This window comes from Dipteris shenzhenensis, chromosome 19 (genome assembly GCF_047967505.1).
Source record: "Dipteris shenzhenensis isolate YYH24624 ecotype China chromosome 19, Dip_SZ_1.0, whole genome shotgun sequence".
In the NCBI taxonomy this organism is placed as follows: domain Eukaryota; kingdom Viridiplantae; phylum Streptophyta; class Polypodiopsida; order Gleicheniales; family Dipteridaceae; genus Dipteris; species Dipteris shenzhenensis.
Window position 1 is genome coordinate 30,596,816 of NC_141614.1, and position 56,563 is coordinate 30,653,378.

Below are 56,563 nucleotides of genomic sequence, written 5' to 3' on the forward strand. Positions count from 1 at the left end.
TTCAGCATACAACGAAACAAATGGGAAATGAGTCTCTCGGAGTAAAACCCTTCTAAAAGTAATGTTGATATGAGATTGAGATAGACATGAATATATACATGATTTGATGTGTGTATGGCTAAAACATCCGTAGGCATAGGATATGTAGCATTTGTCATAGTCTCATTATTCATAGCAGACCTGACAGCGTAAATATGTGTGTGAAAGATACATTTATACTCTTCTAAAAGGTAAAAGTGAATGAGAACTTAGAATAATGCAAGAGTAAAAATGTATATGATACATCGAATGCTATGCATTTTGTTGGCGTTGGGTCAGCACAACTACCAACCCGAGTTTCAGCGACCAAGCATCAGGGTTCCGCCTTCCAGGTACCCAAGTAGCGAACACCCAAACGACAAAGGCAAGCACAAGGAACCCATGCAGGCGGTCCAACCAATGCCAGCGGTTCACATAAGATATTGGGCAAGAATTAGGAAGTCAGTACACGGAACCGCTTAGTCTAAGAGTCTTAGATTTATTTCGCTCAAGTTTAGTTCTGTGAGTCTATGTAGATTCCTAGACCTTGACAAGCCGTGTTGCTCTCTAGTGATAGTTGTACCTCGAGGCGAGGCGAGCAATTGTAAGGTTTGCAGATCTCTGCAGGTTTGAGACGTGCTCGGAAAGGCGCCAAAGGTATGTGGGTACACTTGGGCTATGAGTTGGCAAATTTGGCCAATCAAGAAGCCAGAATGATTTCTGAACCAGGGATGGTGGTGTTGGAAAGGTCACCTCCCCATCTGTAAGCCCCCATATGAGGAGAGCATGGGGGAGGGAGACCTAGGGCATGCTCAAAAGAAAAGGTAAGGGAGGGGGCTGCCACATGGGCAGCACGTGAGCTGCCATGTGGGCAGCACAGCAGCCTGGCAGAGGCGCTTCAAGGACTGTCTGTACAGGCTGGAACAGGCCCTAACAGAGGCACACAGGAGGGCGGACTGAGGCGGCATGTGGCGCAGCAAAGGCGCACACGTGTGGGCAGGACAGGGTGCCAGAAAGGGGCGCAGCAGAGGCGGGTGTACCAGCAGGAGAGTCGGCCATCTTGAAGGGGCTGGTTGGGCTGGTTGAAGCCAGCCAACCAAGCCTTATATAGGCAGACAGAAGGGGCTGGGACCCTGCCTTGGAAGGAGGGCTAAAGCCCTTGGAGTGTGGGCGAAAGGCCCTGGAAAAGAGGGCCCTAAAAAGGGCTGCCTACAACATGTATTCCTACAGACCAGGGTCGGCCCAAACGGACCCTAAGTCGGTCAGACTGGTCGGTCTCTGCAGCAGCCCTTGGGGGGCTCTAAAAGGAGGGCCTCTAGGCCCTCATTTCTCATCTTCTGGTGTAGCAAAAGCAGGATCAGTAGGAGCAGCAGGCACCAGCACACTTGGAGCCTATCCTGGAGGACCAAGGAGTTGGAAGGCTGCAGACCTAGCTCAGCAAGGTGCTGCCCACCTAGGCTGATTCACAGGCAGTAAGGTGGAGAAGAACATTCTGGATAGAGTCTACATACGCTCGAGGTGGAGCACACGGGCTCAGAGATCTAGAAGTGCTTGACATCTAGTAGGAGAATCTTTTGGTTTTGTATCTTGTCCTACTTTGTGGATGGACGGAAATATGAAGTGTTGCTTCTATAGTTGTCTCTGAGCATTGTCTATTTACTGGTTTGCACACCAAATGCACATTAAGTTAAGAAGTTTGTGATTCCACACCCCACACCTCACTGTGTGAGCTCGTGGGCAATTCTATCAGTCTTCCGCCGTGCGTACCCTCTGTTGGGTCATTTCTAACATGGTATCAGAGCCCAAGTAGGAGGCTCACAGGTGTGGAAGCTTGAAGGCAGGGACCTTGTTGAAGGACGACCCTGATTCAGAAGCTCTTGGGAATCGACTTCCACAACTGGAGGAGAGTGCCCTTGCGAGGAGGTGACTCAGGTTCAGCCAGGTGCGTTTAGAGTTCTGGTCTACAGAAGATTGAGTTTGGTTGACTTTGCAGTGTGGTTTAGCAGTAGAGATGTCGACCTCTATAGCCTCTGCAGCGCTTGCTCTCCCTTCCTCCTCCCCCAGTTTTCTTTCTTTCACTATCCCTAACTTTGGAGTTTGGAAAATTGGACGGGACAAACTACCCGATTTGGAAGGTGAAAATCTAGTGTCATTTAGTGGCTCGAAAGTGTGGAAACTGATAACGGGATTGGAGGCGACGCCGGAGGACATGGTGAACAAAGACAGGGGAAGATACTCATGGCAGTAGACAGAGAGGAGCTTGGAGCTTGGGAAGACAGAGATGCCCATGCCTTGGCATTGATCATAGTGACTACGGGGGACTCTGTGCTTCCTCACATCCAGATGGTCAAGACTTCGATAGAGGCGTGGGTCACTGTGAAGGATCTGTACGAGACAAACAACACAACCCGAATCTTGAGATTTGGTACATAGCCACTTAACGAAGGTCAAGGTGGTGAGGGATCAACTGTCATCAGTTGTAGACTCGTGCTATTTAGCCTTGATGGTACTGAGGAGGCTACCTCAGAGTTTCAAAAGCTTTGTTACGACTATGACAACAGGACAGAGGACCAAATCTCTGACTTGAGGAGTTGGGTCCATTACTGCTACAGGAAGAAGCTCTACAATAACGACAAAGACGACAAGGTGTTGCTGGCGAAGGATTATGTTGGCAAAGGAAAGGGCAAGCCTAACGGTGGCAAGTCCAAGAAAGATGACTTTGATGATGAGGACACTTCCAAGAGGAAGCAGAAGAAGTGCTTCTACTGTGACACGCCAGGTCATTTTGCAAAGGACTGCAGAAAAAACAAGGCGGATCAAAAAAACAAGAGGAAGGAGTTCGACTCAGATTCAAAGGATGATCCAAAGGCCAAAGCAAATGTGGTAATCGAAGAGTTGTTCCTGGTGACATCTCCGTGTGTTATTGAGATCAGATATGTTGACCTAGAAACCACAGTGAGGATGTCTGATATTGAGATGTGGGTCGACAAAGAGTTAGAGACCTTTGTGAAGGTAACGGACAGCATGGAGTGCTTGGTGGATTCCATGGAGTGCCTTGGGGTCTCATGTTCAGATGGATGCTGTACTTCAGAAGGGCAACACCTCACAGGGAAAGGACAGCCAAAGGGGTTGCCACATGGGTAGCACATGAGTTGCCATGTGAGCAACATAGCAGCCTGGCAGAGGCGCTTCAAGGATTGCTTGCACAGGCTGGAATAGGCCCCTAATAGAGGCGCACAGGAGGGCGAATTGAGGCGACATGTGGCGCAGCAAAGGTGCACACGTGGGGGCAGTACAGGGTGCCAGAAAGGGACGTAGCAGAGGTGGGTGTACCAGCAGGAGAGTCAGCCATCTTGAAGGGGCTAGTTGAGCTGGTTGGAGCTAACCAACCAAGCCTTACATAGGCAGACAGAAAGGGTTGGGACCCTGCCTTGGAAGGAAGGCTAAAGCCCTGGGCATGTGGGCCAAAGGCCCTGGAAAAGAGGGCTCTAAGAAGAGCGCTCTTTGAATTACATCCAAGATGCCTTGAGGAGCTTGTCATGGGAGATTGTTCGAGGTAGTGGAATGAAGTCATCTACAGAAAGGTAGGATTTTGAGTCATCCAACGATCTGTATCCATGAGCCAAGCTAGGGAAGCCATCGATTTGTTGAGAGCGCATCAAGTCCAAAGGCTAGGTAGGCCTCGGAGCAAATAAAGACAAAGAAGACCTAGTTGTGCAACAGAGGAATCAAACCATGGGCATGACCCCTTGGTTCTGGACTTGACTCCTTGGTTCTCAGTGGTGCCCTGGGTTCTCCCCCAAAAATGATTGTATTGTCTTTACTTGGCCAACAGTAGACCTTTATTTGCACTTCTGAAATCCTACATAGCCACATGTTTAGTTATAGACCGTTGGATCTTCTAAAATTTAGACTGTTAGATCATCTCTTTACGGTAGGCAACCTGGGGAATTTTGGGTTTCTTGGCCTCTCCTTGACCCACATGTCTTAATATAAGCCTTGGATTTAATTTTGATCTGAAGGCCTACAACACTTGATGAAAAGCATGCTTTTGGATGAAAAGCTCTTGATGGAAGGCATGAGCGCTTTTGAAGGCCTCTAAATCTATATATTTCGCAAACTTCAACTCTTTAGATGGTCTAGCTAATGTTGGCTGTGCCGCCCTCTCTCTCCAACATTGCTCACATAGAGAAACGACTTCGGAGGTAGAGACAGGATTTCCACAGCAAATGACGGAAGAAATCATGAAAACAGTTGGAATACAGATACACTCATTGAGATTGAGGTAATATATCATTCTCTTATATATTCGTGATACTCAATCTCGACGCTAATATTGTCGGCGATTACAACCTCAATGCACGGGGAAGGGCCTGTTTCCTCGGATTATAACTATTTGGGGAAGGAAGCGCGCTCCCTCCCCGCCCACACCAAAAATATATACATATCTATATATATATGTTTTTCATTTCAAGTTCTGTGTTTTCTTTTGCTTTTTCATATTCTAAATTCTTCTTTTTCTATTTGTATGCTGAGGTGTTCGCAAGAAGGGAACGCTTAAACACATACGCCATTTGGTCAGGCCTGCTATTGTCAGCTTAGTTTATAGTTAGGTATTTTTCAAACACCGTCCTATCATCCTTTCTTCATTTTTAATTTATAATCAACATATTATAGATTGGGCTACGCCACCCTAGTTTCTAAAATTATGGAAAGTCTAAAAACAACGTGCTGTGAAGACTCTAAAATTATTGAACGTGCAAAAACAAAATAGTGTTGTCCAAGTGAAAAACAACGCATTCGATAATGGAATTTGCGTCGCTTTGCTCAGATTCTGCAGCTTGGCTTGCTGAGCTGGTCATGTTTTTCTTAGCGAGTGTATGTTTCCGAGGTCTTTCATTGCAATAACGCATGTGTATCGTTGAAGTTGTCGTTGCGTGACAAGTCTTTCCCATAGCTAGTGCATGCATAGGGTCCGTCGTCCAGCCACGCATTAGGAATCTGCCTTCGTCTCGCATCTGCAGCATTTCTTCGGTCATGGCCTATCTGCCTCATCCGCAAACCTCTATTCAGTCGCGCTGTGTGTAGCTAGCCTAGTGGCCGCGTACCTTGCTCGCGTTGATTTGTTGATGCCTGGGTGTTTTTCTTGCTGCTGTTACAGTTGCATGTCGTTGTAGCTTGTTGTCGAGGTAGCCCATGTGTTCACTCACTCCTTTGCTTTTGATGGTTTGTCGCTTTTTTGTAAGAATGCTTGCCTCAGGCCCTTGCGTCGCTTGAAGCGTTTGCCAGCTATTTGCTAAGGTAGCTCGTGGATCCGTGGTGCTATTGAATCGATTGTCCATTGTATGAGGCTTTGCAGTGTCATTGTCTTTGAGTCTTGTGTTTATCGAAGCTTTGAGTGACACTTTCGTAAGAGAGTTTGGGACAAAAACCGAAGAAGGCTCAACTAGTTTTCACAAATTCAGAATTAGTCGCTCGAGTAGGAATGTGTTGTTTATCTACGGTTGTTGAAAATTTCCGTTGAAGCTCCGCACAGCAATCGCTTCGTGGATGAAGTGATGAGGCTGAGGTAGCAAGGTAATGAACCGATCAAAACAAAATCGCCTACAAAATTTAGAAAGGGGCGACATGCACGCGCAGTGACAAAGAGAAGCTCTCATTAAATCTGTATCTCGAACACTGCCTGTGTCTCAATTAGCTGATTTTGATTGCTTCATAATGCGTCTCAATTAGTTGATTTTGATTGCTTCACACTGCAGCACCACAAAGCGGAGGTGCCGGAAAGTTGGATTCCTGGAATAATTACATCAGTTTTGACCTTTTGGGGCTTTAATCGTGAGGGCAAATAGCGCCAACTGCTTGAGTCGTGATCTGAAAATTTTGTGCATCCTTACATCGCTGCTGCCGTCTGCTTCGAGCATTCGTGAGATCTAAGTTTTAAAAGCATCTTCTGGCACAGCTTCCGAGAGACACAACAAGCACGCAGCTTATTGTGAAGTTATAAGCTATGGCGAGGTAAGGAATACGTTCGTTGCCCGTTGCTTTTACCACTCTCTCTACCCGTATTTGCATAGCTTGCTACGAATGAGGTCTTTTCAATAATTATTTCCGAGAAATAGCATCGGCAGGCGGCAAAGTTTTCCCAAGCTTGATACTGTTGTTCTTGCTCGCAATTTTGTGACGCTAGCATAATTGTCTTTCTCATTCGTCGTCTTGAATCACTCCGTGAGATGGATGTCTTTTTTTCCCAGGCATAAAGATTAAACGGAATCTCGCCACACAGGGGGCCTACGTAATGCTTGTGTACGTTTGGACCGTGCCTGGCATATTAGATTCTGGTGGATGTGAGAAACCTGGGCACCTGTAAAGTTTACTTTGTTTTTCTAAAATGGCATAAATGTTTTGAAGCTACGTAAAATGAAAGATTTGCAATTTCCACCTAGGCAATTGCAAGCAGCAGTGTGAAAGAACAGAGAAATAGCAGGCCGAGCAAGTATTTAGACATGAAAGTTTGAGTGAGTAATGGCAAGCCTTATGTGTGCATTGCTTGTGTGAGAATAGGAAAACTCAACTCGTGTAGCTTTCTCGGCCTGTTTTTACTTGGCCAGCACTAGAGCATTTTATGAAACTCTAAAATCCTATGAAGCCATGTGGCACATTCCAAGCTATTAGATCAATTGGCCTATTATTAGCTACTTACAATATACTTAGCACCTAGCCAAGCATTCTAGTTTCATGTTAAACTCTCAACCTACATTGTGATCCTACCTCGTTAGCTCAAAATGCTATCTCATCTAACCACTAGCCTATAATGAATAATTTCGTAAATGTGTAATCATGGCTTGTTGGCTTCTTCCCTTTGACATTGTGGCTATTTCATTCGTTTGCACTATAAGCATAAGGAATTCTTTAGTTTGCACCGAAAGTCACAAACCCATTCCTGGCTTTCATAGATGAAAGAAGACTCCTCTTCAATTTACACTATTTTGACTTTGAGGATCGAGTTCAAAAAGGCTCTAGACTATTTAGCTCCCGTGTCTTGCAAATTAATGCCTGAGTTGACATGATCAATGGCTCCCATTTTTAAATGCATGGTTGTCCATCAATATATAGTTGTCATTTTTACTTGGCCACCTTACAAGAAGTGAATGCTTGCCTTTGCATGCAATTACTTTCATGTGATTGACTAGTTAACATTTGAATTATATATTCTCCGCAGGTATTGTGAATTGCATAGCAAATAAGCAGAGGAAACCGGGCGACCAAATAAGCGCAACTGATCGTGCACGTAAGTATGATATTACAATAGTCTATGTTTCTATGCAACACATCAAAAATTTGATGCGCTCTTACATACTACGTCTCCGACACGAGAGACAATATTTTACTAAACAGGGAAAAGGCACGTTTCCCTACTATTATCATTTTATAAAGAGAGTTGTGCCGACTCTTCGCCATACATGATGTATGGGTTTTTTTTTTCTTTTTTTTCCTCACACCACCTTTTACGCACTTCCATGTTCTTCTGCATGCATTCCCATTTATATATCTTTAGCATCGCCCACCAAATCATCTGATCGTTAGCAGTTTTGTTTATCTTTGGTAGGGCTGACAAGTTCGATATGAGCTTGTTGTCAGACATAATTTATTTTTGGAGAGGTACGCAACACACAATCTTTTACCTATCTTGCAATGCGAATATAACTTTTATAGTGACTGATTAGGTGCTTCGCTTGCATTTATTTTATGATAATTTCAAGAAAATTATTCGAAAGATGTTTACCTAATATAGAATGTAAAACATTAGCTGTAGACATTCATAATAATGACCTGACTTCAAACTTCTATTTCCAGATATAGCTACAAACAATTATTCGAAAGATGTTTACCTAGTATAGAATGTAAAACGTTCCTCGTATACATTCATAGTAAAAACTTGATTTCAAACTACTATTTCCAGATATAGCTAAAATGAAGAAAAATAGACATTGTGTGACACGACAGCAATGGGTTCCCTCCCTCAAAGTTGCAACAACCACATGCATGAATAATCATAAAACCCTCCATGAGAGGAGATCCATAGCAAAGCAAAATGATTTGATATCTAGAAAGCTGTCCCTGAGGCCCTTGTTTATCTTTGGTAGGGCTGACAAGTTCGATATGAGCTTGTTGTCAGACATAATTTATTTTTGGAGAGGTACGCAACACACAATCTTTTACCTATCTTGCAATGCGAATATAACTTTTATAGTGACTGATTAGGTGCTTCGCTTGCATTTATTTTATGATAATTTCAAGAAAATTATTCGAAAGATGTTTACCTAATATAGAATGTAAAACATTAGCTGTAGACATTCATAATAATGACCTGACTTCAAACTTCTATTTCCAGATATAGCTACAAACAATTATTCGAAAGATGTTTACCTAGTATAGAATGTAAAACGTTCCTCGTATACATTCATAGTAAAAACTTGATTTCAAACTACTATTTCCAGATATAGCTAAAATGAAGAAAAATAGACATTGTGTGACACGACAGCAATGGGTTCCCTCCCTCGAAGTTGCAACAACCACATGCATGAATAATCATAAAACCCTCCATGAGAGGAGATCCATAGCAAAGCAAAATGATTTGATATCTAGAAAGCTGTCCCTGAGGCCCTCCTCTTCATCGTGGCCCATGATCGAACAAGCACTCGATCAATGGATGTCTAACTATAGGTCAATATTATAATCGATAAACATTTGTGGAATATGTGGCACTACATCACTACAAGTGAAATATCCATACCTTTCCATGATTCGGTTCTTTGTGTCTTACTCTACCATCATGGCAAAAAGTTTTGTGTCGTTCACGATCTACAATTTAAAGCACATTCATCTCTTCATATAAAAACTAGTGATTTCAATGCATTGCGTCTCCCATAAAGTTGTTAAAAGTGCTTTCAAGTATCCCAGATCTACCCTCTATTCAGCTCGTTGTATCTTACTCGACCATCCTGGCCAAGCATACTAGTTTACTTTGGTATGATCGTATTGACCACCCAGCTCTCGAGTCCAGAATCATATTGAGATTTCAACCATGTAAGGAATGTGTCTACAGAATTCAATGCAATGATGAGACGAGCTCCTATTGGTCAAAATTGTGAAGCTTCCTACAAGTTTGTCATATTAATGGAGCAATGACCAAGAAAGAGTACATGTACGTACCTTGGCCAAAACAGCCCAGAGATAATCAAAAAATTCATGATTGACTATTTTATAGACTGGCAATAGATGTCCGAGAGGCCTTTCTTAGATGGCCAAAATAGCCCAGAGATAATCAACAAATTCCTGATTGGTTATTTTATAGATTGGCAGCAAATGTCCGAGGCAAATGGTTCAGGCAAGAGATTGAGAAGGCACTAAGTTCAACGAGTTGAAGCAAAACAAAAACGAGTCCATCCAACATTTTGTCCTACGGATACGGGCCCTCATCAATCAGCTAAGCACACCACTTCCATGACACGTCTCTACATGCTTGAATGATTACGGCTTGCACCCAGGTGGATTTGCACTCCCTAGAAATTGTCAATCCAACCAAGATATATAAAGAGATGTTGAGTCGAGTTGTCACCTTAGAGAAGAGTGGTGTAGCCAAGTCTAAGCCAAAGATAGCCAAAGACCAAAGGTGAAGAGAGTGAAGAAGAGGATATCTCATCCAAGAAAGACAAGCTAAAGTCCAAGCTTAAGAAGGCCTTGCAAGAATTGGGCATTCGAGGTAACCAATCCGAATCAAAAGTGGTGTAATAAGTGCTCACGGTAGGGACACATTGAAGATGATTGTTGGACTAGGTATTGTAATACTTGTACTAAGTTTGGACATGATGATTTTGAGTATTGGTATGGAAAAAATCACACTACAGATGTCAACCAAGTGGCGCAACATACCAAGCTAAAGAACGGGCAGCCACCAAGACCCGACCAAGGCAAATGCAAAATACAAATTAGGTGCTATTTCTGTGGCAAGCATGGTTCCACTAAGACTGAATGTAAGCTTTGGTGGGAGCACATTAAGCTGCTCAAAAGCAATGTAGAGAGAAGGAAGACTGATCCTGACTACCAAGCAATTTTGGTTACATAAGAGGCTTGGCGGACACAGTCTTTGGGGCCAGTAATTGGCTTTCAATAGGGACCACCGCAAGCTAAAGACATCAATTGGAAGGAGTAGAAGCAGGTGGCATCCAAGTTGGTAAAGGAACTAAAGGGATAGGCCCTTGCATCATTCCAGGTAGCTCCAAACTTCAAACAGAAGATCAAAGATGACAAGCTGGCAGAATAATACCCTAGCCATTTCACTGAAGATGTGACTGGTGAAGGAGAACTAGTCGAGCTGAAGATAACCATTACTTAGGTTGGTTCATGTGGTGGATGATCAACACCGAAAATATTTTTCTACAATATAAGAATGTATTTGCCTGGAGCTACATTGATTTCTAGGGAGTTCCAAATGAGATATGTCATCAACGGATTTCATTGATATTGAATCCAAGACGGTTTGCCAATATAGGATGTGATATAGTATGAATCCAAATCATGCCAAGCAAGTGAAAGTTGAGCTCGACTAGCTCATCCGAGCATGCTTCATTTATGCAATCCATCAAAGCGATTGGCTAGTCCCAATTGTGGTGGTGCCCAAGAAGAATGGGAAGCTCTGAGTTTGTGGATTATAGGAAACTCAATGCTTGGAGAATGTTAGATCCCTTTCCAATTCCTTTCACCTGATGGTATACTTGACCATGTTGTAAGACAGAAGATGTACTTGTTTATGGATGGTTACAATTAGATTTCCTTATCACCCATGGATTAACAAAAGAACACATTGATTACGGAGTAGGGTGCATACGCCTACAAATTTATGCCTTTTGATCTACGTAATGCACCATCAGCATTTTAAAGGTTCATGGTTGCAACCTTTCGGCATTAATTAACCGAGTTCATTGCCATTTACTTGGATGATTTTAGTGTGTACTTAGCAGTTTCCATGCATCTTGCCTGTCTTGAAAATGTTTTTCCACCCCTTGAACCCGACTAAGTGTGTATTATGTGTGAAGGTTGGTGTGTTACTTGGTCATGTGATTTGCAAGGAAGGCAGCTGGATTGAGCCAAGCAAGTTCCAAGCAATCAAACAAATGCAAAAGACCAAGAATTTGACATAGCTCACATGTTCATCAACTTCTCCTATAGGAATTTTGTAAAAGATTTTGCGGTCCTCTCTATGAGATGACTAAGAAGGATACTAGGTTCCACTAGATCAAGGAGTTGTCTGTAGCATTTCATGATCTTAAGAAATGAGCAACCAAGACACAATTACTGATGGGATCTGATTTTCCATGTTTATGTTGATGTATCAGGGTATGCCTTTGGTATTATTTTGGCACAATGAGATGGAATAATAGATTACCCGATCTACTATGCTTGCGGGATGATGAGACCACTCAAGTGCAATTGTAGTACCACCAAGTGTGAAGCTCTTAGGATCGTCTATAGTGTCCAAAAATTAAGACATCATTTGCTTGGTAAGCCTTTTTTAGTCTATGTCAACCACCAAGCTCTATTGTATTCAATCAACAAAACACTAGTCTAGGAATGATTGGTAAGGTGGATGCTATTGGTACAAGAGTTCAATTTTAAGATCATACATAAACTAGAAAGTCTAATGCAGGTACAAACTTCTTGTCAACATCTACCTACTCTGGATCAAAACTAGGGGGCTACTATTGAGCTCCCACCAAGCTTGTTGGAGGCCATTTCAATAGCAAGATCACAACTGCAAAGGTTTTGCAAGAAAATTTGTGATGGAGCACTCATTTTCGAATTTGCATACTCAATGTGTGGAATGTGATCTTTGCCATAGAACAAGTTAGTTGTGCTACCATAGCATCATATATTGCTTCAACCAAGTCATCCAGGGGAAGCATTCTAGAGATGTGGCTTGGATTACAGTGGTCCATTCAAGAATGTGGCTCAATTTATACAAAATATTATTGTGCCCACAGATTATGCTACCAAATGGGAAGAAGCCAAGGCGCTTTGAGACAACTCGGCTCGCAGCATAGCGAAGTTCAGTAATTTGAATATGTCTCTGGCAATTGAGTTCATGGTAATGCATGGGGTTGCAAGAACTTATTATCCTCAATACAATAGCCAAGCAGAGTCGATCAACAAGGTATTGAAGTCCATTCTCACTAAGACAATCAACACGCATTGTCAAGACTAAGATAGCAAGATGCATGTGGTCTTATGGGCATGTCTCGTGGCATACAAGGTAACCAAAAAGTTAACTTCATTTTGCATGGAAGTTGGTTTGGAAGCCCCTTTAGGAGCAAGGTCCATATTGACCTGGAATATTGCATTCAATCAACACATGCACCTATAATCCATAGCAAAAATTGCAAATTTTTAAAAACTAGACAATTGTACAATAAAAAGCGATTTGGGCAGTTGGACTTGGGCCCAACATGCCAAATCACTTTCAAGAAAGTTCCAAGTTGGCAAAGTGGCATTATCATGAGGTTTGTCATTAAGTCAATACATGCAATCATATTATAGTGCAAAAAATGAAAACTATCAATAACTAAAAGATGAAAAGTATCCAACCTACAAAGAGAGGTCCATCTTTTTACTTTCTAGTTCTATTCCGTTTAGGTTTGCTTCATATTCGTGTTTCATGCATAAATCTCTCAGTTCATTGCTACACTAAAGATATACCAATGTCTTTTGTCAATATGGCCCTTGCTCCTAAAGGGAACCCATATTAAAATGGAACGTTGCATCGATTCCAAACATCCAAGTGGAGAAAATACAAATTATGCAAAACTAAAGAACCGGACGATAGAAAACAATTTTGAGAGCTAGATTGTGGTCCAACATACCAAATTGCTTTCTACTATACAGTTTCTAATGCTTTTTCAAACTAGCCAGGAAGCATTCAATTAGCTAGTTTTGATGATGTTTGGCTCAATCTAGCAGGCTTTGATGACAACCTATCAGCATAGGTAATTAAATAATAGTTCAAAAAATAAACTTTATGCATGACTAAAGAAATGTAGAGTTCGATTGTGGTCCAATAGGCCAAATCACTTTCTACTATACACTTTCCAAGACTTTGCCAAACTGGCTATGTGGAATTCTCTTCTTATGAGGAACCTCAGTCCAGCAGGTTTTTATGAGGCTTGGCTCACTCTATCCACACATGCAATTACATTACATTGCCAAAAACAAAATTTGTTCATGGCTAAAGAAATGTACAAAAGAAAGTAATTTGGAGAGTTGGACATTGGCCCAATAGGCCAAATCGCTTTCTACACTACACTTCAACTGGCCAAATCTCATTCTTTGGTACGATTACTCATTCTGCCCAATGCATAAAAAGATCATCTAGAACATACCTACTTTTTGCTGGTCCATGGTTTCCCTCTTGCTACCTTGACTGAGCTCACAATCTCAAGAAGGTGTGAGGGAGACCAATTCCTACCAATAGGATGGAGAGATATGGTGGTAGGTAGGTGGAAGTTGGTGGCTTAGGCACTAGGTGATGGTGGGAGAGTTGATCTTGTTTAGAAGGAAATAGTGGAGGGTCCAGATGGTGGAAGGGGTTAGCACAGGGAGCTAGAGAGCAGCAGTTGTTAGCGGATGGCGGATTTCGATGGCAATACCTAAAAATAGTGAAGTTTATATACAAGAGTATGGTGGAAGAGGTGAGCTTGTTCACAAGAAATGGAGGAGGAGATCTGGTGGAGAGGAAATGGATGGGGTAAGGATAGGGAGTTGGAGAGTAGCAGTAGCTAGGAGAGGGAGAGAGCAGCTGGAACTTGAAATAAATGTACACAATTCCCGAGGTAATGGTCTAAATGCACATGTGCTAGCTCATAAATTGAGGCACAATTCCCAGTGATGTCATGATTGCTATTTATGTCCTAGGATCCCTGCTCCCATGGTTCTCCTCTTGCATGCCCTAAGTATCTCCATCGAAACCTCCCAACCTTGCATACAACTTACATCTGACCACTACTAGGACCACAACAACCACCACCAAGGCCATCCCCAACTGGCACAAGGACTACATCAGCCACATGGTATTTGGTATTACAGTTCATCTGTGTTTGGCATTTGTGTTGCATACATGAACACTTCGGATCATTGTCTAAGCTATAGAAACATGCATATATTTGTTTAGGATAGTGTGCATAGTTTACAGAGTTAGTTCTTGAAACTCTACAATAGAAAGCAATTTGCCGTATTGGGCATTTCCCAATTGTCCATATCGTATTCTATTGTACCAGTTCACTAGAAAACCCTATCTGACATTCCATGTCACCAATGCTACCTATTTCCACTAGCTAAATGCTAATCCTGAATCTATTATTGGAAATCCATATTTATTAATAAGATTCTCATAAATTTATATCACCATGAAACTTAAAATAAAATAAAGTAAATTAATAAAAAAGTAAAATAAAAAAGAGTAATTTAATAAAAAGTTATAACTAATAGGTAGATTATTGAAAACAGACTAATGTTCTTTATAATTGTTGTTACAACTTACTTGCAAAGGAGATAGCTACAAATTTTATTCCTAGGATGGAGATGATCTTATGTTGCAAAAGAGAAATAGTTGCATTTGCTACAATCCATGATAGTGATTTAAATTCTCTTTGTCACTTTAAAAGACTTTGCGAAGATAAGGTAGCAGTTATTGTATCAAAGATTATTAGTGCACATGTTGAGCTAAAGCATAAGTCTGGAGATATGGAAATACTCAGAGACAAAGTGTATCTCTTTGAATTTTAGAGTGGGAGATACTTTACGAATGTCATTTGCAAATAAGAATGTAGCGGAAGGTCAAATGTTGGGGTTTGAACAAGTGGATCAATGGTCATTTGTACAGATGAGAACTGTGAAAGTTAGTGATGATGGTATGGATGATAACGCAGCCTCATTGGATGGTCTCTATTATGCGGAAGGAAATGATTTGAGATGGAGCATGCAATTTTCAAAGAGTAAAAAAAGACATGTGGTTATCAACTATAAAGATTAGGTATACTACAATTTCAAAGGACTTAAAGAATATGCCAATGAGCCACAGCTTTATCCCTTCAAACATGGGTAATTTCAATGTACTCAACTATAGAAGTAACATCTTATCACTCAGGAGTGGATGAGTTCATTGATACCAAATAAGAAAAAGATTTCAGCAGCAATGCCTTATCTCAAGTGGATGAATTCATATATATTGAGAAAGGCAAAGATATCAAAAGTGTTGTCTCTTCAAACTTACAATGCACTCAAGCAACAAATGACAATGAATCAAACCTTCAAATGAGCAAATTTCAGGATCGTCCATTTGTACTTAAGTCATTGTAAAGGCAGAATTAAATTATTAAAAAGGTCGTGACAGACTCCTTTGTACAAAGACTCATCTAGAGCAATATTTCTTGTAAACTTGTGATACTATAAAATTGCAAGCATAGCTATTGCTATTTTGTACAAAAGAGTGTTCCGTGTCTCTTCTCTATTTAAACATTTAAAATTTTTAAATATTATGAGTGTTATTGTTTTCTACGTTGAATTTAAGTGTGTTTTCATGGATTTAATTAAATGGATAATTCTTAATTTTGAGGTGCTTTTTCATGGATTTAAATCAATAACTCAAGAATTTTGTTAAAACATGAATAGGATTCTTAAAACCTAGGATTTAATTGTAGTTTTGACATTATTAGTGCAACATTATAGAGAGATATTATGAAATTTAGTTTGTGGAAATGACAGTGCCATCAAACAATAAACTTTTAATTCTCAAATGATATCTTCATAAAGTAAACTTTCCATTTGGGGAGGATCTTTAGGATTAGTCCAAATATAGACATATGAGTCCAAAATTAATGAAATGTGTGTTATTCTTGGTTTTTTTTCAATTTGAGACCTATGAATGTTAGAAAGGGAATTTATCCACATGCCACCCAAAATGTTAAAAAATTGTGATTTGTAATATCTTAATAAGAAGACACCCTTAATTATCTTGTAAATTCAACTTGCAGGGAAGAAGAAATTAAGTGCTCATAAGGGAGAAAATGATACAATAATATGAGATTATGGTAATGGTTGCACAACCCTATGGAATCTTAGGAGATCTCATGCACATTTTCTAATAAACTTCTTTGTATCATTTGGGGGAGAAAGAGAGAGAGAGAGAGAGAGAGAGAGAGAGAGAGAGAGTATTGGATGATAACACAATGCCTTAAGGTATAGAAGGTGGGAAATGGAAGTGCAATTTGTTTTCCTACACCTCCATAGGATTGGCAACGTTGACCCTACACCCTATCTTGTCAAAGGGAGTAGTACATGCATGATGGTGGGATAGGGATGATGAGGGTGTGTGATTTCATTGTGTGAACGCCAATTTAACAAGTGTTGGTGGAAAGTTTTTGATGAGGAACTCATAAAGAATACGATTGCATCCTTGAAGTGTTTTAACCATAAGGTTTCAAGTTTAGTTTTTGGATGCTTTCAAAATGAAAGCTAGGATGGCGAACAAAGATGGATGTTCAAGATTAAGAATATGAGATGCAGACATGCAATTTGTAATTGGTTACTGGCACACAACCATGCATCAACTTATGTAAAGGCAATGCATGCCATTGGTCGGCATGCAATCATGCATGGCCTTATGTAGAATAAAAATATTCATTGGTTGGAATGCAATGATGCATGGCCTTATGTAAAATAAAAAGATGCATTGATGTGGCATGGAACCATGTGCAAACTCATCTAAAAGCTGATGTGGTTATGGAAACCAAGTTGGAACTTAAATGAGAGAAAAAACTATCATGGGTGTGATAGGAAACCTTGAATGAACCTAGGGTTGTGAGGAATATGATATTATTGAAGAATATTTTCCCACACGTGTGAGAGGAAAGTGTGCATGAACCATGGTTTTCAAGAACACTAAAGTAACTCAAACTGAATTGAAAATAAAAAGGGGTGAATGCAAATGTTGCCATGAACGTAAAGACAATGGCGTAGTAAACGAGAAACCCAAAACTACTAAGATTGATTGGGGGAACTAGGATTAAGTTTGGTGCTTGGGAACAACATTTTAGGTAATGCATTTGAATTGCCCTCGATTGTGGCAAATGATGAATGGTCAAGGTTTGGTTTTAAAAGCAGATGGGTTTTCTTTGGCAACAACAAAGGTGATTTTTGTACAAGGGCAACTAATTGGTGTTAGCTTTGGATTGCATTTACCCTCAAATGTGGGGGAGGGAAGTTTTGAGGTTGAGGGGGAGGATGTAAGAGGATATGACCTTCTAAAGACATAAGGAGGGCTCTCTGGAAGCTTGTGCACACATGCCTATGGATTACTGATCACGTTCATTGGTGATTTTCCATTGTATTTAGACTCTTATTCACGTGCAAAGTCACCTATGGATCTAAGGTTGGGGGGAAGGGAGCAAGAGGAGAGGATTTTAAAAGAAATAGGGCAGGCTCTCTAGGAGCAGAGGCCGTGCATGCATGCCTATGGATTTCATTGGTGATTTGCCATTGTATTTAGACTCTTTGTTCACGTGTAGACTTACATATAGCAAATCAAAGCAAAATTTGCAAGCATAAAATAACGGGCTAACAAAAATGGAGCTAGCTCCAGAGCTTTGGATATACATTCCTCCAAAAACAATGTCACAAACTACTATAGCCCTTGCTAGGGTGAAGATCGCAAGGAAAGACGAGCCCCACAAAAGCTAGCACATGTGGATAGTTGACTTTCAAGAGATGGCAAACAAGGCATTAGCCACCATCACCATTCCATAATAAGTTCTAGATATATGGTGTGGTGACACAAGAAGGGAAAGTTGGAGGCAAACCATGGACTTCGTGGCACGTTGGAGGCAAACCATGGGCCTCACGGGCTAGTGGTTTGATGATTTGGGTTTGCTATCTTGTGCTTAGTGGATGTCTCATTTTATTAGCACTGCCTTGATACAAGGGAGTGCTTTAGTGGATTCTTAGATGCTTGCTTTTGGGAATTTCCATGTATTACATTGTTTTCATTTAAAAATCCCTTATAAAATGTACCATTTAAGAAAATGCCTTTTAAAAGTATCTGCTTCTCTAGAACATGTCCTTGTGTTATTGCTAGGGACAAGGATCAACCTTACAGTGCAAGGTCCCAATTACCTCGAAGGGCTAGGCCCTACAATAAATAAAACTATGGTTCGTCCAACAAGAATTTTGCAATGGATGCTACAACCAGCAAGGCCTATACAACTTTCTATATAGCCAAACACATGTGAATCTTGTAGCCATGTGGATGCACTTTTACAATGCAGTCATTCGAATGGTTGTGAATCTACAAGTTAAAGCTTTGTAGAATTATGATCTTTATAAAATGCAACTTGCAATGCCCTACTCAAATAACTTTTTCCAAAACTTTACACATGGAAATTCACAAAGGATTCTCCATTTATTAGCGGAGGTATTGCTAATAAATGCTCTACCATTCCTTCGAGCACCTTTGTTAGATTAGAGCACTTTTCAAGAAACACTAAGAACATTCCTAGATGCACTCAATAAATCTAGTAAAGTGACCTATGCAGAAGCTCCACATCTAGAAACTCCTAGGATCATTTAATTCCCATTTGTAACATTATCAGCAATGACAACATAAGGGTTTGTGGAGGTTGGACAAATTTCTTCTTTTCGCGGACTCTCCCATGGCCTATCATTGCAAGCCACTTCCTTCCCAAGCCCCTTTTTCTTTTGCCCATGGGGAATCTTGTTGCTAGGAAAAAGAAATTTCCCAACCAATCAAAGTAAGGACACTCTTCAAGTCACTCGGTTTTTTCATCTCAAAACATACACATTTGTCAGTGTTTATACTAAATGATTCAAAATTTTAGAGGATATTCTCAATTGCAAAATACACTAAAGGATGGTTTTTTTTTTCAAGCATTGGTGGAGATAATTGTTTGTAAACTATATACAATGAACTTGCAACATTTTCATTTTCAACTATATAAATATTTTCTCAATTTTTATAAAAGCTGTAAACTTTTCGGCAATGTAGTTATACTTTAGCTTTAAAATTTGCAAATTCTCAAGAAAGACCTTTGAAAATTTGAAAACCCAAGATTTGTTGAGAAAAATGTTTTCCACAAATGTTCCTGTTCACTCCAAAAAAGCATTTATGGCTACTGATACAAAAACCATAACTTCAAATTTTAAAAATATAACCAAAAAATGGCACATTACAAATTAAAGAAACCTTCTCTTCGAGATTACAACCTTCTCTCCAAGAATTTCAAGTATTATTTGACAATTCACATTGATATTAAGCTTCAATTTCAAGGTTTTTTTTTTCTAGATTCAACAATTCACATTGACATTAAACTTAAATTTCAAGGTTTTTGGCCTGCCCTCATGGGAATATCTAATTGGAGGTTCTAGTTGGAGATGACAAAAACACCTCTTTGATTTAGAAATTAGCATTTGGATTTTTATGATTCCTTTCTCTCGCTGTCTTCCTTTTCTCTCTCTTTCTCTTGCTATTTGCATCCCCCTGAAGGCCTTTCTCCGAGCATGACATGCACTCCACGTTGGATTAAACATGGGCACTCTATGTGTAAAGAGGTGCAATGCTTGCACTAAATGAATTACTATCAAGTCCCCTATATCAACAGAACAATGTCGAGATAAACACAAATTAAAAGACAAAGCTCATGAAAAATGCAAGAAGAAGATCTCCGCCGGCGACCCGTAGAAACCTTGAATCGTGGCGTTCAATTGGCCACCGTGTGGTGTGGAAAGAGCCTGAAATTTTCTAGATTGACATTGAAATGAAATCTTCTAGATTGACATTGAAATGAAATCTGTGGGTTGAGGTGAAGTTTGATTGTGTAAACATTGGAATGTCAAGGGGTGGGATAAAGAAAAGAATGTGAAAAAGTGCCCACTGCATTGAAAAGCAAGCAAACAAACAAGCAGAAAGAACAAACAAACAAACAGATGAAGAAGAAGAAGAAGAAGAAGAAGAAGATTGAGCTCGAAGCTCTGTGGCTATGGCGATGGCAAACGAAAGAAGAAGAAGAAGAAGAAGAAGTTCTTCCTTGTTGTGAGAAGCTTTCCATGGCGTACCAAACAAATAGCTTGAGCTTCCAAGCTATGGCGATGGCGATCGCCTGCCTTCCTCCTCGTCATCACCTTTGACCCGTTCCTTCTTCGTTTCCCGGTCCGCCCCCTCTCCCACGCTCACCTTTCCTCCTCCTCCTTCTTCATCTCTCTGTTTTTCTGTGCTGCCCTCCCTGGAACCAGCTACCGTATCGCATCGCACGTTCCCCCAGACTCTCTCGGCTGGCACCGCTCTTCTCCCCCCCTCGAGGCTCTCCTTCCCTTCCACACCCCGCATCTCCCTTCCCTCATACACATTCTCCCACCGGATTGCCGCTCCTTTTGCCCCCCATCTCTCGCACAATCGAAACTCTTGCCCCTTTGCATCCCTTGCTTTCCTGCTCAATGATCGACTTCCATACTCCCTGATATGACATCCCCCCTGCCCGCCGCTCTCACCTGACATGGATCCTCATAGGGGCACGCTGCCGCTCTCACCTGACATGGATCCTCATAGGGGCACGCCGCCGCCTGCCGAAATCGCTGGAATCGCTTGTGCCATCGTTGCCGTCGTTGCCGTCGTTGGATCTGTGCTGCTATGCCTCAGATGCTCCAGAAAAGGAAACCCAGACAGAAGCGTAGATATAATGCGCTCTATTTCTTTACCAATTCGTACGCATGGAGTAAATACCAGCAAGGATATGTCAGACTCGGTGCACCGAAACCCCGTACAACCTTATTTCGGCGTCTTCTCCTTTTGGAGTAGAAGTATCGAAGAGCCCCCTGGTTCCTCACGTGATAGGATCTTAAGATTCACGTACAAGTGAGTGCATAATCGTCTCTGTCAACTTTTTATACCCGTCGCTCCAAGTAGGCGCCCTACATGTTGAAGCTTCCAAGTATGAAAGTTACACGAGGCATAGGCGTTGCTAGCCTTTCCTCGAGGTGTTGTGCAAGCAGTGACCTCAAAGCAACGTTGGATCTCGTAATGTGTTGGCTGACGGCAAATAATACGAAGTCTCTAGCAATAAATTCAGAGAATCAATAACTATTGCAATGACATTTTCCGTATTATCGTCAGGGGAGTGCATAAATACGAAGTCTCTAGCAATAAATTTAGAGAATCAATAACTATTGCAATGACATTTTCCGTATTATCGTCTGGGGAGTGCATAATCGCATAAACTCGCGAGCGCTTATTTCACGGAGAGAAGCATGGTTTAATGGGCAAAACCAAGTCAAAACTTTGTCTGCAGTAAAAGCTAGCAAAGTCTAATTTTAAAATCAGACGAGACGTTAATTTTTCAAAGGGATCCAAGAATTTAGAGTGTGTCAAAGCTCGAACGTTTATATAGAAGACTCTTGATTCAACTCTATTTGCGACAGCCAATGGCAGCTTCACAAATCAGCATATTTTAGGACGATTCTTGCTTACTTCATCGTCTGAGATAAATGTGGAATAGACTGACTCAAACCTATATGTAACAGGGAGCTTCAGAAAGCAACAAATAACTTCACGATGGTAATAGGGAAGGGGGCATTTGGACCTGTTTACAAAGCCATGTTGCCTAGTACAGCAGTTGTGGCAGTGAAGGTCCTTGCTATGAACTCGAAACAAGGCGAGAAGGAGTTTCAAAACGAGGTACAAACATGCCCTTTTTTTGTTTAAGAATGGAGATTTCCTTTTAAGGAGATAAACTAAGAACAATTATCCATGTGCCAAAATTCTATTTAATGCTTTCAGTACAGGAGTTTACAGGTTAACCTGCAAATGCACAAGGGCTGTAGCTCAAAATGCCATAATAATGAGATTTAAAAAAAATAATTTGTATGATTGGACTTATTCTAGTCTTACAAAGGTATATAGATTTGGCTGCCATTGTGCCGATTTGGCAATAGGGTTGGCAAAAAGGTTTTTTTTTTCAGAAAATCATGTAAAATGTTGATGGGACTTAAATATGCAGCTTCTCTAAGCGTAGATGATCCTGATCACTAAAATTGTTAATGGCCTGATGCTTCAAGGCAGCCAAATTAGCTTCCCGTTAGTAATTGCGGCACATGACAGTGCTTGTATATATATAAGTTTGCAGTGATCTCCTGAGGAATGTTGAGCACATCGCAAGTATTACCGGGAGCTTCCTTAATTTAAAATATTGAAGATTTTCCCTTTTTTTTGAAACAAAATGGGGACGCAACTGCACGCTCAAGACCTTGGCTATAATCTTGTAGGCAGTATCCAAAAGGGTGATTGGGCGCCACTGGCAGATGTCAGAGCAGTCTCCCTCTTTTGACTTTAGGTGGATCCAGTATCGACTGAGTGACTGGAGAGCAATCCAGAATAAAAAATCTCCTAGAAGGCCACCCGAAAATTTGGCTGCCATTGTGCCGATGTGGCAATAGGGTTGGCAAAAGGTTTTTTTTTTTCAGAAAATCACGTAAAATGTTGATGGGACTTAAATATGCAGCTTCTCTAAGCCTAGATGATCCTGATCACTAAAATTGTTAATGGCCTGATGCTTCAAAGATGGCAGCCAAATTAGCTTCCAGCTAGTAATTGCAGCATATGACAGTGCTTGTATATATATAAGTTTGCAGTGATCTCCTGAGGAATGTTGAGCACATCGCAAGTATTACCAGGAGCTCCCTTAATTTAAAATATTGAAGATTTTCCCTTTTTTTTGAAACAAAATGGGGATGCAACTGCACGCTCAAGACCTTGCCTATAATCTTGTAGGCAGTACCTTGCAGAAACTCAATAAGAATGGCAGTAGCATAAAGTAGAAAGGGAAGATGAGAATCCAGCTAACAGAAAAAGCCTATTTCAGCCCGGAACAGCTACAGAAGTAGGTTGAATAGCAGACTCTTCAGAATGAGGCTCCTCTGGTAGGGGAGAAGACTCAAAACAGCAAGGAAGGGAAGGGAAGGGCTCTAGGGCCTTCCAGGGACTTCCAGGGGTGACACCTAGGTGCCACAAGGCAAGCAGAGAGGCCACACACAAACACATGGCAAAATGAGGCGTGGGATTTTAATGCCCCTAGGGGAGTCAAATGGCACACCATGACCCTAATGCTTGGGAACCAATGACCCTAGTTTCCACTGGCAGATGTCAGAGCAGTCTCCCTCTTTTGAGTTTAGGTGGATCCAGTATCGACTGAGTGACTGGAGAGCAATCCAGAATCAAAAATCTCCTAGAAGGCTACCCGAAAAACGAATGCACTCTCAAAAGCACCTAAGAAGGCCGGAGTCGGCCATCCTCTCCATCCTCTCCTAGGCAATTTTGCGGTGGAAGGGTCTTGAGGGTCTCCATGAGCTCCTCATATGTGAACCGATTGTCTGCTCATGCCTTGAGAGACCATTGAAGGGTTGTGTGCCCACACAGACTCCCGGGCTGTGAGGACTTGTGGGGTCTCCTCCTGTGACTAAACAAGTGATTATAGAAGGGTGTGGTCATCGCCAGATTCTCTTGAGGGTCCGAGTATAGCTGGGTCCCAGTGGACTATAAGCCAGTGGTCTGAAAGAATCGCCTAGTCATCCTACCGCCTGTTGGACCATTGCGCCGTGGAGGAGTGATAAGAAAACTCTGCTCCGTGGAGCTCTATGGCTTAGATGTCGAGGCACGTGCTCTCGTACCTGTCTGGAAGCCATTGGGAGGCTGGGTCTTGCTCCTTGAGTTTCTGTATGGAAGCCAAGTCACGTCTCAAAGCTCTCTGCCTCTCATGGAGGGAGTGCTGCCTTTGCAATGAGTGTGATTGTAGCTCCTCGCTACTCCTCTAAATGATGCTGCTGCCCGGCTAGCCCATCCATCTTGGTGAGGCACGGTGGGCTGATGCCAAATCTCTGCTATGGCCTGCTGCCCGCCTTCTGCAACAAGGCAACGATCTCCTTTGGGGGAGCCCATGACGGGGCTGTTCTAAGCGAAGCATTATGGGAAATGCTCTGATATCATCGTCCCAACTAAGATACATGTGTGCATCTCCCAGTCCCCAACTGTCAAGACATTGTAACATCATGTCATCTTTGGCTGAACAGGTAATGAAGGCTGCCATGGAATCTGGAGAACTTTGCATCCCGTATTGCACTCTGAGAGGGAGCATTGTGGAGAAGGAGGCTCCGCATTGCTTGTCCTCCTCAAACTGCATATCCTTCTTAAACTCGAGATTGTTGAAGTCTCCTCCAACAATCCATGAGTCTACATCAGGGAGGCATTGTTGAGCCGTCTCCACAAACCGGCAGGTGCGTAAATATTCAGGATTCCAATCTTGGACTTCCCTATCCCCCACACCAATCCAAACCACTCATCCTTGTATGAGCTTTCACCCTGGCAAAAAATCCATAACCAAGCACATGGAGATTGAGAGGCATACTCCCCACTTCTGCCAACTGCTAGGGATTAAATCTCCGGCCCAAGCCTTGGAAGGATGCAGCGGACATCATCTGATGTCTGAGGTTGAGAGCATGTGCTTCTGAATCCTGAGAAAGTTGACTGAACGACCCACCAAAGCTCACTGTAGCTCCTGGCAAAGGATAAGCTGTTGCGTTTGCTGATGTGCTCGATCATGAAGACAATGAACGTTCCAACTCACCATGGTCCAACTCATTGGGAGGAGGGTAGGTTGGCAAACAAGGCCCTCCTATGAGTGGAATCCTGTGTGACGATCATGGACTTCTGTGATTTATGAGGGGTTTTGTGTTAGAGACTCACTGTACCCACCTGTGAGCCCCCGTTTTGTGGGGACAAGGGGCAGTGAGAGTAAGGAGGGATGGGAAAGAGAGACCCAGGCAAACAGAGTTGGCAACCAGCACACGGGCTGGCTGCTGTCAGCAAACAGCAGAGATTTGGGGGGGCTCTTTGCCTTCCTAGAAGCATGGACTGGCTGCACAGGGCACCCTTTTATAGGGGCCTGTGGCAGGGCCAGTCGGCCCAACCAGCGCCACCGACCAGGGCCGACCCTGGTCGGTTTTCCAGACTGATCTGGTCGGTCACCAGTCAGGGGACCGACCCTGCTGGTCGGCCAAACCAGAAGGCCTGGGCAGTGCCTATAAAAGGCCCACACTTCCCTCCATTTTGGCATCCAGTGCAGGACAGAAAGCCTCAGTTTTAGGCTGTGCTGTGCACTCAGATTTGGTGTCTTCTGACAGAGAGAGTTCCTTCAGATCGCCTCAGCACTTGGCTGAGTTTTGTATTGCTCCCCTGAAGCCAGTTTTCTGCCCACCATCCGGTGGATGAATATATTCTCTCTCTGTCTAAGTTTTCTCTGAGTGAGTATTGTATCTGTGATCAGTTATCTGAGTTGAGTGTTGCTAGAGCGGGAGAGATCTTGGCTGGAGGTTGGAGTGATTCTTTCCTTCTGTTTTCTAACATGGTATCAGAGCCATAGGCTCTCGACTCTTCCTCATCAAAAACACTCTCTGAAGGAAGGAGTTCCTTGGCAGTAAGGCAACTCTGTTTTCAGCTCAGTCTAGTACAGAAGGTCAGTTCATTTATTTCTGTTTCAGTTATTCAGTTTTTTAGCTATTCACCGAGATGGATCAGCGATCAAAAGCCTCTACATCCATTGCTCGTCCTTCCTCTTTCTCCAGTCATCTTCCTTATTCATTTATCCCTAATTTCGGTGAAGCTGGAAAGCTCGATGGTACGAACTTTCCAATCTGGAAAGTCAAGATCCGAAGCCATCTGTTGGCACGGAGGTTGTGGAAGATTGTCAAGGGGACCGAAGAAAAGTCGGAGGACATTGTGGACAAAAGAGGTGAAGTTCTAGCTGAAGCAGATGCGGATGAACTCTGTGCATGGGAGGAGAGGGATGCTCAAGCCTTAGCAATGCTTATAGGCACAACAACAGATGCTATGATTCCTCATATCCAGTTGGCAGAGACGTGTTCAGAGGCGTGGACCATACTGAAGGAGCTGTATGAAACCAATAATACAGCTCGTATCATCACACTGCAGCATCAGCTTTATAATCTTGATATGAATGAGGGTGATAGTGTGCATGATCATCTGACAAATGTGAAAGTTGTGCGGGACCAGCTCGCAGCGGATGGTCAGAAGGTGGACACGAGTCAACTAGCATTACTCACACTCCACAAGTTGCCACGGAGTTTCAAAAGTTTTGTGACTACGGTCACTGCGGGTCAACGGACAAAGCCAATCACCTTTGAGGAGCTTTGTCCACTCCTGCTTCAGGAGGAGGCTCGAGAGAAACCAAACCGATGAAAAGGCATTGGTTGCCAAAGACAAGCCTGGCAAAGGCAAGTCAAAGGACTCCAAGAAATCAGAGGACGCTGAACGTAAGAAGAAAATGAAGTGCTTTTACTGTGAAAAGCTTGGCCACTCCGCCAAAGAATGCTGGAAGAAGAAGGCGGATCAAAAGCGGAAAAGAGAAGCCAAAAACAAAGAAGAGCCTAAGAGTGATTCTGCCAATGTGACAACTGGACAATTATTCTTACTCAGTGAACATTGTTCAGCTTATGCAGTTAGTGAAGGTAAAGAGGGTTGGTATGTTGACAGCGGTGCTTCTAAGCACATGTCCAACAGAAGGACGTGGTTCAAAACCATGGAAAGTACACACCCGGATTCCAAAGTTTCTGTCGGGGATAGCCGGACATGTCGTGTGAAGGGCATCGGTAGCATTCCTTTCATTACCACCGCGGGTGAGGAGAAGGATATCTCTGGAGTACTTTATGTACCCGACCTTTGCAAGAATTTACTATCTGTAAGTCAGATGGACAAAAACAACATGGCAGTTCTTTTTCAAGATGGCAAGGTTACCGTAACATCCAAAGGGAGTGGGCAAGTGGTGGCACAGGGTGTTGAAGAGAATGGACTGTACCGTCTCAGTGCAATGTTGGTTCATGACGATCAAAAGTCCAAACTTTGGCATGAGCGCTTCGGTCACGTCAGCTATGGAATCTTGGCTGAAATGTCAAAGTCGAAAATGGTGGATGGACTTCCACCAATTACAGGCAAGGATGATGTCTGTAGGGCTTGTCTAGAAGGCAAGCAGCACAGGGATAAGATCCCACAAGAAGCTTCGTTTCGGGCCAGCAAACCACTTGAGTTGGTTCACGCCGACATTTGTGGTCCAATGTCTACTGCATCATGGGCAGGATCCAGGTATTCACTTCTCTTTGTGGATGATTTCAGTAGAATGACTTGGGTATATTGTTTGGCTAAAAAGTCTCAGGCTTTTGAGAAATTCAAAGACTGGAAGGCTAGAGTTGAAAAGGAGACAGGGGAGGATGTCAAGACATTTCGCACAGACAGGGGGGGAGAATTCACCTTAAGTGAGTTTAATACATTTTGTCGCAAGCATGGGATCAAGCGACAACTCACCACGGCACATACTTCTTAGCAAAACGGGGTAGCCGAGAGAAAGCATAGAACCACCACCGAGACAGGGCTTGCTATGCTCCGAGGGAGGAATCTTTCTAAAGCCTATTGGAGTGAAGCTATCAATACAGCCGTACACATTCTCAACCGGACCAAGACGAAGGCCGTCAAGGACAAGACTCCATATGAGGTATTTTATGGTAAGAAGCCCTCTATTACTCATCTCTGCATTTTTGGTTCTAACGCGTGGGTGCATGTGCCCAAGGAAGACAGGACCAAGCTTGATTCCCGAAGCAGACAATGTATCTTTGTTGGATATAGTGAAGAATCCAAGGCCTACCGCCTCTTCGATCCAGTAAAGAAGCAAATACTCATCAGTCGAGACGTTGTCTTCGCGGAAAAAGAACCTGAACCCCGGGCTTTCAAGATCCAGTGTCCCCATTAAAGGTCTGCAGGTTGAAGAAGGCGTTATACGGGCTGAAACAGGCCCCCAGAGCTTGGTACCAAAGGATTGATATATTCTTTCAGAAGATAGGGCTCAGTCGGAGTCCTTCTGAGGCAAACCTTTACTTGTTCATCGAGAAGGGATTGCGATTGGTACTCATCCTCTATGTTGATGATCTTATCTTGACAGGTGATCATGTCAAGAAGATTTCACAGGTCAAGGAGCTACTCATGTCTGAGTTTGAGATGATTGACCTTGGGTTATTACATTACTTCCTTGGGATTGAAGTAAAGCAGGCTAAAGACAGGATCTTCATTTCACAGGAGAAATATTGCAGAGAAATTCTGAAGAGATTTCAGATGGAGGATTGCAGAACAGCATTAACTCCCATGGAGGTCGGGCTTAAGCTAAGTGTTCACGACACATCTCAGCCGGTTGATACTCTTTTGTATCGACGATTGGTAGGAAGTTTGCTTTACCTTACCAATACTCGCCTTGATATTTGTTATGCAGTTGGGCTATTATGTCAGTTCTTTGCTTCTCCCAGGAAGAATCATTGGGATGCAGGTTTACGAGTGCTGAGGTATCTGAAGAGTACTTGCACCTTTGGGATCAGCTACACCAAAGGCATTGAACTAGGCGGGTTCTGTGACAGTGATTGGGCAGGTGATGTGGACACCAGAAGGTCGACGACAGGATATTGTTTCTTACTTGCATCTGGTGCCATCTCTTGGCTAAGTAAGAAGCAACCCACAGTGTCCCTTTCATCTACAGAGGCAGAGTACAGAGCCGCGTGTACAGCAGCTTGTGAGACACTGTGGTTGAGGTGGATTCTGGAGGATATGGACGTGTGTCAGGAGAATGCGACAGTGCTGATGTGCGACAATCAGAGTTGCATAGCTATTGCCAAGAATCCAGTGTACCATGCGCAGACCAAACACATCGAAGTTCATTACCATTTTGTTCGAGAGCTCATCATCGACGACGTGATCGAGCTTATCTACTGCCCGACCGCCGACAACTTGTCCGACCTCTTCACGAAGGCACTCCCTCGAGAACAGATGGAGCACTTCATCAAACGCATGGGGATTGGCCCACAGTTGTGACATTGAGGGGGGGTGTTAGAGACTCACTGTACCCACCTGCGAGCCCCCATTTTGTGGGGACAAGGGGCAGTGAGAGTAAGGAGGGATGGGAAAGAGAGACCCAGGCAAACAGAGTTGGCAACCAGCACACGGGCTGGCTGCTGTCAGCAAACAGCAGAGATTTGGGGGGGCTCTTTGCCTTCCTAGAAGCATGGACTGGCTGCACAGGGCACCCTTTTATAGGGGCCTATGGCAGGGCTAGTCGGCCCAACCAGGGCCACCGACCAGGGCCGACCCTGGTCGGTTTTCCAGACTGATCTTGTCGGTCACCAGTCAGGGGACCGACCCTGCTGGTCGGCCAAACCAGAAGGCCTGGGCAGTGCCTATAAAAGGCCCACACTTCCCTCCATTTTGGCATCCAGTGCAGGACAGAAAGCCTCAGTTTTAGGCTGTGCTGTGCACTCAGATTTGGTGTCTTCTGACAGAGAGAGTTCCTTCAGATCGCCTCAGCACTTGGCTGAGTTTTGTATTGCTCCCCTGGAGCCAGTTTTCTGCCCACCATCCGGTGGATGAATATATTCTCTCTCTGTCTAAGTTTTCTCTGAGTGAGTATTGTATCTGTGATCAGTTATCTGAGTTGAGTGTTGCTAGAGCGGGAGAGATCTTGGCTGGAGGTTGGAGTGATTCTTTCCTTCTGTTTTCTAACATTTTGGAAGGGGAGTAGTCTATATTCATGCGACGGCGTGCCAAAGCTATGATAGACTTGATCCGTACCACTGCATCAGGAAGTCAGTCTTCACTGCTGATTGGTTGGCACACTAGTTTAACGGCCAATGTGTGACCTGCTTAAGCTGAATCTCCAATCCCAAGCGGGTCATAGCTCCTGCATGGCACAGGTCTATCTCTCTCGCAAGAAAGCTAGCTGGAAGATGGCCGTGTCGCTGTTGGAGATCCACAACTCCCTCCCTTGGTGTCTCAGCCGCTGAAGGGGGGTCCACTTCTCCCTCTCCTGTGGATGCAAGTTGAAGCCCTAGAAAGGACGGGAGGGGCTACCCACTGCTCCAATTGAACCCCCTTTTGGGGCTGCAGGATCATGACCAACATCTCCATGGAGAGGGGCTAATCATTTGTGATATTGAGGTAGTTGAAGGTCCAAGCCTCTAGAACTCCTTTGGGAGGGGCTGTCCTGGACGGGTCCTGGTGGTTGTGAGAAAGGTGAGTCTGCCTTTGTCGGCTCCGTGGAAGCTGCAACCTGAACCAAGGGGACTGAGAGGAAGAGGCTGAAGCTGTACCCATGCCAAATGGCCTAGGCACAGAGGGGTGAGCTTTCAGAGGCGCATATTGTTCCTTAAACTGGCGGGTCATATTAGGTTGATAGGATTCTGCAGAGCGTTCACCAGCCTGGTCCCTTGCTTATGAGACGAACGTTGTGATTGTAGTTTTGATCACTGCTGGCCCATTCACATTGGTCCTGCCAGGTAAGTCCCACTTATTAAATGATGAAGGCACTGAAATTATTTTAAAACGTATTATTAAGTAGAGATGCTTACATGCTTTTTTGGGCTGGTTTTAGAAAGCACATTGCATATTATATGTTCAATTGAAGTTGTCCAATCCTGCTGGGGATTTAAGTGTTTTCTGCTAGTGTCTGACTCAAGGTTCCATACTCAAGTTTCCCTTTCATGCCTTGTAATGTATCATGACAGGTTATGCTGCTTGGAAGATTGCACCACAAAAATCTCTTGAATCTCGTGGGATATTGTGCAGAGGCAGGTCGCCGACTTTTAGCCTATGATTTTATGAGCAATGGAAGTCTAGCAGGAAGACTCTATGGTACGTTTTTTACTTATGTTCTGAAGTGTCACTTTTAAGTACACTGGCCCAAGTCTTCGCTGGCATTATGTGCCTGCCAATTTTCTTCTGTGCCAAATTAGATTGAGGCTGGAAAGATAGTAACACGAAGTTGTTTGCAAAAAGATTCTGTGTTGTCATAGGCCTTATAGCTCTCAAGTCTTCCAAGTAAAAATAAAACTTGCTGTTTGGTATTGTACTTGTCACAACACCTTGTGAATCCATACCCAAGCTGCGGTTGCGCAGAAAGGTGTTTCTGACACATTACGTGGTGTTTCATAACCTGAGCCCCTACAAGTGGCATGTCTCAAGTTTTCACATTTCTCTGATTTTTCCCATCTATTGCTGGTAGCTTGATCTTCTGTACTTGACAGAAGCTACTTTGTTATCATCTTCCAATTTTTGTGACATAAATTGTTATTTTGGTGTTCAGATGAGCATCATCCACCTCTCAGTTGGGGGCAAAGAGTTTCTATTGCTCAAGATATAGCAAGGGGGATTGAATACCTTCATGATGGGGTATGCAAAAAAGTAGTGACTTCAATATTAAATGTTAACACTACGTTTGTGGCCGAAGCTACTGGTTTTAAATGTATATAACTAGTATTGGTGGGTGCAGGCAGTGCCACCGGTCATCCATCGGGATATAAAGGCTTCAAATATTTTATTGGACTCTTGCATGGTTGCTAGGGTATCTACTCAATCACTTTATAGATAGAAGATGATAATTCAAATCTTTTGACTGACATAATGGTTGTCAATGACACAAGATTACTGCTGAGGGTTTAATTGATGGTGATTAGGTAGCAGACTTTGGATTGTCAAAAGAAGCTGATCCAGATATGCCAGCCTCAGGCATCAGAGGCACTTACGGTTATGTTGATCCCGAATATGTTTCCACCAACAGTCTTACCTACAAAAGTGACGTGTACAGCTTTGGAGTCCTGTTGTTTGAACTCATTGCAGCAAGAAGCCCTCAGGATGGTCTCATGGATTATGTTGAACTTGTAATTTTCTCCCCCCTTGAGTCCCCTTTGGCTGAGCCCTACATGCAAGTAACCTATCCCTTGAACGGATGTCACTTTATTCACTGCCTAACTGCATGCACTTGTAATGGTCTCAGAGACACTGCATTTGATAGGGGATTTGACAGTGTATTTGACTGTAATGTTCTAAAACCTTTATGCAGATACTGATGACCAATGGAGGGAGACAGAGGGAAGCCTGGCTTCAAATCCTGGATCCCCAACTGAAGGGGGATTGCAATCTTAAAGAACTAGGGGAAATAGCCTTCATCGCTACAAAGTGCGTAGAAAAAGAAGCAAGGAAACGCCCAAAAATGCGAGAGGTTGTTCAAGCACTGTCAAATCTTGGTCCCAAATGTGAGAGCACAAAGCTTGATTTTATAAGCATTCCCTCGTTCAAAACCTTGGAGGCCATGGAGGGAATGGAAAGGGGCATGATCAGTAGAGCTCCTAGCAGGGTTGAAGCAAGAGGTTAAACAACACCATGGCAGTTTTGAAAAGTCTTCCATCAATTTTGTCTCTATGAACACTTACTGCAGTGCAAAACACTGTTATAAGTGCATGCAGAAACGCTACATGCATTGTTGCAGATGGGGCTGTGCCAATTTACCCCTACCTTGCATGGCACAGGGATGATACCAGTCCACCAAACCAGATTTTTTACTGTAAAAACCAAGAGCAGTTACTGCTCTGTTCACGGTCAAACTTGTATCATAGAGATAACATCAAAGGTCAGTTTTGTAGAGATGCTTAGAGACTCAAGTTGGTTGCATACAAAACTGGATTTTATGTACATTTTGCTAAGAGATTCTTTCAAATGTAGCCAGTTGTGTACAGTTTCGAGGGATATTGTCCTGTGGCATTACCAGCAAAAATGTACTGGTTCTTTCTGGTACCAGGCTATGGTTGAAATCAATCTGCACTTTGAAAAAAACAATCGGAATTTTCAAAACGAGAATGTTTTTATATGTTTGTCTTTGGTGCAAAAGTCTATTTTCCGCATTATGTCTCAAGATGGCACAATTTGTCATTTGTGGAAGCATGGATATTTTGAAGTCAGCAATTTGATACTCATATTTGAAGACTGCCAATCGAAGGTCCAACTGCACTACTGGATTCAGTAGTTTGCATGGACTTCAGCTCAATTCTGCTGAGGTGAAAAATGTTTGGATATTATAGGACTAATGCTATCTCACAGTATTCTCAGTGGCACCAAGAAATTTCCAAGGGACTGCTTATTTGCCTTTCGATTTTACTAGTGCAAAGTGACAAGAGTGTGAGGTACAAAGGAAGTAGAAGAGAATGATCGGCAGATATTAAAGGATCTGATTGAATGTCAAGTGCGTCTTAGCAAGCAGCGGAGACTTCAAATAGAACAATTCTCCTTGCTCCCACTAGCCCCTTCATCTTGGCTGGCACGGCCCTTTCTTTCTCAATATATGAATGTTTTGCCCCACTATCCCCACAGCTTTGTGATTATAGCGATTTGCATTCGCTTTCTTTGGGGGGGGGGGGGGCATCCTTTATGAAGAGAGGCATGTGGGAGCAGTTCATTTTTTCTATTAGAGGACGCGATGCATGGTGAAGGTTGAATTAACTAGGATCCTAGGGAGAGCCTATTTATCTTGTGTCACTATGAGGGACAAACCACATGTTTTTATGTGGGTGGTTGGACTTTACATAGAGGAGGGGGGGATCCATTGGGACTTTTTGGTAGGTGTCAAGAAATCATATTTATCCCAAGAAATAAAGAGAAATCTTTCGTAGATTGACTTCTGTCAAAGAAGTTGACTTTGGTTGACTAGCTAGAGTTTTATTTTTCTTTGCTTTACATTGGTTAAGAGAATTGTGGGGATGTCGACTAGGGACTAGGAATATTCCAAGAATTAGAATGCATGCATTGATCTAATCTCTAATGGGTTAAAGTGTTGGATAGTGCAAAAAGGTTTAAATTTTAAGAGGGCAAGTGCCAAAAAGCAAGTCCCACGAGCAAAGCACCAAGAAAGTGGCACCCCACTTTAAAAAGGGCCCACTAGAGTCAAAAACTGAAATTCAGCACTAAAATTGGAAAAATAAAGTCCAAAAGAAAACTTTATAAAGAAAAGCGAGCCTCGTCTTTATGGAGCCCATGCTTTTGGGTTGGTAGCTTGCAAAGAAAGAGGCCTTGTGTCCTCAAGAACACAAAGTGTATTGTACTCAGCCTCATGCTCTTTTATGAGCCAATTATCCAAATTTTATTCTATTGCAATAAAGACCTCCAACCCTTATCTGTGGGCCCTAGTGTGTGTTTGTTCTTTCTCTCCCTCTCAATTTGTTTTGTTTCCTAGAATAAATCTATTGTTCTCCCCATGAGATGAAGTTATCAGATGCTGTTTTTCCCTTTTATCTGTGAAATTTGAAATCTATCTTGGTGATCACCTTTTGCGAATTGAGGATCCAGGTTGTGTTTCTACTAGAAGTATTTCGTTTTTAGGGTTTTGGGGGTGAGTACAGATTCGTTTTAGGGTTTTGGTCCAATTACTGTGGTATCAGAGCTCAACCTTGTCACTCTCCTTGGTGGCAACGATCCAAAGAGAAGGGAGATTCCAACTAAGAAAGTTGCAGATTGATTGTAAATCAGTTCAGGTTGCTTCAACCAAACCAATTCTCCACAAATCAGTGAACAAAGTCTAGGTGATTTGATTTGCAGACAGCCCCATAATTTTGGTTAATTCTGTGCCTTTTGGATCTGTTCAAGTTCTAAAACAATCCTGCTTAGATTGTTATTTGAGGTACATATTCACATTCTGGAAATTGGGAGCTGTTGCACTTGATTTGAAGCAGCCCAAAGTGTCATTAAATCCTTCTGATTAGTCAAGAAAGAGAGCGCAAATCAAAAGATAAATTCCCTATTCAAAGTGGACTTGCAAGCTTCTATTGGTCCTAGGGCTTGCAACGATTGAGAAGGGGCAAACAAGCAGGTGAACAACCCATATTTGGGATTGTTTGCCTTGGCGGTTATTTCAGCACTTCAAGATTCAACACTAGAGAGCATTTTCTACGTTGATTTTGATTTTGAGGAACCAGAAACCCAAGGATCACAAAGATCTAGAAAATGATCAAAGGATCGGATACATGTGGAAATTCCTTATTGAAAAGGGATTCTCAATAAAGGCTAAGTATATTTTGATTTAATAGTTAGTTTTGTCTCTAAGCCTTGAATATTTGTGTGTTGTTTTTCTTGTTTATTTCAGGGAAACAAGATTAATGCACACTTGGATTGATTATTTATCAAAGTCATACTCCCATGGATTTTGGAAGAATTCTTGAATGGGACACAACTCGAGCATTGGACATAGCAAACATCAAGTTCGTATGCCAAAGATATATGGAGCTATGGGATTAATTCCTTTGATCGGCGAGATCAGATGTCTATTATGGATTGCAAGAGGTGTTTGCAGAGTAATCTTGGATGTGCTAAGGAAGAGAACCTGATTGTTTCAAAAATGGAGTATACTTCAAGGGAAGGCCACCTCAATGAAAGGGTGTGTTCGCTGAGTTTTAAAATCAGTTTTCACATAGCTATTTATTCCAAGTTACATTATTTTAGCTCTGGAGGATATCGGTTATATTGTTTTTGTTAAGAAATCAGTATTCAATCAAGATATGGACTTACAATTTTGCCATTACAAAGGAGAATGGATATCTGTTACGAAAATTGAAATCAAACATGCTTACAAATTCAAGATTTACCAAAACCATAGAAACCAAGAACAAGGAATCAAGTGGGGAAGAGAAGAGAAAGAGAGATCGACACTACATGGGTTTCAATCGGCCCCCCCTAGGTGGTGACTCTTGCTTCCCATCTAGAGTATTTATAATTGTAATTCCAAAAAGCAAAGAGCCAATAATAGTACATCCAAAAGCATCCCTTGTTCATAATTAGAGGGATTGCTCAAAATAGCTCCACGAGCTTAAAACATCACAAGGCTTAATATGCCCTCATCCCAATTAATAAAATAAATTAGCCCAGGGCTTAAAATTTATTACTTTACAATATGGCCCATGGTATTTTGCAACCATTCGATACTTCGATCAATCCAAATCACCTTCACCATCTCTGTTCCTTGTTATCCAACTCATCATCTATACTCAAGCAGCCAATTGTGTTAGTTGTTACAATCAATGAATGAATCATTACACCAACTAATCCCAACACAATTGTACGCTTGATATATAGACATCAAAATACAAACCTTGCGACCAATTGCAATAACACCAGTAACACTAGCAACATTAGTATTAACATGGAATCACCCACAATACTAACCATTTAGCTTAGCAAAAAATAGGTAGTTAGGCGTCCCCAACTAAACCCCACAAAGCATCCACTAGGACCCCCGTCGCCTCCGGTGCACTCCTATGGAATACTTTGCCATAGTCACACTTGACTAAAATAGAATAATTTCCATAGCAAGAAATATTGGAAATACAATTCCGTAACATCCCTCTTGCTTGGATTGCAAGTGACCTCAGTTATTTATTTGACTTTCCTAGTCAATGAGTAGAGATGTGAAGAGTAATCTCTTGGATATTCATCAAGTATCATCATGGTCAAAAATTTTCTTCAAGAGATCTTAAGCTCTCATTAACCAAGAGATAATGAATTTAGCCAATTCAAAGCTTATTAAAGATTATTTTTATTCTTACCTTTACCAAGAGAAAGTACTATACGACATCCATTCATTGCTTATGTTATTTTGGTATAGGTTCCAATATTATATTCGTCATATTCCTCAATATCTGATACTGTCCCATACTAGTATGATATTGAGAAATAATAACAAATACAAAGCGTAGTTCTTTTTTCTTTTGATGTGAGTAGCAATAAGTGACATATACTATTATGTGATTAGCAGAAGGATATATGTACGTCATTGTTTAATCACACGTCAAAGTTTTTGATTTAGGTTGGTAGCTAGTAATGATCCAATATGTATTTTCTTCAGCTGCTAGAAAATACATAGAAGATATTATTTGACATACCAACTGTTTTTCATTATCTATAAAAGCAATTCCATAAAGAACCTACTAGAACAAAAAGCTTGCCACCATAGAACAATCATGCCTTCCCTCTTGCTTAATAAAAATGTCATATGCTTTTTCTTCTCTTTAATTTTCTTCAATTCAGTTCACATTAGTAGAACACTTTATCGAAGCATACCATATGTATCGCACAATAATTGTTTTGTTATCTACAATTAAGCTAGGATTGGCATCTACTCAAGCAAGCTATGAGGATACAAGACCTCTAAGTAATTGTATTTCTTATTTCATACATACCACATCATATACGCCTTCTTATCCTTATTAATGCACATAATCATGCTTATTTAATCATAACAAACTCTTAGCTCACCTAGATTATCCTAGATCCCATATAGGCTATCATATTTTATTCTCTTTTTCATGCTATTTTAGTTTGATGTATCACTCTTCTTCAAATTCAATTATTCCCTTCCGGCGCCATACCATTCTTTCTTGTCTCTATATGAGTATTTCAATAAGAGTAAGAAAAATGAAAATATAGAAAAATAAAAAATATGGGAATAGATACATATCTCCTTTGTCCTTCCAAATCTTTGCTTGCTTGGTTGAGCCCCAATCAACTTTATTTTGCTTCCCGTTCAATCGTCGGTTTGATAACTTTGTGGTTCAAAAGAGATTCCTTGTTGCAGAGCCTCTCTTTTATAGTGAACTCATCATATGCAACTTTAAAAAAAAACAATTAAGTAAAGCAAAGAAGAAGGATAAAAGATGTAACTTGAGATGCGTTGAAGCAATAACATGCATATTGTGCATCTATTTGTCCTTGTTTAATCTATAGCTCTCAATTCGTAATTTACTCCTATTGCTTTCTTCCAAATACCCATGGTCTTTTGCTTAGGAGAGTGACATCTGGGTTGCGATTTTCAGACTTCCATTCTTGAAATCACATGATGCTACTATTACTTTAAATATCATTAATTATATAAGAATATGAATCTTTACTATCCTCATGCCCTAAGGTTAAGTCATCTCTAGTCGTGGCTATTCATCTTCCTATCCAAAGACTACTTCTACCAATTCATTGACAATAGCCAGTGAAAAGAAACAACCATACATTTCTTACTTGAAGTCATAATATATTGATCCAACCACTCAAAAGAACCGGCGCATACCATTTGAACAAGCCAACGTGGGCCGTTTTTGTCAATCGCAATTGTACCATTGATTTTCGAAGCATATTTGATAACTTTTGCATACTAACTCAAAACCTAGCGATCAAGTAGTCAAAACAATAAGAAAAAACGTTATGAGAACGACTGTGTCATCAGATTGGAGAAAATGATATCACTTGCCTCTCGCAATCAGGCTAGAGTGTAGCCAAGCTCTAATACCACTGTTACGAAAATTGAAATCAAACATGCTTACAAATTCAAGATTTACCAAAACCATAGAAACCAAGAACAAGGAAACAAGTGGGGAAGAGAAGAGAAAGAGAGAGTGACACTGCATGAGGTCCAATTTGCCCCCCCTAAATGGTGGCTCTTGCCTCCCATCTAGAGTATTTATAATTGTAATTCCAGCAAAGAGCCAATAATAGTACAACCAAAAGCATCCCTTGTTCATAATTAGAGGGATTTCTCAACATAGCTCCACAAGCTTAAAATATCACAAGGCTTAATATGCCCTCATCCCAATTAATAAAATAAATTAGCCCGCGGCTTAAAATTTATTACTTTACAATATGGCCCATGGTATTTTGCAACCATTCGATACTTCGATCAATCCAAATCACCTTCACCATCTTCGTTCCTCGTTATCCAACTCATCATCTATACTCAAGCAGCCAATTGTGTTACTTATTACAATCAATTGATGAATCATCACACCAACTAATCCCAACACAATTGTATGCTTGATATACAGACATCAAAATACAAACCTTGCGACCAATTGCAATAACACCAGTAACACTAGCAACATTAGTATTAGCATGGAATCACCCATAATACTAACCATTTAGCCTGGCAAAACACAAGCAGTTAGGCATCCCCAACAAAACCCCACAAAGCATCCACTAAGACCCCCGTCGCGTCCGGTGCGCTCCTATGAAATACTTTGCCATAGTCACACTTGACTAAAATAAAATAATTTCCATAGTAAGAAATATTGGAAATACAATTCCGTAAACAATATCTTTCATGAATATTGAGACATGCATAATTGGACCTTATAGATCTGTAGTTCTGTTAAGCGCAAAGCTTGGTGTCCCAATTAATTCCAAAGCAATAAATTTGTATGTTCAAGCATAGCTTGGAGAGTTCTTATAACAAGGTGAAAATTTCACTAGGTGTGCCAAAGGCCATGAGACCCCTCACCCTTAGGTTATGACAACCCTTAAAGCCCCTTTCACATTACCCTTCTATCATAGCATTCTTTTAATGGCCTTGCACAAATCCCATAATAAGAGAACCCAAAACAAATGCTATGGCTTTGCCTTTGGCATGCCAAAAAGAGAAACAAGTACCCTTGAGATCTAAGGCAGACCCCACTTAAGGGTAGCATGTTCTAGTTGACATAGTTTTATAGTTTATCCATCAGTAATATACTCTTTTGGACAGAGAAGTTTCGGGAGTAGTAAGTCAACACCTAACATGCATGGTAAATCAACACCTAATAGGCATGGTAAGGGTTTGGCGACTTAAGCAGTGAATGGAATTTTGAGAAACTTCAAAGAAAGTCCTTTCCAAAGCAATTTCAAGAAGAGGTTCATATTACTTGGAAAAGTATCAGTATGGAACTTATCTACAAATCACTCCATTTGAGAAGACTTAAAGAGTCTCTTAAGGAAAGAAGACTAAGAAAGGCTCCAAGAAATAGTTCTTACAAATGTCTATGGCTAAATATCTCTTTTATGTACATGTTTATTTGAAGATCTAACCTTTGTATGGCAATGCAAGGAGAATATTGGATTGTTTTCTATCCCTTGTATAGCAATGCAAGGAGAATAATGGATTGTTTTCTTGAATTTGATTCAAGAAGATACTATTTATAAATGAGAAGTCCATGGAGCTTAATATGCTCAAGTCATCATTGGTCAAGTGTTTCCAAGATTTTATGGCTTTATTTTACTCAGATTTGAAGACAAAGGTACAACTAAAGAAGATGAGGGGAATACAAAGCCCTTGGAAGAAACATATAGTCTTATTCCAAAACTATTTGAGCATTATCCAAAGGAAGACATGAAAGTTAATGGATTTCTACCATGGTTGTCTTGGAATGCCTTTTCCACCAGAAGGTAGTTGACTCCACAAGAAAAAGGGCATGGATTTGCAAAGAAAAAGGGCATGGATTGTAAAGAAAGAGGGAGAGAGATAGGAGACTCAAGTTCAGCTTTCTTCACAACACACAAAAGAGAGAGGACACAAGGTTGGAGGGTGAAGCCTTTCTTCACTTTTGCACACAACAACAATACAATAGAAGAGGGAAATACCCTATATGTCAAAACCTAGAATACGTGGTTCATATGTGAACCCAAACCAAAAACATACATGGTAGTCTAACTACACCACGAGTACAACTAACATAGGCGGTGACATAAATGATAGCCAGGAGATATGTCGGGGATAGAGCTTGATATCTCAAACTCCCCCTCAAGCTCAAATCCATCTCACGTACACCAAGCAAGCTCCTAAATCTGCGAAGCTTCTCGGTACCCAATGCCTTCGTAAAAATATCAGCCACCTGCTCCTCAGTGCTGACATAGACAAGATCAATCTCACCAGCTAGAACCTTCTCTCTCACAAAGTGATAATGCACCTCAATGTGCTTCGTTCTAGCATGATAAACTGGGTTATTAGCAAGCATGATGCTGCTAATGTTGTCACAATGAATGACAACTGCTGCATGAACTGACTGTCCCATATCTGCAAGTAGCTTCCGTAACCAAGCTACCTCACATGCAGCCATTGCTGCACCCCTGTACTCAGCCTCTGTGCTCGACAAGGCAACTGTTGGCTGCTTCTTGCTGCTCCAACTGATGGCACCACTCCCAAGGGAAAACATAAAACCACTAGTAGATCTCCTGTCTGAGACACTACCAGCCCAGTCAGCATCTGTGTATCCATGTACCTGTAATGCACATCCCCAGCTTCATAAAACAGTCCATAATGCAATGTGGACTTCACATACCGCAGTATGTGCCTAGCCGCATCCAAATGTGGCTTCCTCGGTGCCTGCATAAACTGACTCACCAGCCCCACAACATAGCTCAAATCTGGTCTGGTTATAGTCATGTAAATCAAGCTACCTACTATGCGCCTGTACATAGTAATATCTTCAAGAAGCTCACCTGTCTCTGCATTGAGCTTCACATTCTGCTCCAATGGAACAGAAATAGGCTTACAGCCTGTCATCCCATATTTGGACAGCATGTCCAAACCGTATTGCCTTTGCAACAGCCATATCCCACTTGGGGATCTAATAACCTCAATGCCCAAGAAGTAACGCAGCTCTCCCAAATCCTTCATCTTAAATTTCTGCTTCAACAGCAGCTTCACTTCATTAATGTCTGCATCACTATCACCTGTAATAATCAAGTCATCAACATAGATGACTATAAGCACAATCCCTCTGTTTGTCCTTTTCACATAAAGTGAAAAATCTGAATTGGAAATCTGAAATCCAATAGTGACAAGATATTGTCCTATCTTGTCTGACCATGCCCTCGGCGCCTGTTTTAAGCCATACAAGGCTTTGCGCAACCTGCATACAAAATCGGGGTGTGACTTATCCTCATAACCTTCTGGCTGCATCATATAAACCTCTTCCTGCAAATCACCATGCAAGAAGGCATTTTTCACATCCATCTGATGCAAAGACCATCCCTTTGCAGCAGCCATAGCAATTACTGCTCTCACGGTTGCCATCCTTGCAACTGGGCTGAAAGTTTCCTCATAGTCAATTCCATATGTCTGTGCAAAACCTTCGGCAACCAATCTTGCCTTGTACCTGCTAACAGACCCATCAGCATTGTGCTTTACTTTGTAAACCCACTTGCAGCCAATAGCCTTCTTATCATGAGGCAAAGGCATCAAATCCCAAGTGTGGTTTGCATCCAAGGCAGCCATCTCTTCATCCATAGCTGCTTCCCAATTTTTATGCCCTGCTGCATCCTCAAAACATGTGGGCTCTGGCTCCTCTAGAACCTTGACCATATAAGCATAGTGATGTGCTGTATACCCATCATATCTTAGCCTGTCAACTGGATACTTAATATGAGTGGACCTTCGTACAACTGGATCAGTTGCAGGAGTCTTTAAATCATGCCTGCTTTTCCTTGCACCAGGTGTAACAACAGAAGGAATTCCAAGTTCCTCATCAAGGCTCATTTCAGAGCCGCTTGACTCTCCATCAACATGAGAGCTACCAGCAGACACATCAAACACTGGAGTATGGTCCACTTTTTCTTTTCCCTTATGTGATACCTGCACAACACTATCAGGACTGCCATGTGACGATTCACTAGATCTCAATCTCCCTGTCCATGCATTAGATCCACTAGTAGAGGACTCTCTGGGTCCACCACTCAAGGCTTGAGATTGCTGCTCTGCATTTATTGCAGCATTCCCATTTCCTGCATCTACATCTCCTACCATAACAGTTGGTGCATACCAGCTGCTCATTTCATCAAAGACAACATCTCTGCTCACTTGCATTTTGCGAGTGGAAGGGTTATAACAGCGATACCCTTTCTGGTGCTGAGCATATCCAATAAAGATGCATTTTTCTGCCTTTGGATCCAGCTTGGTTCTCTTCTCATCAGGAACATGAACATACGCTATGCAACCAAATACCTTCAAGTGAGAAATATCTGGTTTTTGGCTTGTATACATTTCTTCAGGCGTCATGCCATGGACAGCTGCAGTGGGAGTTCTGTTCATAATATAAACAGCAGTTGCTACTACTTCAGCCCAAAAATAATCAGGCATGTTTTTCTCATTTAGGATCGCCCGTCCTACTTCTGCAATATGCCTGTTCTTCCTTTCTGCAACCCCATTCTGCTGAGGGGTAGACCTGCATGAGTACTTCCTTTGAATTCCTTGTTCTTTCAGATATTCACAAAATTCTTCTGAAAAGTACTCTCCCCCTCCATCAGATCTTAGCACTTTAATATGCACACCTTTCTCTTTTTCAACCATGGTCTTAAAAGCCTTGAAATGGCTGAACACTTCACTTTTGTGCTTCATAAAATAAATCCACACCTTCCTAGTGTAGTCATCAATAAACGTCACATAATAATGGCATCCACCAATAGAAGCAGCTTTGGTTGTCCAAACATCTGAATGGATCACTTCCAAAGGTCTTCTGCTCACCTTAGCATTTTTGGGAAATGCATGTCTGGCCTGCTTACCCATTTGGCATGCTTCACATACCTTTTGCATTCCCTCAACTCTGAATTTAGGCAAACCTGCAACAATGTTTTTCGTTTGCATAGATTTCAGCCTTTGTATATTCACGTGCCCAATGCGCTTGTGCCATATCTCAATATCTGCAATGACACCTCTCCCATGCGCAAACATAGCAGCTTTCACCTCAGGCATATCAACATCCAAGGTGAACATTCTGCCATTTTTGTTGCCTTTCGCAACCAAGCGGCACTTATTTTTCAAGTCCTCAACGAAGCATCCATCAGGGTTAAATCTAACCTGCAGACCTTGCTCAACCATCTGGCCAACTGAAACCAGGTTCTTAGTGATTTTTGGAACATGAAGTACATCTGCCAAGTACTTTGTTTTGCCATCCTGCATAGCCAATGGCACTTTACCAACCTGCGTAATTGGGTGCGTAGTATCATCACCTGTTTCAACATAACCTGGCTTATCCAAATTTCTGACATCATGAAACCACTCAGTATGACTGGTCATGTGGTTAGAGGCACCTGAATCAACATACCAAACATCATTGCAAGCTGCAGCATCTCCTGACATGGAGTTAACCATATGCTACATCACAAAAAGGTGCTCATTTCTGTCGTCACCATGCCCACTTGATGATGCATAGTTGCTTTGCTGCAACTTCCCACTTTTGATGTCATTCTGCTTTTTATAGCATGTATTCTCCTTGTGTCCAGGCTTTCCACAATAATAGCATTCTGTGCTGCTATTTACTTGCTGGTTTCTTTGCCATGAACCACGGCCTCTTTGGCTCCCCCTGCCTCTAGAACTACCACGTCCTCCTCCATAGGACTGGTTTTCCTGTTGTTGCTGTTGGTTCTGATTTCCTGCACGGCCACCAGAACGGCCTCTTCCTCTACCTCTGCCTCTACCTGTATTCGAGTAGAAAGCAGTCTCTTGAAAAGTTGAGGTGGCTGAACCACCATTCCTTTGCTCTTCACTCAGCAAGAGAGCAATAAGTTCCTGAAAATCAGGAAATGTTTCACGGACTCCAATGGATGTCCGAAATTGTGCATAATCTTTCCCAAGAACATTCAAGGTCGCGGACACTAAGTCTTCATCATCAACAGGTGCTCTAATGGAGGCAAGAGAATCTGCAAGGCCTTTCACCTTCAAGGAATACTCATTTATATTCAGATTTTTCCTTTGCACATTGTGCAACTCCTGCTTTAGCTGCATCTTTCGTGCTTTGGTATTTGTGCTATACAGCTTCACCAATGTATCCCATGCTTCCTTAGGCGTCTCTAGATCCTGTATATGCACAATCATAGAATCTGAAATGCTAACGGACAGCCAATACAGGCATTTTCTGGCTTTTTCATGCCATTCTTTAAAGGCCTTCAGTTCAGCAGGAGTGGGAGCAGCACCCAAAACTGGTTCTGCAGTTTCACCACTGATGTAATCCCAAACTCCCTTTCCCATAAAGAAGTTTGTCATCCTGAACTTCCATGCTTGGAAGTTGTTCTTGTCAAGCTTCTCACTGACAATGGTAGACAGATTCTCAGACATTTTACAAATCACGAATTGCAACAGCAACCTGTAAACACAGCAAATGCCTCACAAGGCAAATAGCAAAGCTTCTGCGAAAAGCCTCACAGGGACAGATCTGCAACACTGACGAAAGTGGTATTTCACCACACAGTCACTTCCTCGTGACGATTTTGCATCAACAGGCAACAGGCATGAATCTGCAACTCCCAATATCTCTGCACATAGGCATACGATGCAATTTCTGTGGCACCTTTCCACCGACTAGCCGTGCGGTGGTCGCACAGCAAAAACAGGGCCTTTTTCTGAGTGCCTGCGAAGAACTTTCGCCTTCAAAACGGGCCCCGAAACGGCCTCAAATCAGAAAAATAAAGTCATCGAGCACCGCGAAGGGCCTCTCAATCTGAAGCAGTGCACTCCTGCACTTCTGGCTGTGCTACCTGCAGAGATTTGCTCCCAAACTCGAAATAGGAAAGCTACACTGATCCTCGTACCAGGACACCACAAACTTGGCTAGCTTTCTTGAGCTCCTTACCACGAACAAGGCTCTGATACCATGTAAAGAAAGAGGGAGAGAGATAGGAGACTCAAGTTCAGCTTTCTTCACAACACACAAAAGAGAGAGGACACAAGGTTGGAGGGTGAAGCCTTTCTTCACTTTTGCACACAACAACAATACAATAGAAGAGGGAAATACCCTATATGTCAAAACCTAGAATACGTGGTTCATATGTGAACCCAAACCAAAAACATACGTGGTAGTCTAACTACACCACGAGTACAACTAACATAGGCGGTGACATAAATGATAGTCATCCAGGAGATATGTCGGGGATAGAGCTTGATATCTCAACATGGATGTGTCGAGAAAGAAGGGTCCATGGCTGCCTAGTGCCCTTAAAGAGCAGGAAATGCCAGAGATGCTCTACAAGGAAAGCAAGTGCTTTAGATGCGAGAAAGAGGGGCATGTGGTTGCTCAATGCAATGGAAGGGAACTCAACCAGAAGGGAGTAGAGACTGCCACAAGAAAGATATAAGTCAATGATCGGAAGCTACAGGTGGAAGAGATAGAGGGGAACCTCCAAAAAAAATAAAGGGCGTGATGTAGGATTACCACAAGCACATTCTTAAGTTCAAAACTATTCGGCACTTGATGCCAAGTGGGTAGATAAGGAATTCTTCTTAGAATATCTAGGTTTTTTGCTATACCAAGAAGCATTTCAATTGAGGACTCAACAATTCCATGCTATCGCTCAAAGTATGGGAACTTGTCAAGGGAAAGTGGCTTGGTGAAGATATCTGCAACATGTTGTTGCGTCATGTCCCTTTAGGTATTTGAGAACTCGTTTTGCTACTAGTAGATGAGTCTTTTTATGGTTTTGCATGAACTAATTGAGTATATGAAGGGAATAAGAGATGTTTGGCCTTGTGATTTTCAAATCAATCAATCTTCCAATAATCTATTGGTAATGATGAGGCTATATGTCTAGAGACTTGTCATGTGCTAATAATTTGATTTTGCATTCCATAGGCATAGGGAGTGGATTGTAGTTATGTAAATGAAACTACTTGAGAACCTTTTGGGCATATTTTCCTTGAGTGAGCATGATGCCATTGTCATCTCTCCATATTTCTATCCAAGAAATTAATGAAGGTCTCCCATATCTTTCATGTCAAACTTAGATGTGAGTCCAAGACAGGTGCACACACAAGAATATTTAATTCACTTGTAGATTGGGGAGAGAATAAACTCAGATGTATAGGTACAAAAATAGGCTCCAAAAGTGTGCTAGTACTGGCACAACAAACTCTGTTGAGATAAACCAGCACCACAGCCTTGTATGCTACACTTTATAGAGGATCTCCTCCGAAATATCAAGGGTGGGCTCTTTAGGCTGCCTCCTCTTGTAGACTAATGCTCTCTTTCTTACTGAAGGTGTGCACCAAGAACTAACCAAATGGATGAGGGGTTGCTTTTGAATGAACTTATTTGTGCCCCCTTAAGCGGCCTTTTTATAGGAGCTCAAGTACTCCTGCGAGTTGTTGGTTCTCCATCTTGTAAAGTCATATATCAAGGTTTGTTGACTTAGCCTATAAATTTGCCAATCGGTAGCTAGGTGTGCAGACCTACTGCTTGTCTTTTTTATAGGACCCTCTATTGGTGCTTTATACTGGTTGTATGCTAGCATGTTTGTCCACAATAGGGCGTGTATTGGGGCCCCATGTAGGCCTATACAGTAGCCCACATGGCAGTAGTTCTATTAGCCCTATGTGCTATTTATGGTGGCCTCATTGGATTCCCTAATATAAGAACAAGAAGATAATTGATTCCCAATGAGCCTTTGTCCACATGATAAGCCTAGTGTTTGATCCTAGTTGTAGCCTTTTGTTCAGTCCTATAGGTAGCCCTTTCCTCTTACCACACAAGTTCTCTCAATTTCATCACTGTAGAAATGTCAAGCCCCCTTAAAGTCTCATATGGAGCTCACATGTGGGGCATTAGCCCTTATATTTCAATGGCCCCTCTCAATGACACATTGGTCTAATACCCACCGTGTCAAAGGGAAAATCTTGTAGCCTCCATGCTAAAGCTTTTAGGAACAAGTCAAAGATGTCATCATTTGGTCCACGAACCTACAGCTCTAGATCTAGCTTTGCATTGTACACAAACAATTGGATGCAATTTGGAACACTATTACAATCAATAGCCCTGGCCATGAACACTTCAGAGCCTTCAAGATTCCCATGCACCAAAAAAGTCCATCGAATCATCCCCTTAGAAAGCTTGGAATAGCCTTGGTTGTAGCAAGCATCTTGTGTTTGTTTCAAATTGATGATCCTCCAACTAAATCCACAACCTTGACCCTCAAAATTTGTAAAGTGAGAACCTTGTGATTGATCCACATAGCTCTCCACCAATTATTAGCATTCCAAAAGCTCTAGAACAACTCCCAATAGCCTTCAAAACCAAACTCTCATTGAGTTCCACTCAAGGTTGAATTTTGAGCCACTAAGGTAAAGTGTAATCCATCCTTTTCTCTACTCAACAACATGCCAATGATCACTTGTGTTTGTCAATATCTCAACCTCCATAGAGGCTGAGATACTAACATCTTTAGAAGACATATAGATGATACTTCTCCTCCAAATTCTTGGAAGGATTTCACCCTCAGCCTCGACAAACATTTTGACATTGCATACATTGGGAATCCATGTTAGTAAAGAGAGAAAACATACCCTAGTTTGTTGTTTTTCTTGCCCTTGGAGCAAGTTCAAGTCCTCCCTAAAGTATACCTTAGAATAGCCTCCTTTTGAATCGCTAGATATTCACCAACATGTTCCCCTGCTCCACATTTTGTTAGACCCTGGTCTAGTATGGCCTAGTTCTCAACATGATTTGAGCAACATGTGCTATCCATATCTTCACAAAAGACTTTGAATTTGGACCACTTCTCTATATTGGACACCAATCTCAAGGCTATTGGTTGTAACCACCAAGAGCTTTGCAATCTTTTACAACATGTCCAAGTTGTGATCACAATCGTAGCCTTTCTCTTTTTCTTACTGTCACTGTCAGAAGAGTTTTTATCCCTAAAGTATTTTTCCTCTTTTGCTTCCTCCCTTTTCTAGAAATCGGGGCAGCTACACAAATCTTGAATGGAGACAAATGAGAGGTTGAGAGGCATATTGTGCAACCAATAAAAACTCAAAAAGGAAGTGCTTATAAATTTTGAGGCCCTTAATGTTTTTTTAGGCTCAAAGGATTCCATAACCATAGGAAGCAACTATAAAGATTCCTAACGGTGGAAGTTCATATTGTGACGTTTTAAGAGCTCATAGAATTCGTAATCGTGGTTTTTATTCATATGGGAGCACTTTAGACCTCTATGGATGGGCTTATGTTTACTAATCCACATGCTTGAGACTCTTGATTCCTCAAAATCCACTCCCTCTTTAAATCATCTAGGAATATCTAGCCCCTTAGAGTAGCCAGGAGAAAACCTGCAGCCATGTAGCAAGGAGCCTAGACAAAAGCATATTACCTTCAAAAGGCTATCCAACCCATTGTCTTCAAGACATCAATAGGCGATAAGTGTGCGAGTGCACACACTGCAAGGCAAGATACAAAAAGGTGGTTTGAAAGTATTGCATTTGAAAATGGGCTTTGGAGAGAAGATTTCTCATTGCTCTCTCTCTCTCTCTCTCTCTCTCTCTCTCTCTCTCTCACACACACACACACACACACACACACACACACACACACACACATCATTTCCTGACAGTCATGGTCTAGAAGTGACGTTCCTTATAGAATGATTTGGGCAATGAATGATGCCCTTTATAGCCAGTTCCAAAAATATTTTTATACATGACATTTAATTAGTCATTTAAGAAAAATATGGACAAAAGCATTGAAGTAACCTCATAAAATCCATGGCATATAGCACATGACCATAAAAGGTTGCTATTTGGTCAATAACATATAATTGACCTTTGCTTATTGATAAGGGAATAAAAATATGCACAAAAATGGTGGGATATTTGAAATTAACAACTAACCATTAATTTTTGGGCATAAGGAATTTGTAATGGCATAAGGTAATTGAAAAGGAGAATAGCCCTTCATTTAGTGTGGAAAAAAGAATTTGTGCTATAGTCACTAGACCACAAGGGATAGCTAATTTATCAATAATATACCCTTGCATATAGATCAAAAAATAAAAATGTATACACGTGGGTGGTGGGATATAAAGAGACCCTTGATTTTTAGGGCAAAGGAATGGGTACTGAAAAGGAAAAGTGACCCTTCATTTCCAAGGTGACTCGTCATCTATGGGGAGGACACCTCTATGAATACCACTTGTTCTTCCATCGTAAACACCATAAATAGTTGGGTGGAGGAAAAGAAGGCTTGGCTATCATTGTAACTCAAGGGCATCATGACAATGTAAGAGCATACGTTCCTACCGTGGCTCATTTGTTAATCCAATTAATCCTTGCGATGCAGATGCTTTAATGTAACTGCTACTTTGCTACTACGCCGCATCCTCATAGACTTCCTCCCATAGCAAAGACTTGGGACTCGTGGCGAGACTGTTCGTGGATTTCTGCAACAGCTGATAATACATACTGCATATGTAGAGGAGGCGTTACGGCGTGGAGTCCAAGACCTTGGCTTAATTGCATGGGGGAATAGAGTAAGGGTCACGATTCACGATGACACTCTCGACTCGTGTGTGAATCCTATTGAAGGACCTATTCCCTTACAATCTTTGAGGCATTAAGGAGCTTACTGAGCTGCACAATGCACAGTACCAGCCACGCCAATGTGCAATAGAATAGTGACATAGTCGTGGGTGCCTAGACGTGAGGCTACAAAGTACAGTGCCATAAACAAAGACTAGCAAAAGCCCTTAGCACACGCCTACACATGGAGGCTCATAAATTGGAAGTAAGGACCTTAGGATCATGAGACCTTTAATTGGGACCTCATGACCTTCCAATAAGATGTTTTTAGACCTTGAGCCATACTAATGGAACCTTAGGACCTTTTCATCTTGGTCCACTTATTCCTTTTTTGTGCCTTATAGATACTATTTGCATATGCTATATGCATGTATTCCTTTTGGTGCCTTAGGACCTTTTCACCTTGGTACACTTATTCCTTCTTTGGGCTGTGTAGATGCTATAGGCATTAGGCTTCTTGCAAAAGCCTTATTAACTAATTTTTTTCAATATAATTTAGGCGATATAAGGAAGGTTTTTTAGGAAAGAAAAGTTTCATGAAAAGGTAAAGCCCTAACACTTTTCTGTGAAAAGTACAATTATAGACCTTTACTTTTTCAAATGGCTTCCTTTTCTTTATATGGCTATTTATAAAAGGTTTTTGTGCATATGTAAGGATATTTTTTATGTGAAAGTATAGAAGAATTTTTCAATCCCGATATTTGTGTGTTCATGGGTTATGGAAATTTCCAAATCCATTTAATTTTTTTCGTGGATTAATCTTTTACTTTTCTTTGAACATTGATAACAAGTCTAGCTATGTTATGACACCTGTCTTCCCTTTTGGTTTAAGCTAAATTCCTAACTTAAGGTGGTTGGATGGTGGCAGGTATCAGCGTGGCTAGTTGAAGTATAGTACAAAGGTTTTGCCATGGAGAATTTCTTTATAATCCTAGAAATATTATCTTTTTAGGATTCAACCATATTTTTGTCTTTAGTAATACCTTCTTCATATATCATTTGATGTAGAAATGTTGTTTATATATTCTTGGACCTTCTTGAGGGGTTCTTATCTAAATCTTAAACACATACACAAATATTGCCATTAGGGTTTGGTCACCCGGATTCCTTGAATGTATGACTAACAACGCATCTATGGTTGTTCTTCAGATGGCCCTACAGTGGCATTCTGATCTGGTGGACATAGGATATTTCGACAATCTGCCAATTCCTAGTCCAGTGGTACAAGCCACTTTGGCCCTCATTGATAACAAGGAGATACACAAAAAGATCATTGAACATGACTTGGGGGCTAAGGAAGCAGGTAATAACACATTGTTACATACCCTTGGCATTGAAGAACAAGATCTTTGGTCTTAGATACAAGTCAAAAGAGTAAAACAAAAGCCTATGCACTACTTTCTGAAATGGAGACAATAATAGATGAAATCATTTCCGATGATGATGTTGTCATCATGAAGAAATGTTTCCTAGAATTGAAAAGGCTCTATCTTCTACAGTTATATCGGAGGTCACCATTGAACTTCCTTGGTTCAAAAAAATTGCTTTTTCTTCATCTGAGCAGGAGAAGTTGGATACTTTCTCCAACTTACTCACTACCTTATTTGAACAAGAAGCCAAGGACAATCTCACCACGCCATAAGGATCATCATGCATTCCTACATTGCCAGCTCGGGAGGTGGAATTTGATGTTTCGCAAGAGACCCATCAAAACAAGATGTGGACTCTTAATAATTTGAATCTATTAGCTCCGTTGAGCATAGATATCTTAAAATTTTGGGGCTCACTATCTAATGTGGACGTAGAAAAATGCAAACAAGCTGCTCTTAAAGGAGTCTCATTAACAGCTTTCAAGAAGGTAAGCATTCCTTGTGCTCTTGCACTTTCTACAATGGATGCTAGGAAATGTTCTAACTCTAAAATACTATTACTTGATTGTGGAGGCTTTAACTCTCATACATAAATGGCTGCAAATGACAAATCTCTATGGTGGAATTGGCTACAACCATTCCTCAGGTGTGCCTGTGTTTCTAACAAATGTGGTGGCTATCTCATTTGGATAGACTGAATTACTTGGATTTCTTTTAGCCATATATGAGTTTAGCAGCATCCTTTACTGCATTCCTCATTTGGCCAAATGGACCAGCAAAACCCATAGTTGAAACTCTAGTTGCTTTCATCTTTGTAAGAGAGTTTATGATTCAAGGGGTCTTGGAATACGTAGAAAATTTAAAGGCAAAACTATTTTCTTCAATGGATAACGAGCACTGACTCTCTATGATTGAAAAATTAATCAAACCCACTTCCTTTTCAAAAGAAAGTGCCAACCTTATAAGACCAAAATATGGTGGCAGAGGTAATGTAAGAGGCAATCCAGTCCCTTTTCGGGGTGGGGCCAAATCTGGAAGAAGTTTCACAAGAGGAGGACGTCATAATAGTGGTCGTGGATCTACTTTTCCTCACCAAGAAGTAGTGGATGTATCCACTCCACCCTCTAATACACCTAGCAGTTCAGTTCTAATAATTGGGGATAGTACTCCGGCTTCAGGCTCTATCTCCAATAAGGGCAAAAGGCCTATGACTTACAATAACAGTAATGCTCTTCTGTGTGACATAGGTTCTAGATCTCTGATGGAGTCTTACAAAAGACTGGTTTTGGTAAAAAAATCTCTTAATAAAGAAACCGTTGGCATTTTGCATCTTTATTACTTCTCCCAAATTTTGGAGAGGATATCTCTTAGGGATAATCTAGTATTTTACTTTAATAAATTCTATCCTAGTTTAACTATTATACTTTCCAATCTCATTTTTGGATGGAGGTATGATAAAACAATAAGCTGGATACTTCATAATTCAAAAGAGGTATTCCATATTTTTTCATCGAAAAAAGAGAAAGATAAGTGTAAATGCTCTACTTTTAAATGATTTAAAACATTTACGGTAGAATTGGATGGTGGAATGAGATCACATGTTCAAACATTAAATATTAAAATATTTTGAAATAAAGATATTAGACAAACACTTTACAAGGGCTTAAATCACATCCCTTGTAAGCCTTGTCTTTTTTCTCCAGCCATTAAGTCCCTCAGTAATTTATGAATGGATTTAATGGCTAAATGCAACCTGGTCAATAAACAATCAGCTATGTCATCTTTCTTAAAAGACTGTGCTGACCAACATAAAACTTTCAATATTACAAAATTCAAAAAATATGAATTATGGTTAGACAACAAGGATGTTTGGATGAAATTGAATGGATAAAATCACATTTGTACATTTCAAGATCAGACAAATGTGTTAATACTATAGTATTCGAGTGCATTCACTGGATACGGGATATGGCTAGCTGTAGGCTTAATGGGCCTAACTTCAACCCATGCATGGAAGGAAATACATGGACCATCCCAAATCAAGTTGCCTCTAAACTCTTTAAGGATTTAATTCACCTTTTACCTAGTGTGACACCATCTTATGATAATCTACCTTTTCAATATTTAAACCACACAAAGGATCTCATAGATGGATTACCAATGCTCATAACTGCATCTATTCTTCCCTTGCCAACTTCTTATGAGAATTTATACACTTGTACTAAATGTTTTGAGGGAACGGGCATATAACAAAACCTTGATTACTAAAACCTTTTTAAAGGCAGATACTTCTTTAGTATATTCGAGGTTTCTCTTAACCTACCAGCAAAAATCAACTCAGTCTTTTGTGCAGACATAGCTAAATGATATGAATCTTTACTTCTATATGGGGAGGATGGATTAGTTACCATACTTGCAAAAGTTGTTACTCTAACCTTTAAGCAAAAAGCTAGGCATCCATTCATTTTGACACATTTTAATGAGTCACAAGGGACATGGGGTAAACCAAAGTGGTCAAAATCTAAGACAAATACACAGGGTTCTATTTGAAGAAGGAAAACATAATGTGATGATTCTATTGGGAGATAAACATTAGCAATGTAAATAGGTCCAAACAGTACAAATGTGCACGATTGCCTAGCTCTTGATTGCTTAAAAGTATATGTGGCTGAATGGTCCAACCCAAATCAAATAAGAAAATTAACTTGCTTTTGTAATGCTTGTATGTGCAATGCATATCAAAGGTGTGTCAACAAGGCCTATATGATGAAATGGAAGTAGGTACTATTGAATGGAGTAGAGAATGATGCATCCAATGGTGAAGTTGTAGAAAATGAGCTCAATTTTTAGGGCCATGAAGACTTCCTTATTCGTTTGTTAATTGAAGGTGACACCTTTGATGTTCCTATAGGTGTACATTTTAATGTATTGAGATAAGTCAATTGCCATATGTACTATGAAAGTAAAATGGTGAGAAGAGTGCAAGTGAGGCTTTGTCTCATGGTTGAAGGTCCAAAAATAATCATCCTTTCACATCTAGTAAAGGCCATTAAGTTTCCAATGGAGATATGAAAAATAACTTTAACATGTACTATCTGACTTCTGAAACACATGAGACGACCATATACAATGCAATGTCAAATGATATTTGTAATGAGACTTGATATTCTCTAAGGCACAATCATATCTTTGGCAAAATATTTATGTATGATGTCTAGCCCACTGCTCACAAAGATGCAATGTGGGAATGGTTGATTGAATCACTTACAAGTTCTATATATAATTTTCTCATTTTTAAACCTTTCTATAGTCCTATTGTTATAGATGATGAAAAGAAGCAAGACGGGTTTGTAACAAGGCTTGTAACATAGTTTGTGATCCATGTTTCATGTTGATCTCATTCCATAGGATGTGACCACCATGAGAAATTGAATTAGATCAACATGGAAAGTGGATTGCAAATGATGTTCAAGTCTCTATCGTGGAATGTTAAAGTACAAATGGGCTAGAGAGATATTTTTTGTCCAAATTGGATGATATCTCGTTGAGAGAGAAACTTGCTTCTTGTAAGATGTGTAGTAAATCAAAGTAGCTTGCCTAATGATAACACTGTTTAACTGCTATACTAATGTCTAACTCTTCGACAAGCCAAGAGCAGATTGAGCTCCACATGCTCAATTTCAATGAATCTTTTATGAAATTTAAGCAGTGCCTACTATTCCGGGAAGGTCAATAGAACAACAAGCCTTTGGAACACTTCAGCATCAAAGTGGAGGAACATCAAAACTTTTTTGTAGTTCCAAAAGGAAAACGAGCAGCATGACATGAGGTTTGAGCACTACCTACTATTCTAGGAAGGTGAATAGAACAACAAGCATTTGGAACACTTCAACATGAAAGTTAAGAAACATTGAAAGCTTTTTTGCAGCCGCAAAGGAAAAAGAGGAGAATGATAAGAGGTTTGAGCACTACTTGTTCTTCCAAGAAGGTGAATAGAACAACAAGCCTTTGGAACACTTCGACATTAAAGTGAGGAGTTGCAAAAGGAAAAGAGTAGCATGACAAGAGGTGTGTGCACTGCACACTCTTCCAGGAAGGTGAATAAAACAACAAACCTTTGGAACACTTCAACATCAAGGTAAAGGAACATTCAAAGCTTTTTTGCAATTGCAAAAGAGGTTTGCATGGCCTTTAGAACACTTCAGCGTCAAAGTGGAGGAAGACTTAATATGTCACTAGGTTTTGTCTTGCATTGCCTTCTCAATTTATTTAGAATTGTTTCCATTTTTGGTACTAGCCACTCATGAGGATGAAAGAAATTTTGGATCTTCAATGTAAAATTATTTTTTGAAATTAATATATGAGAACATATTTTAAGGCTTAATCATAAGAATTCAAACATGTGCAAAAGATCAAGTATCATATATATTTTACAATCCTCAACGTGCCACAAAGTGGATTGTATAGTAAGTATAGGTATAGAAGTGGGTCTTAATCTACATATATGTCCATATATTTAGGCTCCCTAATCTTGTCACCACTGCACAAGCAATCTACTATGGAGACAATTTTTGGCGTGGAATCTCCCCAAGTGTATGGAGCACACCTAGACAATGCTAACCTATTGGATGAGTAGAGTCATTTATGTAACCAAAATCTAAGGTTAGTAACCAAGAATGTATGAAAGTCTTCTGCTGTCTGGTCTTCGTTCATCTTGCATTCGTAAATGTTGTTTAATATTGTATTTGATTTGTTATATTGTGGAAATAGATTTTAGAATTTTGAAAGCTTCTTGAAGAAGATAGGATTTCCATATCTAAACTTTAAATTAGCTTCATGACGTAGGTCCTAGCACAACCATCCTGCTAGCTTACTCTTCACATCATTGAAACATAGATTCACTATATTGTAGAAATAGATTCTAGAATGTCTGCAGCTTCTTGAATAAGATAGGCTTTCCACTTTTAAACTTGAAATTAGCTTCATGACGTAAGTCTTGGAACAACCATCCTACTAGCTTACTCTTCACATTATTGAAACATAGATCTATTCTCTTTGATAGATTATATGAAAATG

General features: G+C 41.2%; 1 protein-coding gene across 1 annotated transcript; it reads left to right on the forward strand.

Moving 5' to 3' along the window:
• The first annotated feature begins 20,659 nt into the window (after window positions 1-20,659).
• Window positions 20,660-32,852, forward strand: LOC147890336 (calcium/calmodulin-regulated receptor-like kinase 1). Its single transcript, XM_087390664.1, has 7 exons — window positions 20,660-20,989; window positions 21,655-21,808; window positions 30,733-30,859; window positions 31,311-31,396; window positions 31,497-31,568; window positions 31,681-31,884; window positions 32,067-32,852. The coding sequence occupies exons 1-7, from the start codon at window positions 20,670-20,672 to the stop codon at window positions 32,376-32,378; spliced, it is 1,275 nt and encodes a 424-aa protein (XP_087246790.1). The 5' UTR covers window positions 20,660-20,669; the 3' UTR covers window positions 32,379-32,852.
• Window positions 32,853-56,563: the final 23,711 nt, after the last annotated feature.

What these genes read in the sequence shown, in the direction of transcription:
- LOC147890336 (XM_087390664.1), top strand. Translation starts at nt 20,670, where the DNA reads ATGGATCCTCATAGGGGCACGCCGCCGCCTGCCGAAATCGCTGGAATC. An exon ending in AGAAGGAGTTTCAAAACGAG is followed by an intron (nt 21,809 to 30,732) that starts GTACAAACATGC and finishes GTATCATGACAG; the next exon opens with GTTATGCTGCTTGGAAGATT. An exon ending in TCTAGCAGGAAGACTCTATG is followed by an intron (nt 30,860 to 31,310) that starts GTACGTTTTTTA and finishes TTTGGTGTTCAG; the next exon opens with ATGAGCATCATCCACCTCTC.